The 59,215-nt window shown below is 31.2% G+C and overlaps 7 protein-coding genes and 1 non-coding gene across 16 annotated transcripts; 5 read left to right on the top strand and 3 right to left on the bottom strand.

The window, feature by feature from the left end:
* The first annotated feature begins 348 nt into the window (after window positions 1-348).
* On the top strand, window positions 349-4,876 carry LOC8263613 (protein NETWORKED 2D). The gene is made up of 2 exons (XM_015728240.3): window positions 349-1,033; window positions 1,649-4,876. The coding sequence occupies exons 1-2, from the start codon at window positions 940-942 to the stop codon at window positions 4,741-4,743; spliced, it is 3,189 nt and encodes a 1,062-aa protein (XP_015583726.2). The 5' UTR covers window positions 349-939; the 3' UTR covers window positions 4,744-4,876.
* Window positions 4,877-5,837: 961 nt separating this feature from the next.
* Window positions 5,838-8,525, bottom strand: LOC8263612 (nicotinamidase 1). 2 transcript variants are annotated; one of them, XM_002533913.4, is made up of 5 exons: window positions 8,141-8,525; window positions 7,870-8,053; window positions 7,655-7,788; window positions 7,382-7,567; window positions 5,838-6,170 (listed from the first exon to the last, which is right to left on the bottom strand). In XM_002533913.4, exons 1-5 carry the CDS (start codon window positions 8,279-8,281, stop codon window positions 6,084-6,086), a joined length of 732 nt encoding a protein of 243 aa, XP_002533959.1. In that variant the 5' UTR covers window positions 8,282-8,525; the 3' UTR covers window positions 5,838-6,083. The 2 variants fall into 2 exon arrangements, with proteins under 2 accessions (XP_002533959.1, XP_015583723.1); XM_015728237.3 differs by having other exon boundaries at window positions 8,212-8,524.
* A 2,220-nt stretch (window positions 8,526-10,745) lies between these two features.
* Window positions 10,746-16,164, bottom strand: LOC8263610 (protein ecdysoneless homolog). The gene is made up of 5 exons (XM_002533912.4): window positions 14,796-16,164; window positions 13,931-14,269; window positions 13,043-13,173; window positions 11,536-11,699; window positions 10,746-11,248 (listed from the first exon to the last, which is right to left on the bottom strand). Exons 1-5 carry the CDS (start codon window positions 15,929-15,931, stop codon window positions 11,063-11,065), a joined length of 1,956 nt encoding a protein of 651 aa, XP_002533958.2. The 5' UTR covers window positions 15,932-16,164; the 3' UTR covers window positions 10,746-11,062.
* A 2,527-nt stretch (window positions 16,165-18,691) lies between these two features.
* LOC8263615 (protein SKIP34) lies at window positions 18,692-20,815 on the top strand. 3 transcript variants are annotated; one of them, XM_025159915.2, is made up of 2 exons: window positions 18,692-20,382; window positions 20,542-20,815. In XM_025159915.2, the coding sequence occupies exon 1, from the start codon at window positions 18,880-18,882 to the stop codon at window positions 19,180-19,182; it is 303 nt and encodes a 100-aa protein (XP_025015683.1). In that variant the 5' UTR covers window positions 18,692-18,879; the 3' UTR covers window positions 19,183-20,382; window positions 20,542-20,815. The 3 variants fall into 3 exon arrangements, with proteins under 3 accessions (XP_025015683.1, XP_048233303.1, XP_048233302.1); XM_048377346.1 differs by having other exon boundaries at window positions 20,528-20,815; XM_048377345.1 differs by having other exon boundaries at window positions 18,692-20,465.
* A 2,383-nt stretch (window positions 20,816-23,198) lies between these two features.
* On the top strand, window positions 23,199-29,326 carry LOC8263614 (nucleobase-ascorbate transporter 11). The gene is made up of 10 exons (XM_002533909.4): window positions 23,199-24,320; window positions 25,189-25,286; window positions 25,381-25,551; window positions 25,864-25,964; window positions 26,354-26,489; window positions 26,692-26,742; window positions 26,837-27,124; window positions 27,606-27,840; window positions 28,406-28,686; window positions 28,819-29,326. Exons 1-10 carry the CDS (start codon window positions 23,621-23,623, stop codon window positions 29,038-29,040), a joined length of 2,283 nt encoding a protein of 760 aa, XP_002533955.2. The 5' UTR covers window positions 23,199-23,620; the 3' UTR covers window positions 29,041-29,326.
* A 214-nt stretch (window positions 29,327-29,540) lies between these two features.
* On the bottom strand, window positions 29,541-33,686 carry LOC8263616 (putative U-box domain-containing protein 50). Of its 3 annotated transcripts, XM_025159916.2 has the most exons (9): window positions 33,573-33,686; window positions 33,124-33,346; window positions 32,917-33,029; window positions 32,717-32,844; window positions 32,212-32,614; window positions 31,404-31,544; window positions 30,776-31,315; window positions 29,902-30,591; window positions 29,541-29,810 (listed from the first exon to the last, which is right to left on the bottom strand). In XM_025159916.2, exons 2-9 carry the CDS (start codon window positions 33,284-33,286, stop codon window positions 29,613-29,615), a joined length of 2,376 nt encoding a protein of 791 aa, XP_025015684.2. In that variant the 5' UTR covers window positions 33,287-33,346; window positions 33,573-33,686; the 3' UTR covers window positions 29,541-29,612. The 3 variants fall into 3 exon arrangements, with proteins under 3 accessions (XP_025015684.2, XP_015583724.2, XP_015583725.2); XM_015728238.3 differs by lacking the exon at window positions 33,573-33,686 and having other exon boundaries at window positions 33,124-33,544; XM_015728239.3 differs by lacking the exon at window positions 33,573-33,686 and having other exon boundaries at window positions 32,212-32,611; window positions 33,124-33,543.
* A 4,420-nt stretch (window positions 33,687-38,106) lies between these two features.
* TRNAA-CGC lies at window positions 38,107-38,179 on the top strand. Its single transcript has one exon. It is a non-coding gene; the product is annotated as a tRNA-Ala (tRNA).
* Window positions 38,180-52,646: 14,467 nt separating this feature from the next.
* On the top strand, window positions 52,647-57,893 carry LOC8273707 (AP2-like ethylene-responsive transcription factor AIL6). 4 transcript variants are annotated; one of them, XM_048376899.1, is made up of 10 exons: window positions 52,647-52,908; window positions 53,222-53,434; window positions 53,848-54,412; window positions 54,740-54,822; window positions 56,103-56,111; window positions 56,234-56,322; window positions 56,459-56,532; window positions 56,617-56,667; window positions 56,754-56,830; window positions 57,072-57,893. In XM_048376899.1, the coding sequence occupies exons 2-10, from the start codon at window positions 53,284-53,286 to the stop codon at window positions 57,569-57,571; spliced, it is 1,599 nt and encodes a 532-aa protein (XP_048232856.1). In that variant the 5' UTR covers window positions 52,647-52,908; window positions 53,222-53,283; the 3' UTR covers window positions 57,572-57,893. The 4 variants fall into 4 exon arrangements, with proteins under 4 accessions (XP_048232856.1, XP_048232857.1, XP_048232858.1 ...); XM_048376900.1 differs by lacking the exon at window positions 52,647-52,908 and adding an exon at window positions 52,934-53,083; XM_048376901.1 differs by lacking the exons at window positions 52,647-52,908; window positions 53,222-53,434 and adding an exon at window positions 53,473-53,588.
* Window positions 57,894-59,215: the final 1,322 nt, after the last annotated feature.

The raw sequence follows: 59,215 nt of genomic DNA, 5'->3' as shown, positions 1-59,215 counted from the left end.
GTGTTATTTTGGAAAAAAAAACTCTTTCACACGTGCCATTTAAAATCTGTCCCATCATTTAAATAAAACAGCACCGTTTTGGTCACCGGGTACATAATGCATAATGTACTCGAGTCCATAATATAATTTGTTCTTTTTAAAATAGAAAAAACAGATAGAGAAAATAATAAAAATCAATTAATTAGTTAATTTTTAACTAACAACTAATATGTTTTTCTAATTAGAAAGCAAAATTTAACTGAAAACTGAATTTTTTTGCAAAAAAAAAAAAAAGAAAAAAGAAAGAATCCCAGCTGATCAATTCAGTTAACTGATTTTTTCAGTAGTTTTTTTTTTTTTTTGGGGGGGGGGGGGGTGTGTTCAACCTGTTTTTCTTTACTCACTTCTATATAGAGGGTAACCACCTTCCATTTGGTGGATACTTAAAATTTTTCCAATTCTCACAAATAAAACAACCAATAGTACACTCTTAATTAGCATATTTTTTAGTGGGTTGTTTTGTTTTATTGTTTTTCTTTTTTAAGAGAAAAGAAAACTATTAAATATCTGTTTTTGAAAAGGGAAGGTTTAGAAGTAAATGTAGGCGAAAATGGCTCCCCTCCATGACCCCATAATTAGGATGTCTTAAAAACGTACACTAACATACATTTTCACATTTCTTTTGTTTGTTACACGTTTCTTGCCAATGTCTTTATTATGTTTCTTTCATTTTGAAAGCTTTCCTTTTATTTTCATTTCTTGATTTCTTTTATTTATTTACTCAGAAGCCAAGATCTTCCCAGAACAAAGGGTATTGGGTTCCATGTCTTGTATCCCTCTTGTTAAAGAGAGAGAACATAACAACAGAACAGAGGGTCGCATGTATATGTGTTTTGGTGCTTGTTTTTCTGATATAGAGAGATAAGAAGGGAAATATCAAAGAAAGAAAGATAAAAAAAGATGTTGCAGAGAGCTGCAAGCAATGCTTATTCATGGTGGTGGGCTAGCCACATCAGAACTAAGCAATCTAAATGGATGGAGCAGAACCTTCAAGGTATATTTTCCCATTCTCTCTTTCTTTTTTTCTCCTGATCACAGAAACTGGATTGTGAGAGTTCATATTAGATCCCTGGATATTCCATTATATTATATGAATCCAATCTGTTATATAGCAGTTGAATTAATTTATTTCTTCATGTAGGAAATGATTTTGAATTGACTAAGATAATTCAGACATGTTCCTGTTCCTGTCCATGTACAATGTTAATACTTCACACACACACATATATGTATAGAGGACATGATCATACATAATAGCCAGGAGAAATTAGTCTATTGGCATAAGAGTGGACTATACATTTGCTTGTATTTCAAGGCATGCTAGTGCAATTTTAAGCATGCAAAGTTTCCTACATCTAATTTTAGATTTTTGCATTTTGGGCTGATAGATGAGCAAGATCCTGTTTTCTTGAATTTGGTGTTCTGGGAAGTGTGACAATTAATGCCTACCAACTTGATTGATCTGTTTTGGTTGAGCTTGTTTAACTTAACTTTAAGCTAATTTTCTAGGGCAGATCATGTTAATATTGTTCGGCTGATTTACTTGTATCGAATTAAAATCCTTATTTGCATACTTATTAGAGAACTGATGACAATTGTATATTGACAGATATGGAAGAGAAGGTACAAACTGTCCTCAAACTTATCGAAGAGGATGGAGACTCCTTCGCCAGGAGAGCCGAAATGTACTACAAGAAAAGGCCAGAGCTGATACATTTCGTGGAAGAATCTTACCGAGCATACAGGGCCTTAGCTGAACGGTACGACCACATATCGACAGAGCTACAAAATGCCAACAACACTATTGCTTCCGTTTTCCCAGAACAAGTACAGTTCGCCATGGAAGATGATGAAGATGAAGCCTCACCTAGGTTCCCAAAGAAGGCTCCAGAAGTCGCGAAAGCAAATGTCCCGAAAGTCCCAAAGATTCCGAAAGAGTTGAAGAACATCTTCACTTCGGATAAGACAAAATTACAGTCCAAGAAATCAATGAAGAAAACAAATCAGCATGCAGTTTCTAAGTCTGGTTTGAGGAAATCTGAGGGACTTCAGGAGATTGACAGGCTTCAGAAACAAATTCTTGCTCTACAAACCGAGAAAGAGTTTGTGAAGAGTTCTTATGAAAATGGGCTAGCAAAGTATTGGGAAATTGAACAAACGATCACGGAAATGCAGGAGAAGGTTTCCAATTTGCAAGATGAATTTGGTGCAGGCAGAGTCATTGAAGATGATGAGGCTCGGACATTGATGGCATCAGCAGCCTTAAAATCATGCCAGGATACACTGGCTCAGTTGCAGGAGAAACAAGAGAAATCAGCAGAAGAAGCAATGATTGAGAACAAAAGGATCAATAACGCTCGGGAGAAGTTGAGGTCTCTCAAGGACGCCTTCGTCCATGGTGAGGTGAATCAGGAAAATCCCCAAGCGAAAGATAAATCTATAAACCCAGTTGAAGAGATGAAAAGCTCAGACCAAAAACCAAGTGGAGTCACACATGAGAGACAGGATTTGGAGCTGTTACGTGTGAAAATTAGCGAACATTTTGAGGTTGGATCAAATGCATCTCTCAGTGTGTCAGAACTTGCAGAGAAGATTGATGAGCTTGTGAATAAGGTGATTAGCTTAGAAGCTTCAGTTTCATCACAGACAGCCCTTATACAGAGATTGAGAACGGAGACAGATGAGCTTCAAGCACAAATTGGTATTTTGGAAAATGATAAGGCAACACTGATCCATGGCAAAAATGACTTGAGAGTCAAGCTGAGGGAAATGGAGGAGAAGTTGTCTGGACTTCAAGAACTAAACAGAAGCGTTGAAGATCAGAATAATAATCTTCAAACCAATTTTACAGAAGCACATTGTAATCTTGACCACCTCTCTGAGAAACTACATAATGTTAAGCCAGATGAGGAGCTTCAGGCTACACTACAAACAGAGTGGGGATCGGTAGTTGCAAATGAATCACACGAGGAGGTCAATGGACGAGAAGGTTTACACAATACTAAAGATGGAAATCACAAATCCCCGGAGTTGAGCTCACAGGAGCAACTCAGAGGGCAAGAAGGTGCATTAAAACCTGATGAGAGTCCTAATGAACCAGAGAATGTGAAGCTGCATGAGGAGCTCAAGGTTTCAGACTCTCCGCAGAAAGAAAATGAATATATTGCTGAAGTCAATGAGACAGAGTTGAAAGTAAAAGGAGAACTCAATTCTGAAGACGGGATCCACAGATCACCGGAAATGAACTCACAGGTGGAGCTCAGAGGACAAGAAAGTGCATTAAAACCTGATGACAGTCCTAATGAGCCACAGAACGCAAACCTGCATAAGGAGCTCAAGGTTGCAGACGCTCCGCAGAAGGAAAAGCCACATGAGCAGATTGAAGTTTCTGATTCTTCACAGAAAGAAAAGGCTACATGTGACAGAAAAGAAGAGGAAGTGATAAAAAAAGAAGATCTTAGCACTTCCAACAGAAATCAGGGAGATAATGTGAGTCTACTGCAGACTGATAATCCTCTGGTACAATCTCATGACATAAGAATGGAGGAAGAAGCTGATAAGCAAGCTTCACCCATTACTTCGGATGGTCTCTTTCCTGATGAAACAGAGGTGCAGGCTACAAAGCAAGATGATGAGCCAGACTGGAAGCATTTGTTCACAAATGGTATGGGAAATAGAGAGAAGTTTCTACTGACCGAGTATACTACTGCTCTTCGGAACTTTAAGGATGTTAAGAAGAAGCTTGGTGAAGCAGAAATGAATAACGCGGATGGCCATAAAAAAGGGGATGACCTCTTTGATATAACGCTGCAGTTAAGAGAGCTGAAGAGTGCCAATGCAAAGAAGGATGAACAGATTAAACTCTTACGACAGAAGCTGAGCCTTCTCCAAACAAGCTTGGGTGAAGACCATGAATCTGAGAAATCAACCTTGACAGAATCCTCAAAAATAGAAAGTATGATTCTGATGGACCAGTCAGAAATGTCAAAGATGGAAGAAAAATTCCGATCGAACATCGATGAAGTGTTAGAAGAGAACTTAGATTTCTGGTTAAGGTTCAGCAGTACATTCCATCAGATACAGAAATTTGAAACTGAAATCAAAGATTTACAATCTGAATTGGTGAAACTTGAGGAAAAGAAAAAGAAGCAAGATGGTAGTACTAATCAAAAGTTTTCTCTGAAATCCGATGCAAAGCCGCTGTACAAGCATCTCAGAGAGATACATACAGAGTTAGCGGTATGGTTAGAGAAAAGTGCGCTGCTGAAAGATGAATTGAAGAGCAGATTCTCATCTTTGTGTGACATTCAAGAAGAGATAACATCTGCTTTAAAGGAGAGTGCTGAGGATGATGACTTCACATTTACAAGCTACCAAGCTGCAAAGTTCCAAGGCGAGATTCTGAACATGAAACAAGAGAATAACAAGGTTGCAGATGAATTGCAGGCTGGCTTGGATCATGTGACAACGCTCCAGCTAGAAGTTGAAAAAACTCTTGCCAAGTTGAATGATGAATTCAAGCTTTCTGGATCAAAGAACCAAAGCAATATCCAACTGCAACATTCAGACAGCCGGTCTCGAGTTCCTTTACGGTCCTTTATCTTTGGTATCAAACCAAAAAGGCAGAGGCATTCGATATTCTCCTGTGTCCACCCGGTACTGCAAAGGAAGTACAATGGTTTTAAATCAGGAGTTAATGTATAAATTAATTCAGTGTTGAGTCACTGCATTTGTGTTTTCTTTCTCCTTTTTTTTCTTTTTCATTTATTTATTGTTGAATTTTTTTTCTCTTATTGTAATTTTTAAGAAGCTGAAGCTTCGTGTTGATTTTTTGACAGACAGGGCATGTTTTCCTAATACTTGTAGATGTTTATAGTTAAAGGAAAGCATGAACATTTCAGCATTTTCTTGGATCAGATTCAAGTTATTCCATTATCATCGTATATCAATTAACACAACCTGGATTTTAAATCTAATTTCAAAGTAAATGCAGCTACAAAATAACACTTGTTCAGAACCAATGCGGACAAGATTTCTGCTTAATGCTGCCTGAGACCCGAATAAAGGCGTCGATTAAATCCTGTATTAAACAATCTTTTATTCTGTATTTTCTATTTGTTTTCTCGTATCTGGTGAACCATAACTGGGTTCCTGGATCTGTCATCCTGGCCTGAGAAAGGTGTTACACATCAATACATCTAGACTTCTATACCAAATGATGCAAGTCGTGGGGATCGTTGTTATAAGGCTTTTATACCTGGAACTCTGATTTTTCTAGAAGGGAAAAAATGAGTGCTGGAAATCGTTGTAGAACCAGCAACTTTTATAAGGAACTGGCTATTTCCACTATTTACATGACTGACCTAATACTGCGAATCTGAGTTTTGGGTTTTTGTCTATGGAAATAGTCAGCTACAACCATTTAAGAAGTATAGCTGAAGAGCTAATCCAAAAAGCAGCATCAGCCGCCACAGAAAATCATCACCGTCTGATAAAGCAAACAGAAAGCTGCTTCTCCTCTGAAATTTTGAAGGATATCAACCTTCATAATTGAGAATGATAAACTAAAGCTTTTGATGTTACAAACTCCTTCAGTGCTTTGTTTGGAGATTTTTGGTTATTCTCTGTGATATAGTGTTGTATTAGGAATGATGCAATACTCACAGAACGCTCCCAAATCCTGCAAGGCATGATGATATTCATTGTTAATTCCATATCACAAATTACACTAAAGTGGTACATAGAAAAATTATTGACATGAGAACGCTGAGTAAATAAAGCATTTTCCTTTACAGTACTATCAGAAACCTTTGATATTATTATATTCCTTATTGACATGAGAACGCTGAGTAAATAAAGCATTTTCCTTTACAGTACTATCAAAAACCTTTGATAGTTCACCTTATTATATTCCTTACTCTAGCTGCAATTTACAGATTATGTAAGGAATTACATAGATTAACTAAAAGATCACTTGCAGAACATCTATTTATAATTAAGTCTTCCCGTATCAGAAAATCTTCATCGCCAGCACTCAGGAGGGGCTATTGCAGTGCACTAACAGACACCTCCGATACTATCTTGGCTCCCCTTCCTTTGGCCATGTAAAGGCCTATGTGATGCATCAGCTCCTGTAATAACATGGAGTTAAAATAAAGTTAGGACCAAATCTCTTATGTGTTTGTCTGTGTACATGCCTGTATTTTTCAGCTGATATCCTTCAGAAACAAATCACTTTTATCTAAATCGCAAAACAGCTTCATAGTTGAGAACAGACATGACTGCATCAAGAATGTTACTACTGAAAAGGAAAAGAGAAGAACAGAAATGAAATCCTTTTTCATATTTTACTGATTACAAAGCCCTCTTAAAGCAGTTCAGCAATCTCTTTGCTGCCGCAGTTCTCATTCTACCAGTACTGGTCCTCTTATTCAATTAGCAATCTAAGAACATCAACTTACAACTGCAAAAATGTTAGGCAGACACTTGGGTGCTGCACACTCCCACAAGAAAAAGTAAGATATAAGACTACTCAATGAAGGCTTGAGCAGGAATTGAGAACAGCGTTGCACGATATAAAAACAAAAAAATTAAGGAGATCAAACATTCTTTGAAATCATGCTTCGCAATGATGCAATCAATATCTAAGGATGACAGAGAATATTAAATTTATGCATTAAAGAATAGCTTTTAAACAGAGTTAGCATTTGGATATGATCCTTCGTTCCCCTCTAAAGTTTTTACTTCAATGCCTTGACAAAAAACAATGAACTGCACATAGTTTCTTGAGAAAAAGAAAAGGAAAATGGGGGCTTGCATTCAGAAAATGGTTGCAAAAGTTTACCATAGAAGAACATCTATACATTTCTGGAATGAATTCAGTTGGCATTTCAAAGAGCAGGACCATCAGTAGGTTCAAGTTCCAAAGCTTAACAGAGCTTAGGAGTTACATTCCTATCTTTTTTATAATCTCACTATTCATCTCTAAGAAATAGTACAATTTCTTTTCTTGCTACAAAACAAAATGCTACTTGACATGAGAAAAGAAAAATGTCAGATCAAACAATTTAATGTTCCCTTCTGAAATAGCAAAAAGCAACAAGGGGATGAGCGCGGCTAAATATAATAAAATATAGACATATGTGCAAGTAGAGTATTGTGTTCCGTTGTTACAATCTCATTTTGCCATATTCTTCTTTAGAAGAAACAAAAAAAGAAAGAAAAGGAATAATTCATAACAGCAATAACCCACTCGTTGAATTTGTAATGCAATTCAACTTTGGAAATACATAACTTGTAATAACTTATGAAGCATTGCCAATGCCTGATTCAGGTTAAGTACCTGTGGATGCGCAAAAGCATCTTTGGAAGCTCTGGCAACATGCACAGGAAGGTCATAGGTAGCACAAGCTTGAGAATACACGATCACATCCTCAAGAGGAGCAAGAAGACCACGATTTCTAGCAGATAGAGCTGAACTAACAAAATCCAAAACGCATATATCCGTGCATATCCCTATTACCAGTATCTTCAATCACAAATAATTCAGTCCACATTAAAAGGAAAGAAGAAAATTCTATTCAACAATTTCTTGACAGTAAAGAGAAAAACTTACGACTTTGATCTGATTATTTCTAATCCAATCTACAAACAAATTGGAACCATCTTTCTCAATTGAACCAAGAAAACCATCAATGCAATCCTTGCATCTAAGAGTAACATTAGCTTCGTTCTCCAACCACTGCAATTCTGCATAGTTAAGCAACATAAGAAAAATAAAAGCCATAATCCCATAAATGATTAAAGACACAAGTCCAAGCAAAGCAATACCAGGAACAAGTCTTGCTTCATCAGTTCCAGCAAGACAGTGAGGAGGGAAAGGAGGTTCCGGAATATCAGGATGATGTGTATCAAGAAAAGCAAAAACTGGCCATTTACTGTCACAGAATGTTCTTGCGAGCCTCGCTGATTCCTCTACCATTGTAGATATTAGTCTGTCAGGTTGTTTAGGCGCCTATTCCATCCCGACAATTTAAAAAAAAAAAAAAAAGAATGTGAAATGTTATTACGCCAAATAACAAAGAAAAAGAAAAAAGAATACCAAATTGCCAGCGCCGACAGTACAGAAGCCATTAACGATATCGACAAGAACAAGGCCAGTCTTAACATCACCATTGAGAAGCAAAGAGTCTTGCTGAACGGGAAGCTCCTGCCTCAGCAATTCAACCGTGGAGGAGACCATCGTCTTCGTCTTCTTCCTGTTCTTCTTTTCCCAATTCAAAAAAATGATTCGAGAAAAAAGACTGTGTTATGTGTTTCCCTATTGGCTCTATTCTGATTAGGCTAAACAGGAAGAAGTGCAGAATAAGGTAGAAAGAGGAAATAAATGGAGAAAAAGGAAAAGATTTGGCATCTTAAATAGAAAGATAAGATTTAAGATTATATTTTGCCCCCTGAGTGAATATTATGTTTGGAAAGACCCACAAAAGTTTTTGGAGAAAATGGTCAAAAATAGAAAAGACTGTTATGTTTTTTGCTAATATAACAGAAATTAAATGAGTTTGGGATGGCCAACTAAGATTCCAATAGCTTCTGTTGGTCTTTTTGTCCTTATTTTTATTGGTTGGATCAGGTTGTTGGGTCCCCCCTTGATCAATTAAGAAATTAATAAAATAATAGTAACTCAAAAAGTAGTAGGCAAAGGTAATCGATTCCTAACTAAGAATATTCAACTCTTTGGAAGCAAGGGAAAAAAGTATGTTAATTGGAGTTGTTGCTTCCAAAATTTGGCTTTTTTAGTTTTTAGTTTCTCTTTTCCCTTTCTCTAAAAGACTACAAGTAGTCAATAATATGTGTGAACCAAAAGGGCAAATACTAAACTATTTATGGGAAAATATCATCCAATTAGAAACAAAAAAAGAAAAACTATACAAAGAATATGTCCATTTGTTTACCATCCAATTCATAGTCGACAGCCAATTTAGTCTCCTCATGTTCATATTTTGAGTTAAAATCTGTCGGTTCCCCAAATCAGTGATGTTTAAGATTGTAAATAAAATTAAAGTTTTCATAAATAATTCAGTGAAGAGACTCAATAAGAACTTCCTCTCCCCATGTCCACAGGAAACAAACTCCTAAGGATTCTTCACCAGGTTCGAAGGTCAGCAACTCCTGAATCAAACCAAACCAGAAAAAGAAAAAGGTCTATAGATCCTAAATCAAACTGAAATTGAAAGAATGCATTTTTAATTCATTTTATTTGAGTTTTTTTAGGTTAAATTATAATTACTTTTATACTTTTAATACATTTGTTTTAAAAATATAATCATATGCTAGAAATCATAAACTAAAATATTAAAGTATCAGTCAATTTAATTAAATCAATTTCTTTAATATAAAAAAATTTAAAACTCGCTATTAAAATCTTTTAAAACAAACTATAAACCAAATCCGAAAGTAACAAAACCAACCTAAATAGTTTGGCACTATTTAGTTTTGCCCTTATAGAATGAATTCGGTAAGAAATAAAATAAAAATCTGGATTTCATAATCATTCCTATTTAGCTAGTTCGAACTCCTAAGGAGTTTATTTAGATAAACTTAATTTGTAATATATTTTTTGAAATTTGAAATTAATAAAATAAAATATAAATATTTTAAATAATATAATCTTTCGCATAAATATTTAGAATATAAATAATGTATATTATATATTGATATATGTTTTATTAGATATAAAATGTTTTTTAATAATTTTATGAAAGATAATATTTAAACCCATATTTTTTAGTAATAGAATGTTAAGAGTGAATGTGAACTCGTGAACATTTAACAAAGAAGCAATCTCCAAGTCCAACCTGAAACTTTAGTAAACATAACCTCAGCCCCTTGTAAAATATAATCTCAACCCATTTGCTGCCTGATTATCACCTTTTCAAAGAATATTTTGAGAGAGATAGAGAGCCGATCGCTGTCTAGCTCCCACAAATCCCAGCCCCTTCGAAAATATAATTATCAAACAAATTACGAATAAAGTATCATGTCGCTGCTAATTTTGTCACACGTTTTTTCTAAATTTATAAATATTATAATTTAAATTTTTATATATTTTATTCAAATTAATTTTATTATAAAAAATTTTAAAAATAAAAATAATTAAAAATATAATATTATTTAAAAATTATTTTATATTTTTATTACAATTAATATAATTAACGTAAATAACTATTACCAACAACACTACTATTACTGTTGTAACTGTCTCTTGAAAAAAATACTTATAATATTATTTTATTTAAAAGTTAATATATTTTTCAGTTTATAAAAATATAATATTTTTATTTTTATTCTATTTATTCTCTTTTAAAATAATATATTATTTTTATAAAAAATTGAGCTAATTTAAACTGAATATATAAAATTCTAAATTTTATAAAAAATTAAACTAATTTGAACTAAATATATAAAAATTTAAACTAAATTATTTAAACTAAAGTGTCTAAAATTTTAAAAAATAACCAAATAAATTCAATCTAAAATGTCTAAAATTTTAAAAAATAGCTAAATTAATCCGAAGGCCAAATTTTATTCCAACAAATTATGCTTTCAAAACTACAATTAATATTAAAAAGAATGTAGCCACTATTGACAAAAGCATCACCATTTTATCACAAAAATAAGCAGAACCCATAAAGTGTTTGCATGTATAATCATCAACTATATGTACGTATATATATGAAGAATCCACAAGCTCAACAGTTGCCCAACTCACATATAATTCCTTAATTACAGACGATAAAGAGAAACTCTTTAATTGAATAATATGACCGTCCTATTTTGACCAAAGCTCTAGAGGATTCATGGCATGGTTAAGCCGCTATTTGCATCATGTGATACTCATATAGGAGATTGGTTAAACGAACTATCTAGGAGATTGGTTGACAGTGAAGTTGTGCAAACGGGTTATCTTACAAAAATTGTGAAGAAATACTAAAGTTAAAGCAGGTCCATACAAAATAAGCTTTCATTTGCCTTTGCTGTTGTTATCTCGTGGGAGTTGTAGACCCATGAGCCCAAGCAGATTGGAGGTAGGACCAGCTTGGCCTTGTTGGGAAGAAAAGGAATCAAGAAGGCTCTTCACCAGATTAACATCAACATCTACAGGAGTAAATTCTTCATCCATGTCTTCCCCAGCAGCATTTGAGGTCCCCTGCATGGATATACAGCTTAAATTTGCAAATACCATAATTGGATAAAATAAAAATATTACATGGATATTGCTCTTTCCGAGCTTGCTTAATATACAAGGGATGATTCGAACTGAATCAACAAAAGTAGCATGGAACTTGAACCAACTAAACTAGTAAAATATTGCCATATTTTTCACAAGTTGGATGAACTCTATAAGGTGAAGCATTTCCTTGTATACCAACAGCAGGTCATGAAATGAGATTTCGAAAGTGCGTGTACTTCTACCTGTGAAATATGAGAAATTACCTCATTTCTTTTGGTGTTATCATTTGCATGAACAAAACTCTTCTTAAGGGTGGTGTTCTTCAGTTCGTCATTAAGAGCATCCAAGTAGGTATGCATAAAAGTGTCTTCTCTGTCCTCATTATCCTCGGAAGGTTCCATAATATCACTACCATCTTCAGACTCGTCTGCAAACCGTCCTTGGTGTAAGTAGAAGAAGAGAAACAAATTTGCACAAATAGGCATGGAGTTTTCATGTGTGAATAGCATTGTCACATGTTAGATAAGATGAAAAAGTAAGAAAGCAAGATTTGTGTAAAATCGGCAGATAATTTGATATCTCACAATTAGATATTATCAATGACCTCAACATAATTCCCTTTCCAAGGGATAATCAATATGCATGCATATTTCCAGAATACTATTTCAATTGAGCAGAATGCATTCGATATTTAGAAGTTCCTGCTGTTCCATCACATGCAATGCAAATAAAGCTAGTCTATACTACGTAACCATTCTTTATTTTCATTGGAGAAGCCTCTTTTAAAAAGTATTATTCAAGTTCCAGCACAGAAATCAAATTGACCCACCATCTTATTTATAAGAACATTTCCAAGGCACCGTTTATTTATGAAGAGTCATCCCATAAGATAAGACTCCAATAGAATTTTTATTTTTTAAATATAAAGTAATAAGTTGGTCTGACCCTTCACATTTGAAGAGCCAAGTTTCACTCTTTATTTTGATTTTAAAAAATGCACTACAAGTTTCTTAGTAATTTATTAATTGATACTTCTGACTTTATTTTTTTCTATTCACAAAAGTTAAAAAAAAAAAAAGAAAGGAAAGAGAAATTGAAACCAATACTACTTATGAAAAGAAGTACAATATAGTCTATATTGCAGAATAAAATTAATCAATTAGATTTAAATAACATATGTTTTTCCTCTTTATATTTGAATATTCCTTAAGATGCTCTTTACTATAGAAATGATGTTTTTAAGCTCCTTAAAATGAAGAGCACTATTATGGATATTCTAAACATTAGAGGTTTTAATATCAACCTCCGACATAGAAGGCAAATTGATTATCATCTTACTATATAAACATTTAAAGATTCAATAACCACAGCAAATTTTCCAACAAATCATCTCCCTCTTCTCAAAGAAGATTGCTTCTTCAACAAATCTGAGAAAATATAAGTAACTCATTGATTTTCTCACATAGGAAATTTAATTGTGAGTATGAGTGCAAGTGTGACACAGAGAGAGAGAGAGAGAGAGAGAGAGAGAGAGAGAGAGAGAGAGAGAGAGAGTTTGACAGGCCAGCAATATATAAGAAATATCTGAACATCTCTATGGGGAAGGGAAAAGTTGAACAATTTGTTACAAGTCCTAAATGGACTATTGTTTAAAGTTTCAAAAGAGAGTTGACAGTTAACCAGCCAATGCAAACCAAAACAAAAAACGATTCTCAAACTGAGACAAAATGTTGCACTCAATAAACTAAAGAACAGAAAAGATCTACTTACCAAAATCCATGTCTGAGGAGGATGCTGCTTCAGAAACATCACTAGCAATATCTTCCGGACCATGACACTTCGTCACTGATTCCATGTCCTTAAGGAATTGGTCCACATCAAGGTCCACTTCTTTCATGTTCCTTCAAGAATAAGGAATCAAATGAAATATGTAGGTCAATGCTTGGCCCACAGATATCTAAAAAACAAATAAATAAAAAAGAAAGAAAGAGAAGGCAAATATATATATGTTAATATCTCAGGTCACACAAAAAATTATGCCAATACATGAGCTAATTCTATCAGCAAAAAGATCTTAAATCAGTGAAAGCCACTAACTGAGTACCATCATGGCTTCAGAAGAAGAGTCATAGTTCCAAACAATTATAATGTTTTTGAACAGGCAATCAGCAACTGAAAACAAGAAAAAATCTTCGCTAACTGACTGAGAAATGTCACTGTTAGCTAGTCACAAGTCCATTAGACTTTATCTTCCTTATATATGCAGCATCCTAGAAAGCCCATGCAAATTATAGAATCACAACATTCTAAGCTATTAAATCAACAACCTCAAGTTAAGCAACAGCTCTACATGATCAATAAAAATCCTTAATGTGCATTGAATGTAGGGGAATATGAAATGAAAATTCACGCTCGAGTCTTGACCAAAATCTAAGTCTACATATATTGAAGTGGAATCAGAATTACTAGTCTCACCAGCATAGATTGGAGGTCAAGCTAGACTAAACCAGAACACACAAATCCAGCTGGGTGCAAATAAAGTTGCAAGTCTGGGAATTTCATAAATTTATCTTACTTAGCACCAAAAATCTATAAATAAGTTATAACTCAAAACAGTAAATTTGCCACAATCTCAATCTCAGCTAATTATGCACCAACCTGTTTTCTGGAACCTCTGCTCCCTTGTAGCTTGACACCTTATCCATAAACGCTTGCATGGTTTTTGCAATATCACCAAGATCAAAATCACTAAGATCAGCATCAGAAGAAGGACCAGCATCCTCTGGTTCTTTCAACTTCTGTTTGTGTTTGTGTTTAGCATTATAAAGATCCATTTCCTTTTGTCTCTCTTGCAGAGCAGTGCTCAACTCGCTCTCTCCATTGTAAAGCCAAGAATCATCATCAGAAGGAGGAACATCCTGATTCTGGAAATCATCAGTTGAATGTTGTATAGCAAGAATCTCATCAATTCGTCTCACTGGAGCACTCATCATTTCACTGCAATAACACATTATTAGTTTATTACAGTTATAGAACAATAAGGAATATGGAAACAATCCACTGTTCAAAAAGATTCCCTTGTAATGTCAACAAATGTAATCATTAGATTCAGAATATCCTCACGGAAAAATAATATCAATTGACGAAGGCAAATCACAGGCCCCCTAACACGAGTTATAATCACAATCCAATTCCAACTACTGAAAAAGAGGGACGGAGTAAGAGGAAAAAAAACCTAAATCCAATATTTGAAAAATGTTAAAGCAAATAATAATATATGATGTGATTTTGAAAGCATAAGATATGAAGCATTTCATTTAGCTCCACATGAGATGCGTATGCAACTCCACAATCAAATTCAGTTTTACCAATTCTTTGAGATCCATAACTTAAATGCCAGTCCCTGAACCAGTATTCCAATTCACCACTCCATTAGACTAACTAAAGCAAGTTATCTGTACCTCCATAAACAAATAAATAAACAAGACGAACCCAAACAAAAACAAGATAGATTAAGAAATACCTGATCCTAGAAAACATTGCACTACTACGGTAATACTCCTCAGCCTTCTCCATCAACCGTTTATACTCCTTTGATCCAGGCAAAAAACCCTCAAAAAACCCACTCTTCTCCAAACTCTCCTTATACTTAATCCAACTACTCCCTTTCCCTTCCTCTCCTTCCTTTCTCCTCATCTGATACATCATTTCAAATCCACACGCAATCTTCATTCCCAGCTCCGCCTCCATAAACCCCTCCATATCATCTCTATTTGGCATCTTCGGGTAGCACTTGGGAGCCACAAATTTTTGCTGCATTAACTGTGCATACATAGCCCTAGACATCGTAACACTCGCACAAACTAATTCCTCTCCTCTTCCTCCTTTACTCAAAAACCTCTCCATTTTCGCTGCGTATTTCATCGTATCAATATCTCTATCATAAAAACCTTCAACACCTAGAGAAATTAAACATGGCTCATACTTCAAAACCTGCGCTACCGATACTGGAACCCTGACCCTAACCTTATGCGTATTCTTTTTCGCTCTCTCTGGATAATCCGAAATCCGATTTTTAATCGCTTGTTGAACATTATTATCAGCAACCGATTGGTTCTCATAATAAATCAAGAACTTCAGAGAATCAATTAAAGCAGGGCTAGCTAGTTTGTCTTGAGGAACAATATGGAGATTTCCACCACGAACAAACACGCGGTTAGCGATGTTATCGGGGTGGACCCAGCGAGGAAGGTGAAAAGCGGCTTCGATGAGAAGGAACTCACCGTCGTTGTCCCAAACGCGAATGGAGAGGTTAGGAAAGTGATTAGAGATGAGAAATAGGAGGTAGACGGCGAACCATTCGTCATCGATGTTGTCGCCGAAACGGAGGGTGCCGTGAAGGTGAGGCAGATGAGACGATGAAGAGGAGACTAAGAGAGAGAAGGGTTGGTGTTGCCATATGTATGAAGATGTGATTGGAGAGATTAAGTTGAGGATTTCGAGGTGGAGTGTTTGGAGTGTGAGAGATGGTGTGTAAGAGGATGTGAAGGTGTTTGAGAGTGAGGTGTCTGGGTATATTGCGTAAAAGACGGTGTCCTCCGGTATGCGAGAGTTCGTCTGAGAAAAGATTGAGGCAAATGGGTCGGAGTCTGTCGCCATGGTTGCTCTGTTCACTTCAATTTTGCTGCTGCTGCTGCTGGCGGTGGCAAGTTATACTCACGCCGCTTCTGACGCTCTCTCATGACTGTTCCCGACTCCTGCGGTTTTGAGCGGGTTCGCGACCTCGCGAAACGTGGACCGAACGTATTGTCGTTTGTTTCACAACCCATTTGTCGTTCCTCTTAAATGCTCCTTCCTTCCTTGTCAAAGAAAGCTTCCAGTTTAGGCGAGAAGGGTCCGACTTTTGTAGTTTTACTGAAACGACATGCCTTCAGCCTCATAATAACGTGTCTACTCCGGCTGTTTGCACCCTCCCATTATCAAGATTAGTTTAATTGTTTTAGTTTAATTGGTTTAAATAGCAATTTACCCCCCCACCCCCCCCCCCACACCCCCCCCCCCCCCCCCCCCCATCTTGTTCGCAACGGGCAATTAGTCCAAAATGTTACTTTCTCAACTTATTACCGAGTAACTTGTTGGCTAATTTATTTCTTTTCTTTTTACGAAATTATGAACATGTAAAACATAAGCTAAACATAGCAAGTGACGACAGTTAAAAGAATATAGATTATATTTTATAAAGTAAGTTTTCTTCTTTTATATATTTTCTAGTTTATTCTTTTTTTTTTTTATGTTTTCTTCTTTTCTTTTGGTCCTTAATTATTCTTTCTACATATCTTTTAAAAATACTCAAAAATGCCTAAATTAAATTTATATATAATGATAAATATAGAATTTTGCATTCTTAACAATAATATATAATTTTTTTGATAAAAGTGTATTCTCGACTATGTTTATGGGTTTAATAGTTAAAGATATTCATTATTTTGGAAGTATAGATGAAAATATAATGGTTTAAAGGTCAATTTGCCCATCAACTTGGAGTTAATGGCCAATTTACTCAGATTATAATTTTTTAGCTCATTTTATCCATCAACTTAGTAAAAGTAGCCAATTTAGTCCAAATTTCACAAAATTAAGAGATTGGATTGTAAATAAGTGAATGACATAATCAATAAGTAAAGTTTATTTTAGTCCTTAAACTTTACGTTATGCAATAAGCTTAGTAAAATAATTTGTATTAAGAAAAATATTTTAATATGATCTAATAATAATATCTAACAAAAAATAATTAAATTACAATTTTCAATGAGAATTTAAATTAAATAATAAAATTAAACTCATGAATATTTAATTTTTTGTTAAATTAGAATAAAATTTGAATTTTTTAAAATAATTAATCTTAACTTTAAAAAATAATTAATTGATAATTTTTTGCTTTAGCTTTATTTTTAGCATAATTTAGTCAAGTGGATAAGAAAATTACTAATTAGTTATTATTATTTAATTTAAATTATTTAGTAATTTTATTTTAGTTGAGTTTGATATTTAATATGAAGTTTTAAGGACTAAATTAAATTTTATATATTGATTATGTCTTTTAACTAAACTTTTTACTTGCTTTGCATGATGCATGGAATCCAATCTCTTAATTTTGTAGGAATTTGGATTGAATTGATCGCTTTTGCCAAGTTGGTGGGTAAAATGAGCTAAGAAGTTAAATTGAGGGAGTAAATTGACCTTTAAACCAAAATATAATGGTGATAAAAAACTTAATCCATTCGTGCTTCGAAAAATTTTAATATAATATTCGTACTTTAATTTAAATCTAAACTTTTTGTACTTGTGATTGTAATTATTGTTGGTAGATAATGAATTTGATATGAATTAAGAGATTGGAGATATCGAGAGAGTTAACGACAACAATAATAATAATCCTTTTTTCCTTTTTGTCTTTCACAATTGTACTTTTATGAATTAGAAATGGTGCATATATGCGAAAGCAATTTTAATTTTTAAATGAATTAACATATTAAATTATACTATAATTAAATTTAAAGTAACTGGCATGTCGTTATGTGATGTACTCGCATTTCAAATTTTTATTTTAAATCCTTACGAGAAAGTCATATATCAGTTAAGTCATTATTTATTCCAGAATACAAAGAAATTGTATCAAATAAAAAATGGTTTATGCATTGATTAGTCATTTATAATGGAAACCATTACCAACAATATCCAATCCGAGAAGCAAAAATTATATATCGTTTAGAGATTTTATTTTATCTAAAAAATAGTTGAAATTTGATTATTACAAGAGGTAGGATAAAGAGAATGTTATCGAGGAATTTGAACAAAAACAAGTTTCAAATGCGAGATTTAGCTTCAAAAGAGTTTATAGAAAGAAAACCAACGACCTTCACGCTTCTCTGTCTTGTATGCTTATACTTAGAAATGAGAGAGAGAGAAAGAAAGAAAGTAGAAATGAAATAGAATTATTGTAAAGGAAAATAAAGAAAAGAGAGAGGCAAAGAAAAAGGAATAAAGATATACTTTACTTATTTAATATGTAAATCTATATAATAGTTCTCATATACTTCACATCAGCATAAAACTAACGATATTAAATTTTATTTTTCAGCATAAAAAAGGACTTAAATGTAGTATTTTATAGCAAATAAGGGCATATTACGACCAAAAAAACATAAAGTGCCCAGGTGAAATTACTATTAAACACTAAGGATAAACTTGGACATTTTCCCGTTTAAATTCCAAATAAAGGGAAATGGATTTCAGATTTTTGACAACTTAAGGGGTTAATTGCATTAAAAGGACATTTTAAAGGCTAATCCGTCTCTGACACCAAACATTAAGGGCAGAAATTGTACCTTCTTCGCAAAAGAAAAAAAAAAAAAACAAACCATAGCAACAAAGGCGAGTCTACTGTCTACGCATCTAACGCACCAGATTAAACAGTAAAAAAAGAAAAAACTGTTAGTTATCTTTTCCTCAAAAAGAAAAGAGTTGCTTGTCTTTTGATCTCCTGAGTCTTGACAGACTGATAACTAATAGACACGACAGAAAAAAAAAAAAAGAAAAAAAGAAAAATGTGTTACGGTCACCGACGTTCCTTATCACCAGACGACCTGATCCCTAGTCGAAACCGCCGACCTCAAAACGACAACGAGAACAACAACGCATCCGTCGTAGAAGATCTTCGAGACCGGCTCGCGGAGACCGAGGCTCGGCTAGAGCGAGCGAGAGCTCGAGAAGCCGAGCTGAGTCGACGATTAGAGGAGATGAAGCGGTTTGTCTCCGTTATGGAGATCCTTGAGACTTACCTGAAACGGAGATATCGCGAGCAGCAAGAACACGTGGCTCGCTTTTTCTCTTCTTTGCCAGCTACGTAGCGCCTTGTGGTTTTTCTCCCAATAGATACCGCTGTTTGTTTATACTTATTTTCTTTTTGGGGGTGGAATGGAATCAATATTGGGTTTTTTTTTTTGGCTAACTGATGGTGTGATGTTGTCATGTGTTTGATAGTTTTATATGAAATTATCATTACTGTCAATCAATGATATGAAATTATAGTAATTTTAGCAGCTCCTGATGACATGAAATTGCAGTTCTGTAATTTTATCATTTGTTTGTGTTTTATAAAATGCTAGAGGGAAACATGATTCTTCGAGTCCATCGTTTATAATTGTACTGTATCAAACATAGTGATGCAAGAAGAGCAAAATTGCTTCATTTGAAGAACAACGGAAAATTGGGGATATTGTTACAGCGTGATGCTACTATGGGGTTTTTGTTGGGTTAGGAAAGTTTATTTTAATGGAGTGCTTAATCACTTGAAGAAACTGATATCCAGGCACTGAGTAGTTTCATTGATTTCAAGTAGCTTGCGAGTTGGCTGAGCTCGACACGTAGCCATTGATTACATTGGCTTGTGGAATTGGTATTGGGGAGTGGGGAGTACTTCGGGTGAGATTCAGTTCTTATATGACCGTGAGCTAGATTTTATGAGTTAGGACAATTACAGGAAGTCCTACATTAACTAGGATTCCTTGAATTTCTGCTGATATCTTGTCTTTAACTCATAACGCACCCAGAGATTAGAGACTCTGCAGTTTCACAATGGCAGGAAGGCCTGTTGCTACTTTGTTTAAGAGAACAATGAATCCTTAGATTTTGCATTTTGACAGAAGAATTTTGCCACCGAGTACACCCTTCATTGCCATTGTCTTGAAATGTGACTGATTAGATCAGAAAACTGATGCAAGAATAATCCATTCTGAGTCATATCATAAGTCTTTAGCATGCTGCAAATCTCCGACTGTATCTTAGCCTTCCCTTGTTGTGGAGGGATTATGAGTTGAAGCGTTCATTGAACTTGGAAGGCCTTTTTATTATGCAGGATGAGATTACATGAGCAAACATATGCAGAAAGAGACTCATAAAGCCTCGCACTAGAATCATATCAGAGACAGTGAGACCATAATGCCGCAGCTGGTTAATTTGGCGATTGATTTTCCATGATTGTTATCATCCCCATATGGGAGGCTGCATCAGCTTCAAAGAATGCTCAAGCAGGAGTGTGGGAATGAATAGTGAGTACCCCTATCTCCATGTGTGTGATTACAATTCGCAAGTTATGACGATCCTCCAGAATGCATTGAGCCTCAACTCAATTGTAATGATTACTACATTCACTCATCTATTCTCCTGACAAAGATCAATACTAATATTCTGAAGATCCTCCGTCTCAGGTTCAACACTAGCATGAAGTCTTCACACAATGTAGAACATGAACTTCCAGTAGAATTCTGGGCCTAAAGGGCGAGGACTACAGGCTATTTCTTGTTTACCCAAAAGGAAAAATGAACAGGATAATTCTGAAGTAAAGGCCCAAAAATATATACGCTCGCCCATATATGAGTCACACGATAGCCAATTTGGCTTTATCAGTCAATTTACTTCTTGTGAAAAGATTTGTAATCAGTTTTTTAATTGTCAAATTAGTAGATGAAGTTGATTTCATCATTGATCCTTCAAATTCAAGAAACAAAAGTCTCTAGTGGCTTTATAATGATTAAGCAGAAGAAACTAATTCCATTAATCTTTGTGGAAATCAAGTTATTGATTTTGGATAACAAAAGCTAGGATAACCATAAGTTTACCAAATGAAAACCAACCTATTTCTTGATTTTGGATAACAACCACCCAACTCAAGAGTAAAGACACCTTAAGTTTGTGTGTTTTAATGATTTTGTATTAAACCCGTTACATATATGAAGTTTCACTTGAATGGTATAAAACTTTTAAAAGCAAATGAGGCAAAATAAGAGGAAAAAGAATTAGAATTATGCACTAACATTTATTAAACCAAGCAATTAAAATTGATTGCTAACTTTCAAGATTCAATCACAAGACTTGCTTTTTGCAGTTCCATTGTCTCACTCGCAATAGAATACTAATCTTATTCCTATTGCAGGAGAAAAAGGGGAATCATCTTTATTAATAATAGATTTATTAAGCTCTTTATTCTTTACTGTAAACCTTCTCAAGAAGTAACCTCACTAAATTTAAAGAGACTAACAAAAGAAAATTGGCTTAGCTCTAAACTCAGTGTCACATCCTGCAAAAAGAAACAAAACCCATATATGTTACTGCTCTGGAATACAATTTTCACAGTTTCCTGCCCACCTAATTCTTCAGCGTTTATGTCATTGCATTTGCATTTACTTCAATCTAATATCAACTTAAATAGGTTACAGTGGGATAAATAGTATAATTTATAAGAAAATTTTACCTCTATAATTATGTTTAAGGATCTATTTTGAAATGGAATGTAGATTTAAACATAGATTTTCGATAATTAACACACTCAATAATTTCTTAATATGAACTCTTTTAGATTCAGACTATGGACTACATAACAACACATAGTCATTTCCTTATACCTGTTGTAAAAGCAAACATTAACATAGCTTGGAAAAGAGGATTCGAACCCAATCTGTCACTTCTTGACAGTTAGTTAGACCTCAAGCGTAGTGTGGTTAGAAGTTGTTAAATGCTTTCAACAATACTGTTTTACATTACTGATTTACAAACTTCTTCATCAGCTTCTTCATTTTTCTCTTTTATTTTCACTTATTTCATTCTTCTTTTACAGTCTTGAATCTCTTAGGTAACCATTTTTATAGCCTTTTTTATGTTAATTAAAACCAGTGAAGGAGACCCACCACCAAATCATGCAAGCTACTTGGCTATTGTTTATCTTTACATATCAGGACAAAACCAATCCTTCCACTGGCATCTCTCTTAGATAAAATGGCTCAACAGTAATCTGGAAGCAACTATGTACTGATCCTCATATTCTATTCATTACTTTGCATGTTAATATCCTGAAAAGGCCAAAAATGAATGTGACAGAGTGACCCTGACTTTGAGAACTCTACTACTCCAATTGCTAATTGAATTGCTAGGGACCCATTTCTTTGGTGCCAGTTTTCTACCCCATTAATCATCGCATCCATATGGCCATGTGCTCATCCAAATCCCCATCTCATGTCAAATTTATACTATTTGAATACGTTGTCTTGTTAGAAGATTAGTATAAAAGTGACTCAATTGATATCCTTATAATTGTTAAGAGCCTAAGAAGGATGAAGGTTTTAGATTTCAATCTTTTAAATTCGACATTTATAAATACTAATAAGAGCTTTACTTTTATAGTTATAGTGATAACAAAGTAATCCTGTTATATAGCAATAATCCGTTACCTCTAATAATATTAAAACACAACAATTTTCTTATAAACTTAACTTACTTTAATGAAGATTCAATTGTATAAATCTAATTTTACTATACATTCCCTTTATAGTCCAATACGATTCAAGATATATACATTTTTTTTCTATTTGAGTTAAATTAGATTAAAAATTAATACTATATGATTCAAACTATATCCAAATTAAATTTATATATAAAGGTTTAAATTTATTTAAATTTAATATCTACATAATAGTCTCGTATTTAACTGAACTTCACATGATTTTATTTTCTATTTTCTTTTAAAACTAGTATTCCCTTTACATTTTCCATTTGAAAATATTGTTTCACTTATAGTAGTAATAATGCCCAACAAATCCAAATTATTTAGACAAAGTTAGCAACTCAACTCAATGTGTCAATAGTGTGAGCAAGAAAAGACTTAAAATGCAAGGAATCCAGTAAGAGTATGACTAGTCACTTAGTCAGTAGGCATTACTAATTAGCAACAGCTTGATTTAAAAGGGAACCTTTTCAATTAAAAGTTAAAAAGAGAAAGAGGGAAAAAAAATTACAGATAAATAAAATGATTCCAATAGCTTTTTTTGGTTCTTTCTTCTTCTCCATCTATTCAACAATGACAAATCTTCCACATTTGTTCCCTCATCTACCTGTTTTCTCAACGGCCAGTAAGGGGCATAACTGTCATTTTTCTCCTATCTGAAAAACAACAACTGAGATAGCAACCAGCCAGCAGCAATAAGAGAAAAATAAAAATACAGAAGTACCACATTATGTTAGTTTTACACTAAAACTCACTCTACTCAAGCAGTTGAAGTTGCCGTTACCAAAATAAACATCAAAGTTTACAAACTTAATCATACCCTTTAATTTATCAAGTCTTCATTCTTGCAATGATGCCTCTCTCTCACCAGTTGTTTCTTTTCTTTGCTTCTACTCTATAGACTATAGCTTTTCTTTTATTTCAAGAACATAGAAAAAGATTTGATCTTTCACTCCAAACTGAGTTCTATTTTCTTGAAGAATCATTACCCATTTGAGAAAAAAGCTGAAATGGAAACTGGTTCGAGCTCAAATTCTGCAAGTAAGAAGGAGAAACAAAAAGAGGGAGCTAATAAGACAAAAACAAAGCTAGCCTCTATGTTGCCAAAGATCGAACCTTTTGTGCCAAGAACTGATCATCTTAATCCAAGAGAACTGAGATCTTGGGCTAAAAGGACTGGTTTTGTCTCTACTTTTTCTAGTGAAACTGCTGCAAGTAACAGTGAGAAGTTTGATACTAGAGCTGGTTTTGACTTGGAGAAGGGTCCTGACCATCATAAGAATGGTGGATCGTCTCCGAAAATTGAGATTGACCCGGTTCTGGGTCGGACGAGACCTGCTAGAGGGTCAGAAATTGAATCAGATTTGGGTTCTGCGTCTAGGCCAGGTAATGGGTTAAGGAATTGGAAAGAGCGGAATTTTGGGTTGTTGAGAGATGAGAATAACAAGAGAAATGGAGATGAGTCCGTTTTGAGAGTTAAAGAACAGGAAAGGAAAGTCGAGCTAAATGGAAATGGAAATGCGAATGTAAATGGAAGTGGAAATGAAATCCCACTAATTGCTCCGGGTTTAGAGCCGAAGAAGGAGGAAGAAAATGGTGGAAATGATATTGGAATTGAGATGTATCCTGGTGGTGGGAATGAACCTGATGATGGAGGGTGGCACAGACAAAGTGGAATGAGATTCGGTTTGAGAGATAATCCTGGTTTTGGTTAGTATCTTTCCTTGTCCTTTTCGTTTCTCCTTCTCATTTAATTTGTTAATGCGTACGTATATTTGAAAATGAAAGCGCTGTTTATTAGTTACCGTTGAAGATGGAAAAAAAAAGAGTCCTATTTATAGAATTAACATCTACAAACTATGGAGGATAAGGAAGTATACTTGAAAGAGCTAGTAAATTTCTTGTCTATGTCAGGGTTCTTTTAATCAATGAAGGCAACTAAGGTTTATCAAGCAGACTTGGTGTCATTACTGCAATGCAATGTTTCTCTTTCTGTCAGAAAATAGATGTGGACTAACATCAAGCAAAAAAAGGATAAGAGAACAAACTGAAATGTGAGTGAGGAACTTACTTATAATGCACGAGATTTTTAAGGGCTGGTATATGTTGATCTTGAGGACTCTCGTGATCATCAGTATTGAATAAATTTGGGCAGTGATGCAAAGTCTAGTTTAATTGCGATTTTTGAGACAGACAGATTTCCAGAGAAGTTAACAATACTATGAAATTCTTATTTTGCAAATTGTTTTCCTTGTTTATAGTTCTTTTATTGAATGATTGATCAGCATATGCATTTAATATGTGATATCATGCTTCTAGATCTGTAACTCTCTTCTTTGAGCTTGACCTTCATGCCTATGCCGTGAGTTATATGAAATTTTGCAATTCAGAAATCTTATGTTTGAGTTGAAAAATTACAAACATGTAATTAATTTAAAAAGAAACAAGAACTTGGAATGTGATTTATCAAAGTTGCAGATGCTTTTGTCTTTCATTGATGATTTCTTTTGAATTCTCATTAATTTTCTAGAAATCAGTTGTTTTCCCCCATCCTTACTTGGTTGTCATTAAACTGCAGTACCACTTATATATTATGGTCTGCAACACTATTTATCACTGGCTGGCTCACTGATTTTCATCCCCTTAATCATTGTACCAGCCATGGGAGGAACAGATGTAAGCACTAATTCTCACGGGTATCTTGATTTCTTATATATAAAGGAGCGCTTTAACAAAGCTTTTTATACTTTCTTTACATAAATGATGACAGAAAGACACTGCTATAGTGATTTCTACAATACTGCTGATCTCTGGCATAACAACAATACTGCATTCCTACTTTGGTACCAGACTTCCATTAGTTCAAGGTAGTTCATTTGTGTTTCTGGCACCAGCATTGATTATCATGAATGCACAGGAGTACCGGAATCTCTCTGAACATGTAAGTTCATCGTGAAGAAAAATCTTGGAAGTGATATCTGTTAAAATTTAAGATTGTTTAGTGCTGCTGCAAATGCATTTGGACTGCCAAATTCCTAGCAAGCCCTTATAGAAAACACTTCTCATCCAAAATTGTCGAATTGAAAAGATCAAGCATTATTATACTGTTAAACTTCTGAAAGAATGAGATCTAATAATTCTTCTGCTGCTTCTGTTGCATGTTTCAAGCATCAAGGAGACTTGCAATCCATGAGTCCTGTATTATGTTTTCCTTGGATGATCTACTTTAGCTTATTCATGAATTTAACTGCAGAAATTCAGGCACATAATGAGGGAGCTCCAGGGAGCTATAATTGTTGGTTCAATATTTCAAAGCATCATGGGATTCACTGGTTTAATGTCCCTCCTTCTACGGTAAGCAAAGAGGCTGCCTGTAATTTCCTTTTTGCACTTTTCCAGATAGTACAACTGTTCTCCTGTTATCCAATATATACTTCCTAGCTATGTTCCTCCTACTGTCCTACACTGTTGCCTTGATGCTAGTTGCATAGGTTTTCCTCTAAACTAATTATGATTGCATGTGTCATAGTGAAAAGGTAGGTGTTCAATACCTTGTATTTCTTCTTCATACTAAATGATAATAGCTACTATAATTGAGAAAATTGCGTATGCATTTCTGTTACATTAATCTAATTTGACTTCTTTGTTTGCTTCTAATGAAACATAGCAATTGATTGCCAAAAGTAGCAGAAGTTTTAAGAATCTGACTGATAACACTTTCCTGGTATAATAATGTCTTGCAGATTGATTAATCCAGTGGTAGTTGCACCAACTGTTGCTGCAGTAGGTTTAGCATTCTTTAGTTATGGTTTTCCGCAAGCTGGTAGTTGTGTGGAAATTAGCATACCTCTAATACTTTTAGTTCTTATATTCACCCTGGTAAGTGATAGTCTTTGAAGATTACTCGATCTAAATTATGAACTCTTATTTTGATGGTCAAGTCCGTGCACTAAATATTCCTATATCCAGTGTACAAAAAATTCACTCTCATTTATTAACCATCTGTCATCTTAGTTCATTTAATTGGTTTGAAATATTGTTTAAAACACTAATTTGTGTATTTATGTTGCCTGTTCATTAGTATCTTCGAGGAATATCTATCTTCGGACATCGCTTATTCCGAGTTTATGCAGTATGTTTACTAGCCTTTCTATATGTAGCCACTGTGCTGGCAAATGCTGTTATTATTACTTGGATTACAGTGCTGACCTTCTTTGTTAGTGCAGGTTCCCCTGAGTGTCGTGATTATATGGACATATGCATTCTTTCTGACAGCTGGTGGAGCGTATAATTTCAAAGGTTGTAGCCCTGACATACCCAGTTCGAATATTTTGGTCGACTCGTGTAGAAAGCATGCATATACAATGCAGCGTTGTAGGACTGATGTTTCTAATGCATGGAGAACTTCTGCCTGGGTCAGAATTCCTTATCCTCTACAATGGGGTATCCCAATTTTCCATCTAAGGACTTCCTTGATCATGATAATAGTATCACTGGTTGCATCAGTGGATTCGGTTAGTAGCTTTCTCTACAAATGTGCTGATAGCAACAAATTCATTGTTCTTATTCAAAATATTTGTATCTAGTTCTTCTGTATTTTCTTTTCTTCCCAAAATTCACATGAATTCCTATTGTATGTGACAGTATCACAAGATAGTGCAGAGGGGGGCTTATATTACTTTACTTTAAAGGATAAAAAAGGCAGCAGATAATAAAATGGTTGGGAAAACTAATGCATCGCTGAGATGCTCATCTGCTTGCAATGTGTTTAAAATATGGAAGCTACTGTGAATGGATTTACTTCCTGCTAAGAAAAATATTTGCTTTGTGTACTTTAAAATTAGCAAAATAAATGCTCAACCTATTATGGAAGTGATAATAGAAAAGCAAAGCTGATTGTTTGATTTTAAGATATTCTCATGTTATTCAAAATGAGAAAACTGCATGACCATTAGAGAATGGTTACGATATTAATGAAAACATATAACGGCACAGGTTGGAACATATCATTCTACATCCTTGCTAGTTAACTCAAAGCCTCCAACTCCTGGAATTGTCAGCAGAGGAATCGCAATGGAGGGATTCTGCAGCGTATTGGCTGGACTTTGGGGTTCAGGTACTGGTTCAACCACCTTGACAGAAAATGTGCACACCATCAACATAACTAAGGTGGCTAGTCGCAGAGCTGTGGTTATTGGAGCATTTTTCTTGATCCTCTTCTCATTTGTAGGTAAATGCCTTGAACTTATTGAAACATTAACTCCAATTTGGCATTCAAGTGGATATTAAAATTTCCTTACCTTTTGAGTTATGGAAACTAGACCTAATAGAGTGATCCAGAAATGTAACTTTCCTGTTTTGATACATTCTAGTATAATCAAATTTTTGCATATACTCGTAAAGTCATCAATACTGCATGGCTAGTCACTTATAATAGTTTGCTAATAAATTTTTTTATCAGAATAATTAAGGTAAATATTTTAGCAGCTGTACATGGTCTGATGCTGAGATAAGGTCCAAGAAATTGTTTAATAGCAGATTGTTTATGCATTTAATCCTTTCGTTTGTGTCTTCTATTGTATTGATTTTGCAAGTAGTGAGTCATTATATTAACATCTTTACTTGACTTTTTTATTTATTTATGAGAAACACAACGGATTACACTATATAGGGTAGCCATCCTCCCCAACTAGTGCGGAGGAGAGGACTTGAACCCAAGACCTTCCTCTCCTAAGAGTAAATGCTTTTGCTACTTGAGCTAGGCCTCAAATAACATCTCTACTTGTCTTTATTAGGGAAAGTGGGTGCCATTCTTGCTTCAATACCACTGGCATTAGCTGCTGGGATACTTTGCTTCATGTGGGGCCTTATTGCTGCATTGGGTCTCTCAACTTTGCAGTACAGTCAAACTGCAAGTTTTAGAAATATCGCCATAGTAGGTGTTTCATTGTTCCTAGGCATGTCAATTCCTGCCTATTTTCAGCAGTATCAACCTGAAACCAGCTTAATACTACCAAGCTATTTTGTTCCCTATTCGGCAGCATCAAATGGACCAGTCCACACCAGCAGTAAACAAGTATGCTACCTGCAACACTTCTCTCTTAATCAGTGTGCATATGATCGTAATATATGAGCTTGTACTTTAATGTCCAGTTTCTTTCTCTAATAATATGTTGATCTCTTGTTTATTTTTTTGTCCTTCCATTAGTTTGATTTTGCAATAAATGCGCTCATGTCGTTGAACATGGTGGTGACTCTCTTGGTGGCATTTGTGCTTGATAACACAGTCCCTGGTACCCGACAAGAAAGAGGGGTGTATATATGGTCACATCCTGAAGACTTGGTAACTGATCCATCTTTACATGCTGATTATTCTCTTCCAGGAAAGGTTTCCCGGTTTTTCTGCTGTTTGAGATGTTTGCATACATAATATATAGCTTTTGGCAAAATGTAAAAAAAAGTTTATTGCATCACTTTCAGCAGCACACAGCACACAGCATATGCTCATGAGTAGTAGATGTGGTTTGTGAAGTTCCTAGGTTGAAATACTGTTTGCTTAGATTGGGGCCATGAAGATAAAGCAGCTCACACATAGTATTAGTAATCTTTAGAGGTTAATACACGAATTCCATACATCACTGATTCAGTGACATTGTATTTTATAATAGAAAGAAACGTGGTTGAATTCAGATAATGTCAATAGTCATTCTTTGAAAGGAAGTTATATATTCCTGGCTTTGTGTGCATTGCTGTTGCAATTAAGAGGTAGCAAACCTCTTGTTCTTGTACCTTCTCCAAGAGAAGTATAAATGTATATCGACTATCTCACTTATCTCCAAGAGATAATCTCAACTATCTCAGCAGCACTTCAAATGTCTCTTCTAGTCTCTATTGTTATTACAAAGTAGAGTCTGAAAAAATCTGTCAATCTAATGCCCTAAACAATGAATCGTGTTGTTTATTATTTCTGTCAATTTACAAAGTAAAATATACATAATCATGTCATGAAGTGCCTATGGATTTCTTCTGATGCCAGTCTTGGATTAGGGTACGAAGAGTGTGATTAGGGGTAAGGAATGTGTGCTCAAGTCTCAAGTTTGTCATGGGTGAAGTGTCTCGTCCCGTCTTTAACCATTCCTCTATGGCTTCTAACTCATAAGAAAATCCATCTGCTGCTACATGTGGATTTTTCATTACATCCTGCACCCAATATGAACACTACTTTAGCACAGATTATCTTTATAAATCAGTCCCCCTAGTCACTAAATTTGCTATCAGGATTGGGACTTACCTGAAAAATGGGGCAGAGGAATATGCCTGGTACTTCACTAGAGTTCTCTTTATCGTCAGCCTGACGCCCACCTTTGGCCACTATCTCATTAGCCTTTTTCCTTACTGTATCAAGCCCTTCCATTACTTCTGCTAGGGTAAAATCTCTAGAGTTGATGGACATGCACTTCATTGCTATACCAACAAGTTCTTCAGCCAAATCCAACGGCCATTGTCCTGCCAACTCATCCAAAACCCCGACCAAGGCCGTCCGATCTATTTTCGTTGTCTCTTCAACAAGCCCAGCCCAGTTTTTCCCTGTCAAAAGATGAAATAATAGTACTCCAAAAGCCCGAATGTCGGGTCGCGTATCGTTATTTGCATCGTAGCACTGATTTAGCCCAAGCCCACTTATCTTAGCGACTAGATGACGGTCCAGGAGAATACTGGATGTTGTCAAGTGGCCATGAATAATGGGCCTAGGGTTAGCCAAGTGGAGATAGCCCAGGCCTGAACATAATTCTTGGGCTATTCGGATCCGATCATGCCATGTGAGGGCCCGGTTTCTTTTTCTATGGTTTCTTTGGGAGGAAAACAAGATCTCTCTTAAGCTTCCATTGTGCATGTATTCAAATATGATGCTTTTCGGCTCAGAGCAGAAGCCCACTATGGCAATCACATGTGGGTGTCTGATGTTATTAAGAAGTTTCACCTGCAAAGTCAAAGTGTCATTTCAGTTAGTAGAAAACCTTTCTTGCTTACCTACTCCATCCGCCAGGAATACAAGTAAATAACATCGACAATGAACACATATTTTAATCATTTAATACTAATAAATAAGCGTTACTGTTAGACTACGCAAGTAATTTTCAAAATAGAACTGTCATTTCAAGCACCTTGGAAAGAAAATCTTCTCGAGACAAAGCATGGTCAGGATTCAGCATTTTGATTGCAACAGCTGCATTATGAATGCGTCCTCGATATACATTGGTCCAATCCCTGCCGGATTTGAATCTCAACGTCTCAGAAAAACCATCAGTTGCCAATCTGATATCCTCTGCAGAGTACTCCCTGTAACCACAGGTTAACTCAGTTAACTTTTTTACCGTTCCTATTGCATCTTTTTCTTTACAGAACTCTACTCTGCGCTGAAGAACGTCTCTTTGCCCTCGTAACTTTTCGATATCCCTCACCATTTCTGCTCTTGCAATGACTGCTTTCTCTAACTGAGCCTCCCCATGTGATCTTGCCAAAGTTGATAATTGGAGCTTGCTTGTGAGCTCTGATTGCAGGACGACAAGTGACTTCAGCCTATTCTTGTTTTCTGCTATATCACTCCTCATTTCTTGAATTTGTTCTCTTTCACCATCCAATGCTTTCTTTATTTCTATTCTGTTAGCAACCTCTTCTTTTATCTTAGCTTCAAGTTCCTCAGCCTGTAAAAAGCATTAACCACTTCTTTACATTAAGCACCAAACAAAAGTGAGTAATAAGTTACTACGGGAAAGCTTTGATGTGTTGTACCCTGGTATTGCATAAGCATACTGCCCACTCAGCTTTTGCAGACCGTTCTGCATTTGCCTTGGCTTCTTCTTTCTTCAACCGGATTATTTTCTGAGCATCATCTATTTTACTCCTCATATATTCGGATTTTGCTGCCACGCTCTGACTTAATACAAAGTTTTTATCATTAGTAAATAATATTTATTGTACTCATTAGAAAATTGAAAAACGACACTAGACCGATAAATGGGCGACATTATATTTGTTATATTAAATAATTGAAGTATTTGTTAATCATTTCACCTCTGAGTGCAAGACACTTAAGTTACGTATTATTAATTTATACACATATATTCGGTACCAATTACCATCCTTTAGATTCTTAAGAATTTTGCTGCAAGAGGAGGACAAGAATGCACACATCCTAAGATAGAACAGATATTAACTCAAGTTACTAGCATTTGGGAAACCAGCATCCAAACATCCCTATAGACCTATTAACCCATCATTGTCACGAAACTCCCAAGAGTATAAAGACAAGTCTATAGAGTCATAAAGAAGCATTAGAAAGAAAGTTATTATTTTTCTTGTGGTAGCCAAAGTGGACTAATTCACCTAAACCTCTAATTTCTAACTAATGAAGAAGACTAATTGCAACAGTATATATCACCTGCAGATCATCTTCTTAGAAGAAAATTGATCACAGAGAAAATTTTCAAGTGGACTTGTTTGAACTAACATAACAAGTTAGAGTATGACCACAGTTTGATTTCTTGATTAAAGGGTAATGAAACCAAGCTGCAGAAAAATAACTCTGATCTTTGCTTACCATGCTCTCAGTGGTTTCTGGCACACCTCCTTCCAATGAATCATCATTCTCTTCCTCACAATTTTCTTCATCCAAATTCAAAGATAACAGATGCTCATAATAATTTTGAATCTCTATTGTACAATTTTCCCACTGATTTTGCTCATTGAGTGAATCCAGGCTTTTGGATGAGGCAGTTGAGCGCCTTGCTAAAGAGTAGTGTTCATTGAACATTTTCCCCAGCCAACTCTTTAAGTTACCCTTTCTTGCAACAGTTAGTCCTTGATTATCTTCCATGATTACATCTTCATTTTCTCCTCTGAGGATTACTAATTTCCCTCCACATACTATGAAGAATTCACAAAAACTCGGTTTATGCTGATGGATGTAGAATGATCCACTGATTGCATTCTTTGATCTCCTGCTGAGAAAGAAATCGATAACAGATTGGTAATCACAGAAACAGTCTCTTAGATTATGTTAGACTATGTTAGACATAAGTAATTACAGTAAAGAAAATCCATACCATGAGGTAGATCTCAAGAATGTGAAATCCATGACCAATTTGGTTATCTTGTACCTTGAGATTAATTCTACTATGACTCTGTGAATGGGTTCATCAGATTTCTCAACTTTCAGAATTTCAGCTTTTGCCTGTATATAAATAAACCATGAGGCAGAATCCCAAGAACTATGGAAACAAACACCAAAAGCAAAGAAATTCACCTTTCCACAGAAAGCTATGTACTTTGAAAGCAACTTCTCTATCTTTTCATGCTCATACTTCCTAAGAACTTGGAGCTTCTCTTCACTAACAGAACTTGCAGGAAGCTTTCCAACTGAAACAGAAGATTAAAGCAATTATCTTAAGTTCTAACCCAGAAAAAAAAAAGAGAGAGAAAAAGAAAAAGAAATTCCGATAAGGTAACTTACATGGGGTGTAAACAAAGTCCTTGGAAATGTTGTAAGTGACATGAATAATGACAATGGAGATTGGATTTGGTTTCCATTTCTTAATTGTCCAATCCAAAGTCTTGAACCCATCTTGTAAATCATTACCAAGAACAACATAGACTTTCTCAACATGAGCATCCATTTCTTGATATCTCCAGTGATCACTCAAGCTTTTGTGTCTTGTAAAGTTCTTAGATTAACACTAATAAAATAATAATCTTAATTAATTAAGACCAGTCCCATCGAAGAAAATGATTCCAAACAAAAAGAAAAAGGATTCAAGGCAAGCAAATCATAAACCGTGTTCAAGTGTAAAAATGCGACTGAAAATCTTGATGGAAAAGGAAAGAGAAATGCTAAAATTCTTTTTCAAAGATTAGATAAGAGAAGATTTTCAAAAGGACAATATGATTATAAATTAACCTTACTTTTATAGGAACTCGGACGGTCATATTTGGACTTTTTCGCATGGCATGGTACTATAGGCAATTGAAGGGTCATCTTCTTCATTTGTTTCTTGACTTTCAATTAATTGCTATTTATTATTTAACCTAAAAAAGATCATTTGATGTTCTTTTTTTTTGAAACAAATCATTTGGTATTTAAAGGTTGAGATTTTCTTAGTCTTTTGCCTTTTAATAATGTAGGAATATTAGTATTTTATGAACATATGTGTTTTGCATATGACTTAGTTATTATATAGATTTATTTAAAAACTTATCTTTTCATTTAAAACTAACTAATAAATTAGCAATTAGAAATATAATTGTTATAGTTGTAAAATTAGTATAAAAAAAAAAACTAATATACTATAAACTACACTTGAAAATATAAAATAAATATATATAATATAAACTAAGTTGCTTCTTATGCTTATAAAGAAATTCACAAGTTATAATATTTATTAGATCATTAAACATCAAGCATGACTGATCAAATTTTAAAATATAAATATAAATTCCACAACTTCTTTTTCTATTTTTCAAATTGGATGGTCAATTTTGGTCTTTTCATGTTATCAAGCCTATAGTTGTAATTTTTCATCAATTAATAGTGATGGCCATGGATATTATCTTATTCTAAATTTTGAGCAGTCCTATCTGTCATTATTTCATTAAGACTATAAATACCAACATTTTAGGAGCAATCTTATTTGTTTGACTTTTTTAAAGAAAGTTTTGTTGCAGTGCCGGCTCAAAATATAAATCACTAAAGCTTATGCTTAGGATCCCAAGAAAATAATAATTCAAAAAAATTAATGATTTCAATTTTTAAATATATATAATATTATTCGTCACGCGTGTAAAATATTATTACAAAAATTATTATATAAATATATTTGATAAATTAATATATATAATGTAATATTTATTAAACATATGTTATATTAAGATAAGGAGATTAGTTGATAATTAATTTATTAGGATTAGAAATGAACTAATTACATATAGAATTAGGATATAATAAGATTAGTATTTACTGATTAATTATAAAAAAATTCTAATTAATTTAAAATCTTTTCCCTCTATCTTATTTTTATATATTATATTTTATATATAAATTATAATTACTAATTTTATAAACTTTCGATTATATTAAAATCTTAAATAAATTTAATTTATAGAGTAATAATTAGTATTAAAAATTTATCTGGCAATTGGTTAAAGTACTTAAACTGAAAAAGTAAGCATTAATTATCTTATATATATATAGATGATAACTTGAAAAAAAAAATATTTAAATGTTGAAAATTTTTAGATATAAAATAATTTTTTATATTGGTCGTTTATATATTTTTAAAATTAGAAATTATAAAAATAATTATAAACAGAAAATAAAAACAAATGTTGAAAAATACGATTTTATAAAAAAATAATAAATTATTTTTCAAATATATAAATAACATATAGAATATTATCATCAATTGAAAAAAAAAAATCCTTTCTAAATTTAAAAATTAAATTTTACATCTTACAATTAAGAAAATAAATTTTAAAATATGTTTATATTAATAAGGTTTCAAATTAGAAATTGCCTGGGGTCAGAAAGGTGTTTAGCCGATCCCTGCTAACATGTTTACTTTTATTGGTGGGGAATGTATTTAGGTTCAAACTGCTACGCGACCCACGTCTGGAAGATTTGCAAATTGAAGTTTGGTATTAATATTTACAAACTTTACTTTCCTATTATAGTCTTGATACGTTTTCTCTCAGACTAAAAGAAAATAATACTTAATATTTTGCAAATAATATTATTAATTTTGTCGACTCAAATAGTTACCATGAATTTTTTTTAATTGTTTTAAAAACAAAATAACACTTAAAATAAAATAAAAAGACTAATCAATTATTTTTTTATCGCTCTAAACATGCTAAAATTAGCATTAGCGGCACATAAATATAACCCGTTAATTGAATAACTAGATAGAATTTCTAATATTCCCTATACAGCTTATTAGAAAATTCACTGTTGAACTTAATTGTTATTCACTTATTATTCAAAATAAATGGTTTCATTTTTGTAATACAAGAGATATAGACACTTTTACATCTAAATTATACCCTAGATTTTATTGTGAGACATGACACATCATCACATCAAAAGGAGGTTTGGCCTGGTTGATTCAGGGAGAGACTCGTTAACTTGTGGGTTCTCCTTCTTTCAATCTCTGCTTGATGAATAATGCTGTATGAGCCTAATTTATACAATTTGGACCAATTCCAAGATAAAATTAACTTCTAATTATAATCTCACATCTAATTTAAATCACGTCATACAACACGATTATCAACAGCCTATACCCATTTAAATTTTATTATTTTCTTAAAATTTTTGAAGCTTTTTCTGAGCTAAATACTCTTCAAATTATTTATAATTTGAATTTCTGATATATATATAACAGATATTATTTACATCCCATTTCATTTGTTAACTTTCAGTATTCCAGTCTATCTCCTAAATTAGTAAGATCCTTACTCTATCATAAAGGATTCTCTAAACCTAGAAGTGATATATAAGAGAAAAGATTGCCGGCTTGTAATCAATAGATTTCAGTTCATTCAACTTTCAATTGGAATATGTAATAATAATAACTAGTAAAATTTCACGGGTTCAATCATTACCTGACAATTGTTAACAACGAGTCTTTCTTTCTTTTCTGTTTGTCACATATTGCTTTTGAGATATTACTATCAAAAGTATACATCAAGTTAGTGATTGGTTTTGACTCAATTAAGAATAAATTATTTATTCACTTACACATTTAATTTGATAACATATATATATATATATATATATATATATATATATATATATATTTTGTTAATTTATGTAAAATTTTAAGCTCGAGTCTTTTATTTCTCATTTATATAAAATAAATTATATTATAAAAAAAAATAGTCTTATCATTAAATTTTTTAGTTCCAACTCTAACACTTTTCAACTATCATTTTAATCTATAATATCTCTTAATTTTTATTTACGACATTTATTATATTTGAACATATATTTTTATAATTTTATTCATTTTTGTATAATTTTTATATAAATAATGAAAATATAAAATACATGTACAGAGGTGACAGAAATTAAAAATAAAAGTTAAAATATAAAAAAAAAACTAAAAGTTTAGAGTTGTAATATATTAAAATAATAATTAAAGAGTGTGGGAAAATTAAATTAGTAAAATTGAGAGGTAAAAAATAATGTAATTTTTCAAAACCTAAAAGTCTGATCGTAGGTACAAGACTTGAATTCTAAGGAAACACATCCACTTAAAAGAGGAGCTAATTCTCCACCGCTTATTTCTTGGATCCTTCCTATTTGAATGGAGACAAAGTGTACAGAACCCATGAAATTTCTTTTTCTCCAGCGAGGAATCCATGAAACTGAAGAAGCATGTAAACGTGGGATTGAACTTCTGGTACTGGAAAGGATATTAGCTTTTACCTAACTAAACGACAAACCAATGTTCTCCTTGTGATACAAATCATTGCAGGACTTTCTATATTTTTGGTATAATCATGAATCCAGCAGCCTCATCTTTTGACAATGAAACTTTTCATTTGTCACACGACAGACATTGCCGGCTCGTGATTAAGAAATTAATTAACCTTTTTAACTTTGAAAATTTTGGGTGCTTTGTTGGAGGAAACTACAGGTTAATCCATTGAAGATCTACATTATTGCTTTTATCTATCTCTAACATTATTGCTTGTTCACAGGAGGAAAGAATTTGCATCAAAATAATCTGATTTTCTTCTATATTGAAAGGTTGCGTTTCAGGACACCGTGTGATGCTACTGATTCTTGATATCGTAGGGATGATAATCCCTAAGATGCTTAGGATCAACTAATTCTTGTATCTTGAGTTCTCCATTTCGTTTATTACTAGGCGGCATAACTTAACGTTGTTGTGCTGTAATTCTTTTCATTATTATTTTAAATTCTTTAAGACACCATGACAGAAAACTGATTATTATGAACACTCCCTCTTTCATAAAAAAAGAAAAAACTTTTAATTTACATTCGAATAAAAAGAAGTACATTTTTTTAGTTAACGTCGTTATTCTTTTTTAAATATCTTTATTAAGTTTATATCAAAAATACAATTTGAAATTATAAAATAAGATCCTAAATTATATTTGTTAATATATATGTTAATTAATTAAGACATTTTTATATTATTTGCTAAACTAACAATTAATAGAATGGAATATAACTTGGAACTGATAAAAAATGCTTTTTTGATATGCAAGAGGTAATAAATCAAATAAAAATTTAACTTTTATTCTTTGCGTACCAAGAAAAAGCCTTAATACTTATAACAAATTGGAAAAAGAAAATTTGAAAATTGGGATTTTTTGTTCATCAATAAATTTCATCCCCTACATTAAATGTTAAATTATAATACATGTTACATTCAAAAGAAGTTTTGTTAATAGAAGACCCTGAGATAAATGTGGGGGTGTAGCTCACATGGTAGAGCGCTCGCTTCGCATGCGAGAGGCACGGGGTTCGATTCCCCGCACCTCCACTTTTTAAATTTATATAACATGACCTGTAGATTGGACCATCTTGGCCATCATCAAAGCCCAAACCTTTCATTTATGGCCTGCTTTAAGATTCTGCATTCTCTCCATGAATCAACCCTGGGCTTTTCTTTTTTAAAAAAATTTAAATATGATAGGCTTCGATTCGTGTTCTCTCTTCTCAACTAAATAACTTAAGCGAATATAAAGAATCACTGTAAAAATAATAATTACAGTTTATTAAATTTCTCATAAATAAGAGAATATTAATTATTATAAGATACTATTTATGGAAAAAAATTCACGAATAAAGTATTTTAAATTGTGGCCAGCCCAAGTAGGGGACTGAAAACAGATATAAAAGACATCATTTAATTCTCAGTTCTCTAACAATTCTAATTCCCTGTTAAATTTTGTTTTAGTTCTTTTGGCTAATGAATTCCTGAGCAAATGGATATATGAAACATTAATATTAAACATATTAAGATTTAACATCTGTGTGTCACTGCAGGTGGGAGCAAAATTTTAGAAAAATTGAAATCGATTCAACTGATTCTTATTTTGTTCAGTTTGGTAAATTTATTTTATTCGTTTTAGCTTTCTTAAACACCAAAATTATATTCATATTAAAAAAAATTTAATTAATTTTTATTTTTAATATGAAGATTAATTTTAAAATAATTTTAAAATTCTATTCGATTCGATATGTTCCATTCAGTTATTGTGATTCACATTCTATTCGATTCGATTCATATATTTATATATATTTTAAATATTTTAATTCGTTTAAAATTTTAATTTAATAAAATTTATTTTCAAAATAATTCAATTTATTTATTATATATATTTCGGTTCGATTTCGAACCAAACTGAATTCCATATGGTATAAAAAAAAAAAAAAAGATAAAAGCATAAAATATGGTAGAAGGGGAAATTAAAATTACATGAAAATGGTACCGACATAGAGAGGGAGAGATGAATAAAGAAGATTTACTAGTACGTCAAATGTCAATTAAAGAATCAAATAGAAACTTAAGATCAAAGCATATACATATGCTCCATAAACAGCTCATAGAATTAATAAAAATCTAATTTACTGTAGCTGTACTTTCTTTTTTTGTTTAAAAAAATAATTATAGCTGTACTTGTATTAATAAAATAGCAACATTATAATAATGTGTGTAATTTGACCATCGCTGCATAGTGGCTGGTCTTGGCACACACTCCGACAGTCGAATGTAAAAGATCAAATTTCAAAAATAATATAAAATAAGCTAAAGAAATTAAAAGATTTTATCTTCTTACCATGTTTTTATAGAAAGTAAGCAATTATTCTGACCTTTCTTTATTTATATCAAATTATATACTAATATGTCTTTTATTTTTATTTTTTATTTTTAAATTCTTCCATTTTATTTATATTATGCATTTCTACCAAACATAACCGAAACAAAATTTGTAAGTATTTTTGGACAAAATCATATCCATTTGAAACAAAAACATAAACTCCATGGAGATGGGAGTAGTTGCAGCATCCTTTGTTGGTTGGGTAAAACAATCATCGATGGAGGTAAACCTGCTTACGCAGATTATATTTCAAGTGACAATAAGTTCCAGCATCCTTTTTCTTTTTAAATTTGAATTTCAATATTTGTATAGGTCACAAAATAGAGTTGGGCATTCTCTATCTTTCATTTCATTGTTAAAATCAAAATAAAAATCTCTATAAGTATTATTAGATGGCATACAAAAACATTTATATTTTAAGATTTTTTAATCTTCCCAAATAAAATTATTAGGAAACAGCATCACTAGATTAAAATCGAAAAATTAAATATTTTTTTTATTTTAGTTTGATATAATTTTATATACATTTTATCTTTTTTAAAAGATGATCAATGTTTTAACAATATTGAAGTGATAACATATTATGCAATTTTTATTATTCTAAAAGGTATTTTATATCAACCTATAAGTAATAATTTAATCTAAAACTACAAAGAAAAAACAAACTGAATTAAATAAATTCATTTAATTCTTTTTGTTTTAATTGAGCTTGTGATAAGTTAGATTTAGTTTAAATTTCTTTAGAAATTTTAATAATTTATTTTTTTAGTTAAATATATGCTAAAACTAGTAGTAGTTAAATCAGTTATTGATTGTGTCCAAGTTTATTGAATGCCATGGGAATATATAAAAATAAAAATATTGGAAAGTAAATAAAATAGTTCCATTGAGACATAGTTAAGAGTGCAATGTAAATGGGAAACGAAAAGCAAGGGAAAGAAACGGATGAAAATGAAGGAGTAATAAAGAAAGGAGAAAAGGGAAATTGGGACATATTAAGAGATGATTATGTTTATTAGTATTAATGTTAATATATGTCGGGGACAGAGAATGCACGTGCGCCACCGAAAAATGAAATCACCGAGGAGAAGAATTTTGAGTAGGAAAGATGCTGTGCACGTGCCTTTCAGTCAAAGGTCAAAAGCCACTGATTGCACGAGTCTCTTGGACCTTTTAATTTAGCCATAAATTAATTAATAATAACAACACCTCTCTCTTTTCTTTATTTCCTTAAATAAATTAAGAAAAATGGAAAGATTAATAAATAAAAGAAGAAGAAGAAGAAGCCAAAGATAAGATTGATGATTAGGATCCACTCCCCCGGGGAACCTACTGCCTTTCATCATCACTTCTTTTCTCTTCTCTCTTTTTCTTCTTTTTTTTCTTTTTAATATTTCTTAGCAATCTAATTTTCTAACTTTACTGCAGAGATTAAAAGAGTTGAATAACACTGCTCTTTGTTTTGTGAATTTCAATTTCACAAAGAGCCATTATAATGAGAGGAAGAGGAACTTCCCCTAGCCAAATATCCAATCAAATTATGTGCTTTCTCCATTAATGACTTGGTCATGAATACCTCTGAAATTGCTTCAGTCATGCATCTCTAGACCCTAATCACCTGTCCTTTTTTATCCTCTTACAAATTAGGTTGGTATGTATGCACATAATAGCAGAAAGCTAACCTTACCCCTCTTTTAACCTAATCACCCATTTTTATCACTTGATTTTGTCAAAGAACTTCCTTGATTTTGAAACTTGCAACACTTCCTCCTAATGAAGAACACAATTGAGTTCCTTTTTTTTTTAAAAAAAATAAATTTGGCTTCCATTATAAATAACAGTTTACTAATTCCATCCGTAAATTACTTAATTAGCAACTAAATATTGATGATAAATTGAAATATTTTAACATTTACCAATGATTATTTACTTCTCCGTTGCTAAATGATGACATAAACAATTAGTAACGAGTTACTAACAAGTCTTCTAATGATTTATTGATAATTTTTACCGATAAAATGTTTACTCTAAATATGGCTCCATTTTTAGAACAAAAAATTATTGTCGCTAAAAATAGAATAAATTTTATTTACTAATGGAATTAAACTGTCGGTATTAAAAATAAAAATAAAATTATCAATGAAAATCTTGTGAGTTATTTTTCGGTATTTAAACCTTTAGACAAAAGTTTCAATTCAAATTTTCTTAAAAAATATTCAAAAAATAAAAATAACTAAACGAATAGATCCCCGCCGATAAACCTTTAATATTTGAAAATTTTGCAGGAAAATTTATTAAATTTCATTTAAAAAATTTATTCGCGAGAATTCTGCCGATAAATTATGGAAAAAACATAAAAGGAACTCTCGTCTCTTTCTCATTACTTCATTTTTATTCTAATCTCTCTTTTAATTTCTTATCTTTTTTTCACACCTTTTCTCTATCTCTCTAATTTATTTTATTTGTTATTTCTCTATTTTCTTTTCCATATCTTATCAAATACCATATAATATTTTTGTTTATGCAAATTTGACCATATAAAATCCAACGTCAATCGATGCTTTTGATTTTCACATCTCTCTAATTGACGGAAGCAAGAAACTACACCTTATAGTACATCCCAGGATTTTAAGTACTAAAATTTGCCTCCAATAACAATTAAGTTGTGGTTTATCTTGAACCTGCCCTTCCTCTCCTCATTTCACCTTCCTAGTTTCTTCAACTTTGGCTGGTAATATCAATCTCATTCGTCTTACAATTCTCATGGATTTTTACTTTTCCTTTTCTTATTGCGTCAGGGAGAAATCGGACTCATCTTACGGCTTTAATCGCTCAGCTCGGCTATAGTTAATAGCACAGATTTCACATTGCTTTTATGGTCAAACAAATTATTAATTTATATAAAAAAAATTTAGCTAATCTAGATATATGTTTTCATTTATACATAAAAAACTAATAGATAATTAATATATGTTTATAAAGTTTTAAATGAAATAAGTATATCTCAATCATCTAATTTGAAAATGAAAAAATTATTTTATTTATTGCAATCTATCAACTAATATCAATTATTAATTGATATAGAGAAATTTTATCTAATCTAATATGTTTTCATTTATACATATAAAATTATTAGATAATAGATATATATTTATAAAATTTTAAATGAAATGAGTATCTGTTAATCGGCTAATTTCAAAATATAAAATTTTTTTTAATTTCTTACAGTTTATCAATTATTAATTGATATAGAAATTTTTTATTTAATCTAGATATATATTTTTATTTATATATATAAAACTAATAGATAATTGACATGTGTTTATTTAATATTAAATAAAATGAGTTGTACCAATTATTAAATCTCAAAATGTAGAATGCATATGCAATTTATTTTCTTATTTATTACAAAATATGTTTTTAATACAAATAAAACTTACTAGACCGATATAATTATTATGAATTTTATAATATATTTTTTTTTCTAAAAAATAAAACACTAGAAGTAAAAGAAAAAGGAACGTAAGGACGGTTACATAGAATAATAGAGAATAGAAAACGCAGAGGTTTGTCAAATATAAATGCTGAAAGAGGATTCACATTCCATCTGAATAATGCATATGGGTAGACCCGTTACCACGTTTGATGTCACATGCCGTTAAAGATGCTCAGTCCCTAGTCAGCAAAATTGCAGCTTAAGGATAACTATTAATAATTTTACTTTTATAAGATTTTGAGTAAGGATAAGTATTGGTTGTTAAAACTCTTCCCTCTATTTATTTATTTATTTTTCTTAGCCAAAAACAAATATATCAAATGGATGTTCGTATTCATCAAGCAACTATTGTAGACAACTACTTTGAAATATATTTTTAAAAAAGTTTTGGATTTCTTTTTTAAGATTCAATTTATTGATTTAGTCTTTTAGACATTAAGGTTACTATAATTTTGTTGGATTTACTACTATTCGACTGGAAAAAATTAACATAATTTTTATTGTCAGTATGATATATTTTAATTTATTAAAAATACTTTGGTGTTTTTGGTTGAATTTTTATAATTTAATATTTTTGTTTAATTCAATATGTTTAAATTTATATATAGTTCAATTTTTTAGTATTTGATTTTAAATATAATAAAAAAATTATTTTATTAATATAATTAATTTAATTTAATTTTCAATCGAGTCAATCAAATACGTATCCGATTAGTCTCCAATAAATAAAAAAGACCGGCATGAAATGTAAATTCAACAATCCCCTCAAATTAATGGGAACTAAATAGGTTCCTTTTTTGCCTTAATGTGAATCCAATGAAGTTGTTAACAAAATGATAAGAACGCAGAGTTGTTGTATCCATTGTTTAGTGCAGAAAAGAAGAGCATGTGCATAAGCAAAGCAGAAAAAGTAAAGGAGAAGACAAAGAAGTGCTTTGGCCAAAAAAGAAATTAAGAGAGAAAAAAAGAAAAGAGATGGAAAGGAAAGGGAATCCAAAAGAGAAAAAAATAAATATCAAGTTGAGTTTTGAAATCAACCCAAAGAGAGAAACCAGGTGTCACTATGGGCACCAAACATAAGGAAGAGACCATGTCCCCACACAGAATCAGCAGCTGGGACCCATTTCATCATCTCATCTCTCCACATCGCAATACAAACAAAATGATAAATAAAAAGAAAAGGGGCCAAAAAGAAAAAAGAAAAATTCAAATTGCTTTAGGCAGTGACTTCAGCTAATTAAGGCACCGATTTAGTAGCAAATAATAAAGGCATACGTGTGGATGCATATATGTGTTCCCTCTTTTAATATTATGTCTTTCAGTTTTATTTTTATTGTATGGTTATATTAATGTCAGTCCAATACCTACCAGAAGAAGGTCCCAATCCAAAGTTCCAAATCCGGCTTCCTCAAACTATCCCAGTTGCTTTTAAATTAATATTTTTATTCACAAAATATATATAAAAAAATTAAGTCATTATTAGTTTTATATCACTTCAAACTTAGATATATAGGTGTCTATACTGAAATAAATTTATTAAATAAGTTTATTTCTTTGATAATTATTTTTTAAGACTTGTTTTATAAAATTCTAAATTTTGACAAATATAATATAATTGATTAAATTATTAATAATTAATATTTTAATAATAAAATATTTTTTATCATAATTTATAATTACATATCAAGAAGGATTATTTTTTTATCTAATTTTAATAGATTTTTTTAATTTATTTAGCCACTTTTTTTTAATCATTAGTTTAAAATTAAATATCTAAAATTTCTATCTATTAATTAAAATAAATATTAATACCTATAACTAATTTTTTACTTACTTGATTTTAATATTATAAATTACTAAATATATTTTTTTATTTAAATTTAAAAATTATAAAAATTAATAAGCCATTAATATTTAAATTATTAGACATTGTATTAAATTTTTATTAAAAGTGATTTAGTAATAAAATGGTTAAAAGTAATAGTATTAAATAAACCATGCAAACCAATGTCCATTTTGAATCAGTACAAAATATATGCAAGGTTTTCTTTTGACTCAGTCCGATCCAGGTAATATATATTTGTATAATTTTTTAAATATTATTTTTATATAGAGTGTTTATTATAAAAAAAATTAATTATTATATAATTTTAATTTTAATTAAATTTAAAATCAAATAAACCAAAAATAAAAGACAATGTGATGTGTCTAAGTTAGTACTGGCAAGTGTACGAAGCAAATAATAGTACGAGCAAGTTTACCATGAGATCGATCTCATAATAAATTGTAGAGCATATATTATAAGGACCAATTATCACATAAAATATTAAAATTAAATTTAAATATTATAAGTTAATATTTTGAGAATCATTTTAAGGTTTATAAAAGAAAATAAAAATACAACTAGAATGATTAATATAAACTATATGATAAAATAGCATTTAGTTTAGCTTATACTTAGTAATCCATTTATTTCTTTTAAGTCTAAATCTAATGAATGAGATGATGATGTGTCTTTTCTTTAAGTCACTCGAGCTAATGATGCAACTTAGGTTTCTTATACCAACATAAATTAAAATAAATATGATGTTTTTAATACTTTTAACTTAAAGATTTCGATAACAAATATTACTATTAAATTAATATTGATGGTCAACCAATACTAATAGATGAAGCTAATACATATATGAAGATAAAAAAATCATCCATTAAACTCATAATATATAAGGTCACATAAATAAAAGGTCAAACTAAACACTTATGGAACTTAGCATGACATATTTAATACAATGGTTATTGTAATTAAATAGAAAGATATAAGATACAAAGAACAGAAAATTAAAACTCTCTCAAAATCTAAAGGACCTTCAAGAAAGAGATTGATCCTTACTCTCCACGTTTTTAAAAGCTTTTTTAATTCTTGAAAGAATAATGCAAAAATATTAACTAGATATAGAAGATGATGAACTGTAGGAATTCCTGCAGAGAGAATAGTAGAAGCCTTTTTTTATTTAACTAATCTCTCTTTCTTATAGAGATTCTTTTTTTGATTCATTCTCTCAGCATATAACTACTATAGTTATCTCTTTACAATCCTATATGAAATAGATAATTTAAAAAATAACTATTCATTAATTATATAGGCTTTGATAGGCCTTTTATAGCCACAGTACATTTAACGCTTATTTATGTATTTTTTGCTCAGATTCTCTTTTTTGGCTATTACTTTTTAAAATTAGACAAAAAACTAAAATGAGCTAAAAAAATACATATTCTTAGGTATATGTATATAAAATATATTAATAAACTAATAAAATATTTTAATTATATATACATAATATCAACCTCTATTGAGCATTGACATCATAGTCTAGCTCAATTAAACATCTAGAGACATCAAATCCAACTAGGAAGAGACACCACATGAAGAGGAAATTTAACTATCATAATCCCTACCCTCAACTGAATGTCCATCTTCCTCTCGAAATCCCCTTACCATTAACTGTTGTAACATGTCTCTGGTGCATGCGGAGATGGTATTATTGCCGCTATGCTCACTTTCGCCTTCTTCTTTGGCATCTCCGGGAAGGTGCTAAAGCTCATTCTAAGATTGAATAAAAATTAGGAAAAACTAATTGGAATAAAAAAATAATGGAGTAAAATGAGGATCGATATAGACCATTAACCCATACACATACTGCAATAATGACCAGAAATTAAGAGATTAATACACTTTTTCATACATAGATGGACCTCGAATTAAGATGGAGCAAATTAAATTAAATAATTAATGAAGTAGAAAACAAAACAGACAGTTAACGTTGGATGTCTCAAAAAAACTAAGTTGGAGGGGTAGGGTTGCTGGTCTAGAAAAGTGGCAGTGCAGTAGAACAAATTTTCGTTTTACCTTAAAAACTGGGTTGTTGGCTTCGTTTTTACAGAGGAAAATATTGAGCCTCATCATCGGGCTCTCTGCTTCCGGTATTCTCGCTTTTTGGTCTCGCACTTCCAAATTAATTCCCCTTTTTTCTTTTCTGAAATATTAATCAAAATTCCAAAACCCATTTTGAATTACCAAAATGGGATGAGAGTGCTTCTTTAACCAGTTAATATTGCCTACTTATGTCTTAACCCTAAAGATGTAATAACTAATTATGTCTCTTTATTGGATATTTGCTTCTTTCTTTGACCGAGATTTTGCATTGGTAAAAGGGCTTGCATATAGCTGTGGTACCTTTTCTTTTTTTAATCCTAAGATATTCGATTTTTTTACTGTTTCAAAATCTGTTTACGTCATGTGATTTATAATAATTATGCTAAAATATTTTTATTTTTTTGAATTAAATAAAATATTATATTAAATAAATAAAAATAATTGGCATTTATTGAAGACTTAATTTCTTTTATAATATATATCTAACATCCTTTAATCATTAAAATTTTAAATTATGTACATAATTATAGCTTTAAACATGCATGAGGTTATTTATTTAAATATTTTAAGTTGGTTTCAATTAATATAATTTTTATGATAGATTCAAAAACTCTCATATTCATATATTTATAAATTATCTTTTAGATATAATATAGTAGAGGCATTGTTTCTACAATCATAATTTATTGTATTTTATTTTAATTTTATAATTTTAGAAGATAAAAAAATAAAATTTAATTTGATCATCGGCTTTCTTATATTGACTCAATTTAGTTACTTTTTAAAATTATGCATCTTTTATTTTAAATTTTTAAATATTTTATTTAAATTAACTCTTATTTAAAAAAATAAAAAAATAAGAGTCACTTTCTCTTAAAAATAAAAAATAATTCTATAATATTTTAGTATAATTAATATAATTAAATAATAAGTAGCTATTACTATCATTATTTTTGTTAAAATTACTCTCACCTCCACGGTCTTCGATACCACAATTACTGTAAATATCTCTTTCACTATTATTATTAAAACAAACAGTAAGAACATTGTAGCAATATTTATTTTTTATTATATTTTTTTATATATCAGTATTTATTTTTAGTTCAAATAATTTAACATAAGAAATTAATATTTTTATTTTTAATTTTATTTACTCTTTTTTTAGAGAGTGTACAACTCACTCTTTTATTTTTATAAGAAATAAAGCTAATTTGAGCTAAATATGTAAATATTTAGCTAAAATATCTATAAATTTAGAAAAGAGTAAATAGTACCCGAGCAATAAGATCAGTTGGCAAATTAGACTTTATTTCAAAAATAAATTAATATTTTTAAAAAAATATAATTTAAAAAATAGTTTATTAAAATTAGAAAAATTAGTATATTAAATGAAAAAATTTGTAAACATATTTTTTTAATTATTTGAGGACAATCTCAAACACATTAAAATAATTAGAAGTGGACTCACCTTTTATTTGAACCTAATTAGTAATGTATCTTTTATGTAAATGCATTAGTTGTTTGCCTTAAGGTTGGGCAGTAAAAATAGCAAAAGATGTGATTACTCGATATATTTGAGACCTAAAATTAGAGCATTAGTGTGATGAGAGTTAAAATCGAGTTCTCTTCTTTAAATATGCAAATTTATAATTTTTACATCGAGTATAAAATAATAATTATTTATATTAATTATATCTTTTTGTTTTCATATAAATAAAAAAGAAAACAAAAACAATTATTCATATTATTTTCAAAAATCATGATATGTAGGCTTAAATAAGATTTTTATGATCTCATTCTCTTGTTGCTTGATCCCCGTAGAGCCACATTAATCTTTTAGTTAGAATATGATTTCTTTTATCGATGTTAGGATTTTAACTTAGAATCTTTTGAAGAAAAATTGCTTTTTAAAGAGCACAAATAATGAAATAAAACTTATAGTATACCAGACGTTTATTCGTGCGTTGTACCGCTATTATTATTATTTTAATTATAAAATTAAATTAATAGATATAATTTAATAAATTTTTTAATATTTAATAATAAACTAACTATTTTTAAATATTTTTATTTTAAAATTTTGTTAGTATAATGATATAAAAATTATTTATTAATTAATTTTAGCATTATCTAACTTAAAAATATAATTGATATTACTATGTTTAAAATTAAAAATTTATTATGTAAGAAATTAATGACTCATATAATTAAAATAAAATATTAATCATTAAATTCTATTGGTTAATGAAAAGTTGTAAATTGAACAGTTATAACTATCGGTAAAGGTTATAACATAAAAAGTTGTAACTATTGGTGCTTTGCTGGAAAACCACCATTAGTTTATAAATAAAAGTTTTTTTTTTTTTGTCCATATCATCAACAATTATAGCAAATACAAAAACTAAATATTAGAGTATCCATCAATAAGATAAGGGAAAAATAGAGAGAAATCACACTCTATTAAACATGGATCAATAAATGTTTTCTTCCTTATATTCAATGGTAAAAAATATAAAGTTCTAGATCAATGAGATATTATAGTTTACATATTATATAATTAAAAAATTAATTTATTATTAAAAATTAAATTAAAAATATAATTAAAAATATAATTTTTTAAAATTAAAATTATATCTAATTAATAATTAATTTATTAGTTAATATAATATTAAAATATAATTAATATGTTATTTTTAGAATAGAATTAGTATCATTATCCGATTGGAAAACTATCTATTAGTTAACATAATATTTAAATATAATAAACAATGCTGTTAGAGTGAATATTTAGTATGAAATGTAATTTATTAATTTATTAATTAATAAAAAAATTATAAAATTAAATATAAACTTAAATTTTATTGTCAATAATAATATATATGCTAAAATAAATATTTTATATATTAAAATTAAGCACACGTATCAAAAGACTTTAAGTCTTAAAAGTTTATATATATATATAGAAATCGAGAGAATAAAGATTCTAATATGTTTGCACACATCTGTCTCTCCCTTGTCTTTTATATTCTATACACTTTGTTTTGAAAACTATTTATATGGTTCGATAGTACATTTTTATATGAATATCGAACCGATATTAAATAATTAAGTATATATTATTTAACAAATAAATATAAAACACTCTATTACTTATTATTACTTATCCGTTAATTATAATATGTGCAATGTTTTTATATTCTTTTAACTTACATATAAAAATACCTAAATATTCTCATTAGAATATGAAACAATGAATAGAAATTTATGCTGGAAACATTCAAACGAAAATATAAACTGAGATTCCCATTTGAAGAATCTTAAAGTATTAAATATTTGGGTGAAGTTTTATTAAGAAAGAAAAAGTCATCAATACTCTGAAAAAAAAGAGGTAAGTATAAAAAAAATATTATGTGTTGTTATTACTTTATAATTTTCAGTATGATAACATGAGTTTTAAATTTAATAACTCAAAATTCTATTATTTGAATGTTCAATTATAGTTTAAAAAATTATTGATACGATGAAATCGATTTAACGGTCAAATAATAATATTTTGAGTTGTTAAGATTTAAAAAAATATTATTAAACACAAAAATTATAATAATGACAGTTGATCAAATTAAAAATAATTAAATTCTTACTAATAATACTTTTTATCCGTAAAATATATTTTTTATTATAATTTTTAATCATATAAATCTTTTTATCTAACAATGTTTAGAAACTAAAATTATCAAATAATAAAATTATAAAATACTATATTGTAATTCTCTAAAGAAAAAAAGAAAGACATACTGATATGAGAAGTGAAGATGAGGTTTTTCTGAAAATGGGGACTGAAATTAATAATTCTACTTGTACTGACTGTTTGACCTTCTTGCAATAATAATGAGTATAAAAAATATATATCCAACTTTTTAATTATAATTGGGGATTCCATATGTATTAAAGGCTTCATTGCATCATATGCAACTAATACGATTTTTCATTTAAATTATAATGCTGACATATAGCCCAATATTTGAAATCTTTTTGAAGACATTTTATTTAATTAGTTTAATTTCAATAAATTGGGTACAAGAATTTTCAGAAAATGAAAATCTATCTATTTGTTTCTCAGATATAAATTTTTTTAGTATAAATATATAAATATATAATATATAGGAACTTCAAGTTATGAATAAAAATTCAAAGTTAGACCAGTTAAATGTCTGCAGAACAAATTAAGAACAAAAAGGATCTTTTTCTATATACATTATTGGTATATATACAAAAGGTCCGAATTTTATTTCATTTATCATATTTATCCTTTAATTCAATAGTTCAGTTTTAATTTAAATTTTTAAAAATTTAATAAAAATAAAATAGGTAAAATAAGGAAATATTTAATATATAAATGTTATTATTAATGTAATTATTATGTCTATTATATGATTAAATTACATTCTTAATTAATATAATTATTTTTATTTTATAAAAATAATATTTTAACTTTATTGTATTAGTTATTGATATGCTTTCTTAGTTTTATGATAGTTTTATAATTTTAAAATAGTACTATTAATTATGTATATATTTAATAAATTTAAAACAAATTTTTTTTTGGTATACAATTTCTTTTAAAATATGTATTTATCTTTATAATATAAATATTGAAGTATAATTTTTATATATTATATATAGTTAATATATTAATTAATAATTATTTTTTAATTAAATAATAATTATAATTATAAAACAATAGTTGATTATATGAACTAATAACTTAATATTTTAATTGTATAGTTATTTTTTTATAAAACATGGTAAATTAGTTATACTAATAGTATTTAATTTTATATATAATTAACAAACATTTTATAAGAATACTTATCAAGATATGCACTTAATATTTTTAAAAAATGTTATTTTCTACAATTAAAAATAATTATAATAAATAACAATTGCATATACATAATATATAAATTAACTTAAATTTAAATTACGGTGCTCACTTTTAAAATAATTTTATGTTAACATTTATTTAAACAACTCATTAAATATTTTTATTGTAGGATTCATATCTTCACACTTTTTGGTTAAAATGTAAGCCATTTTGAAGGAAAAAAATGTTAAACTCTAAGACACAATAGAATCAATAATGAGACAATTTAAATGGATAAATGTGGCAAAATAAAAAAGTTTTATACTGTAATACAAAAAGGTGGATATATTAAATGGCTAATTACTATAGTAATATATTAAATTATGTTAGTACTATGAACTGATATCGGTCCAACATTATTTTAACTATGAATTATTCTTTTGAAATTTAAGCAAACAGCTTTATATTTACCGAAAGATCGGTAAATCAAAATATAACTGTAATTAGTAAATAACTGAAAAGATAAATTGATCCGCACAAAAGATCCGACCCACGAAGAGTCAATTGCATGAAAAGTGGAAAGCTGCATGGAGGACAAGTGTGTCAAATTCAGATAATAAGACAAAAGACCCCACTGCAAGATTATAAAATATCAGTAAAACGGCAAGGTCATTTTAGTCAAAATAATAAGAACCCCAGAAAAAATAAAAACTCTTTCTAATTTGTTACTCCGGATCTTTCGCGACGCTGTTTCAGACATATTTTCTTCTCCGCAGAGCTACTTTTTTTTTTTTTTTTATTAACATTTTACTATTATTTTATTTATTATTCCATAATTTACCCCATTAAAATAATATTCATATTTGTACAAGAAATAACTTCATTTAAACTATTTTTCTTTTCCTCTAAAACCCCTCTGGTTTTACGCCGGTTGGCAGCAGCAACCGCCCAGCTTATATAGCCTGCCACCTGCTCTTTCTTTCTTTCTTTCTCCTTCTTCTTCTTCTTCTCTATCTTTTTCTGTCTAAAGACTCAGAGTTACTCTCTATATCTTTTTATCCTCTTATATAATCAGCTTTCAAGTATCAAATGGGTATGCATGCAAGTCTATTACCTTCTAGAACTTGACCCACTTGCCTATACCTCATCAAAATCCTTCTTTTTTATGTTTTTATATTTGGGTCTTGCTTCGTGATTATCGTGTGCTAGTTTATTGTTTTTGTTTGTTTCATATTTGGTATGGGAAGTTTTTAAGTAACGGATTTAAGGTAAGATAAAGAAGAAAAGAAAAGGATAAACAGTTGTTTGTGTTTGGGTTTTACTAAAGAAAGTTGTTGCAATTAATTTGTTTGTTTTTGTAATTTTTTTTGGACTTTAATGGTGGGTTTTTTTGTTTTGTTGTTCAGGGTATTTTAAGTGAAAATAAGGGTATTGCAAGGGAAAAAGAAAAAAAAAAAAAGGAATTATAATGGCACCAGCGACTACTAACTGGCTTTCTTTTTCACTATCTCCAATGGAAATGTTGAGGTCATCTACTGAATCTCAGTTCATATCTTATGAGGGTTCTTCTACTGCTACTCCCTCTCCTCACTATTTCATCGATAACTTCTATGCTAACGGTATTAACTTACTCTCTCTATTTACCTTTCTTTTTTCTTTTTTCTTTTATCATCAATACTATAAATAAGGACTTAACTTCTGTTTGATGTCCAAGAAAGTGTTTCAAAGATATTCAACTATTTTGATTAAAGCTTATGCTTACATATTTTCTCGGTATTCAAATGAAACTTCAATCTTAAGAATCCAAGAAAGTTGCTTATTTGTATTTCTTGTAAGCTATATATAGTTAAAGCCTTGTACTTGCACCAAATAAGTGAGATAAACCCAGTCAAATCTCACTGCCGTTTTGATTCTTGCATTAGCACTGTTCCAAAATATTTGCTATTGAATATTCAAACAGAATCATAAATCTTGTTCTTTAATTTGAGGCATCTTATTAGCAGCTAAAAGACCAATTTTTAAACGTTTACAGGGTGGGGAAACCCAAAGGAAGCTCAAGGAGCAACAACAATGGCAGCGGAGACATCTATTCTCACAAGTTTTATAGACCCAGAAACTCATCATCAACAAGTACCAAAACTCGAAGACTTTCTCGGTGATTCATCGTCGATCGTTCGATACTCGGATAATAGCCAGACAGATACACAGGACTCATCTCTAACTCACATCTATGACCAAGGTTCTGCTGCTTACTTCAGCGAGCAACAAGATCTCAAGGCAATAGCTGGGTTTCAAGCTTTTTCGACGAATTCGGGTTCTGAAGTTGATGACTCTGCCTCAATAGCAAGAACTCACCTTGGCGGTGAGTTTATGGGTCATTCGATCGACTCCAGTGGAAATGATCAGTTGGGCGGTTTCTCTAATTGCACTGCTGCAAATAATGCTTTGTCTCTTGCGGTTAATAATAATAATAATAATAATGGTAATCAGAGCGCAACAAATAGTAAGGCTATTGCTCCTGTTATTGAATCTGACTGCCCTAAAAAGATTGCTGATACTTTTGGCCAGAGAACTTCAATTTACAGAGGAGTTACTAGGTACTTCACTTCAGTACTTACTTTTCTTCTCGGGTCATTTTCTTTTTTGGGGTCATTTTGGTGTTTGATTTTATGGGAAAATATAGCATTTGTTTGGATTAGATTTGTTAAAATCTTGATATTAAGTTCATCATTGTGTTTTTATTTGGATTTAATTTGGGGAGTGATTATTTTTTTCTTGATTACAGGCACATGTTTGATTTTGCAATGAAATATATATATATATATATATTTTTATAGAACTTGTGACATCAACATGTAAAATCATGTAAAGTACTAATTTCTAATCTTTTCTTTGTTTATATTTCTTGTTATCAATTGATGCAGACACAGATGGACAGGTAGATATGAAGCGCATCTATGGGATAACAGCTGTAGAAGAGAGGGTCAGGCCAGAAAAGGGCGTCAAGGTGCTCTCTTTTTTCTTTTTTCCCCCTCTTCTTCCTATCATCTCTCTCTATTTGTTGCATGTTTTTTCAATTATTCAAGTGTAAAAATACTAGGAATATATGCATAATCTGCAATACCTCATGGGTATCCAAGATTTATCCTAGAAAAATTTGTATATTTGTATCAAAAAGATAGATGTACTTGGAACTAGAAATCGTACGTTCGAACCAAAAGAAAAAAAAAAGAAGAAGATAGATGTACTGTGTCACTGAAAAGAAACTTGCATGCATTCAGAGGCATTAGCTAATAGAGAAGGGATCTCGTGGGGGGCTGGCTAGTGGTAGTAGAATAGAAAGAAGGGTTGAATCACTTGTTTTCTGATAATTGTTTTTGCAGTCTTCTGTGATGATTGATAGATTGATGGTATTATGTGGACATATGGTCCTTGGGAAGAAAATAAAATAAAATTTCTCTTACTGTTGCTTTTTCTTTTCTATCCCTTCAATTATGTGATTGATTTGATCAGATGTGCCGCCATTTTGTTCATATTTGGTTGCTTCTCTCATATATGGGTCCCCCCACCTTTCCCCTTCTTCTCAACTGCAAGTTTTTGTTTTGACGCGACCCACTGGCCAATTTCCCACACCCACACCATGCCTCAGTTGTTACAGACATCAATGAAAGAAAACTTCTGATTATCTTCTTTCAGCTCTGGGCTTTTACTTTTGCTTTATTTTTCCTGCAGAAGGTGTCTAGGTTTGACTAGAGCACCCTCATTCAACTCAAAAGATAGTTTCTTTTGTATATTTTTATTATAGAAAAGTGCCAACTATTATTGCCGAAACCTGCTGACATTGGTGCTGGTAGTATCTGGCATTATGGCCTAAAACTGCAGGCCCCTTTCAAACACAGTACCTCAGGCTTATATTAGATGGGAAATAAAAGGGGCTTCTCGGGTATACATAGTGGATAAAATTGAGATTCCTGTAGTTGTTAATACTGGAACATGTACAAATTTTGATCCAAGTTATGTTGTATGCTAAAGATTATGCTAATGTTATAAACTAATAAAAGTTTTTGTCCTGGATGTTGAAAAGAAATGCCCCTATCTTTTTCTGCATAGACTATCACATGCAATTCACACGGTGCTTCCTTTTATTTTGTTTTTTAACTCAACTTGGAATGACGAATTCAGGCTTGATATTTTTGACTACCTTTTGTTTCTGATATTGAAATTTCTGCTTCCCTTTTTGCATGAAATGTTGGATCGTGGATATCTGGATGTCACTTGATATTGCAGTATACTTAGGTGAGCTGATTTCTCTAAATTCTGTTTCTTAATATTTTGTCTGTCAAGCTGCAAGTTTATGCACTTGATAAAGAATGTTGGGAGATCTTATACTGAAAAATCTTGGTATAATTATATTGTAGGTGGATATGACAAGGAAGAAAAGGCAGCTAGAGCATATGACTTGGCAGCTCTGAAATATTGGGGTGCCACTGCAACCACCAACTTCCCTGTAATATATACTTTATTTAATTTCCCTGGATCCTTTAGTCAGTTTGTTGACTGCTTTATATCTGCATGAGATACGTTAGCCTAAGAGTAGTAGACCAATTTACTGAGCCAGGAGGCATGTATTATATTTTTTCCAGGTTACCAATTATACCAAAGAATTGGATGAGATGAAATATGTGTCCAAGCAGGAATTTATTGCCTCTCTGAGGAGGTATGCCTAAACCTGACTCTTGTTTTTTTTTTTTTTCATTTGCAAAAGTTGACTATTCTCTAACTAAACTTCTAAAATTGATAGGAAAAGTAGTGGGTTTTCAAGGGGAGCCTCCATCTACAGGGGTGTCACAAGGTTTGTATTTTCGAACTGTAATTGCAACTTAGCAGTATGAACAAGCTATTGTTGATGTTAATATCTATATGATTGAATATTCGCAGGCATCATCAACAGGGTCGTTGGCAAGCAAGAATAGGTCGTGTTGCTGGAAACAAAGACCTGTACCTCGGCACTTTTGGTAATTACATGATTTTACTATTATTCTGTTCTTTTGAGGAGTCCAATATTCGACACAAAAAAGTATGCTGGTTTATTTGTATTTTGATAAATTCTTTGTTGGGGAATGAACTAGTTGGCCTAGAACTTCTATGATATTTTCATTATAACCTGATAACTGATTTGTCTGGTTAATCACAGAGATCCAGAGACTATATATTATCTTGAATTAATAATTCCCTGACCGTTTCTACTCGTGACAGCCACTGAAGAGGAAGCAGCTGAGGCATATGACATAGCAGCAATAAAGTTTAGGGGTATGAATGCAGTGACCAATTTCGAAATGAGCCGATATGATGTGGAAGCTATAATGAAGAGTGCTCTTCCGATTGGTGGAGCAGCAAAGCGACTAAAGCTCTCGCTAGAGTCCGAGCAGAAACCAAATCTGAACCATGAACAGCAACCTCAAGGAAGCAGCAGCAATAGCAGCAGCAACAACATCAGTTTTGCATCTATGCCGCCAGTTACAGCTATCCCATGTGGTATTCCTTTTGAAAATACAACAGCACAGCTCTATCACCACCACCACCACCACCATCATCAGCATCACAATCTCTTCCACCACCTTCAAACCACTAACAACAACTTGGGTGGAACTACCGATATTTCTTCTGGCTCCACCACTTCATCAATGGCAACTACAATGTCGATGTTGCCCCAAACAGCTGAGTTCTTTTTATGGCCTCACCACCAATCATATTGACTACAAAATGCAAGCAGTTTTGACTTTCCAGAAATTCGGCTAACCATGAAGCAACAGGGCCCCTGTTGATGGCTGACAAAAACTCTATTTGCTGACCCGTATTACCCCTTTTAATGTACCTCCTATTAACCATGGCAGGATTAGGGAAGACAGGAAGTTACCTTTTTTTTTTTTGTCTTGTTTTTCTTTTTGAATGGCCAAACTTCTGGTTTTAGTTAGTCTATTAGGATGCTGGATTTTGTAAGTAACTTGTCTCAACATGAGGAATTAGAGATGATTATGAGACAAATGTTTGAATGATATAAGGAGCATCTATTCTTCAGCGCGAAAAGCTTTAGATTGTTCCTCCATTATACCACATTTGAACGTTCACGGAACTGTATTATCTGTTCCCCTGTCGGAACCAATCTAACTGGGTTATTTGTTTTTTCCTTCATGTTTATGAACTTCATATATAGACCCGTTAGGTTGTAAAATCTATTTAGTGTTTACATTATTTGCTTCATTAGTTTTTGAGGAAATTTTAGGTAAATTTAGTCTAGTAGATTATCTGTTTATAGACAAACTTGATAAATTAAATCTAATGTTGATACTTTTTATTATTTATCTAGTGTGACATTTATATATTAATTGATCATATTTACAATGATACATAACTAATATGAATGGTGTTATAAATTAAGTTTATTTTGGAATTTTTTTTTAGTAAAAGTATAGTAAGTTTTTTATATAATTATATATTTATTATTAAATAAAATTTATGATTACGAAACATGTTATAATTTGGTAAAATGCATAACTAGCCTATTAAACTTATCGTTTTTTTTGTAATTAGTCCTATAAACTCAACTTGAGTACAATTCGATTTGTAAACTTCACGGGTTGTATCATATAAATCCCTCACAGACGACAAAAATTAAAAATTAATTTTTCTATAAACGTCATTAAATAATCATTTAAATATTATGATTTTATTATTAAATATTGAATACGTAAATATCAAATTCAATTATGTGAAATCCCTAATTTGAGGCTCTCACATTTCCCATCTTTCTTCTCATAAGGTTCTTGTTCACATTCTAAAGATTTCAGTTTTACTACTTTTTCTTGATATTGTCTGCTGAAATAATAGAACTGGGGCAAAATGCAACATTCGGAATGGAAAAAATGGATAGGTTCCTCAATAAAGCCAAGAGTTGTGGAGTACTTGAAATGAAGAATCTTTTATATAAATGCGGCAATTGTGCGAAGCTAATGATTTTAAGGACTGAGAGGAACCCTAGGCGAAAGTTTTGGGGTTGCGCTTACGATAATTTGAGGTCTTTGTTTAAATTATTTTCTTCTTCAATTTCTTTGAGTTGTTAGCCTCTTTGTATAATTTACTGTTAATTCAAGGATTGTAATTTATGTAGGGTCATTGTGATTATTTTCGCTGGTACGATGAGTGAATGAGCGAATGCCAGCTTCTAATATTGAATGATGTGAAAGCTATTAATATAGCTACAAAAAAAAAAAAAGCTTCCAGCATTAATGAGACAAGCATTCAATTGGAAAGTACTAGTCGAGAGTTGGAAGAATTGAAGGCAAATATATGAAGATTGATGGAAGAGATGAAAGAGCTGAAGGAAGAGGTGTTTTGCTTGA

This window comes from Ricinus communis, chromosome 7 (genome assembly GCF_019578655.1).
Source record: "Ricinus communis isolate WT05 ecotype wild-type chromosome 7, ASM1957865v1, whole genome shotgun sequence".
NCBI lineage: Eukaryota > Viridiplantae > Streptophyta > Magnoliopsida > Malpighiales > Euphorbiaceae > Ricinus > Ricinus communis.
The sequence above is the reverse complement of the archived record's forward strand: the minus strand, read 5'-3'. Positions and strand labels throughout refer to the sequence as shown.

What these genes read in the sequence shown, in the direction of transcription:
- LOC8263616 (XM_025159916.2), bottom strand. Translation starts at nt 33,286, where the DNA reads ATGGATGCTCATGTTGAGAAAGTCTATGTTGTTCTTGGTAATGATTTA. An exon ending in TATGCTTATGCAATACCAGG is followed by an intron (nt 31,316 to 31,403) that starts GTACAACACATC and finishes TGCTTTTTACAG; the next exon opens with GCTGAGGAACTTGAAGCTAA. An exon ending in GAGAAGATTTTCTTTCCAAG is followed by an intron (nt 30,592 to 30,775) that starts GTGCTTGAAATG and finishes TTGACTTTGCAG; the next exon opens with GTGAAACTTCTTAATAACAT.
- LOC8263615 (XM_025159915.2), top strand. Translation starts at nt 18,880, where the DNA reads ATGTGTTACGGTCACCGACGTTCCTTATCACCAGACGACCTGATCCCT.
- LOC8263614 (XM_002533909.4), top strand. Translation starts at nt 23,621, where the DNA reads ATGGAAACTGGTTCGAGCTCAAATTCTGCAAGTAAGAAGGAGAAACAA. An exon ending in ACCGGAATCTCTCTGAACAT is followed by an intron (nt 25,552 to 25,863) that starts GTAAGTTCATCG and finishes ATTTAACTGCAG; the next exon opens with AAATTCAGGCACATAATGAG. An exon ending in GCTTATTCCGAGTTTATGCA is followed by an intron (nt 26,743 to 26,836) that starts GTATGTTTACTA and finishes TTGTTAGTGCAG; the next exon opens with GTTCCCCTGAGTGTCGTGAT.
- LOC8263613 (XM_015728240.3), top strand. Translation starts at nt 940, where the DNA reads ATGTTGCAGAGAGCTGCAAGCAATGCTTATTCATGGTGGTGGGCTAGC. An exon ending in GATGGAGCAGAACCTTCAAG is followed by an intron (nt 1,034 to 1,648) that starts GTATATTTTCCC and finishes GTATATTGACAG; the next exon opens with ATATGGAAGAGAAGGTACAA.
- LOC8263612 (XM_002533913.4), bottom strand. Translation starts at nt 8,281, where the DNA reads ATGGTCTCCTCCACGGTTGAATTGCTGAGGCAGGAGCTTCCCGTTCAG. An exon ending in TGAAGCAAGACTTGTTCCTG is followed by an intron (nt 7,789 to 7,869) that starts GTATTGCTTTGC and finishes TTAACTATGCAG; the next exon opens with AATTGCAGTGGTTGGAGAAC. An exon ending in GAAATAATCAGATCAAAGTC is followed by an intron (nt 7,568 to 7,654) that starts GTAAGTTTTTCT and finishes TTGTGATTGAAG; the next exon opens with ATACTGGTAATAGGGATATG.
- LOC8263610 (XM_002533912.4), bottom strand. Translation starts at nt 15,931, where the DNA reads ATGGCGACAGACTCCGACCCATTTGCCTCAATCTTTTCTCAGACGAAC. An exon ending in GCAATGTTTTCTAGGATCAG is followed by an intron (nt 14,270 to 14,795) that starts GTATTTCTTAAT and finishes GTGTTATTGCAG; the next exon opens with TGAAATGATGAGTGCTCCAG. An exon ending in ATAACACCAAAAGAAATGAG is followed by an intron (nt 11,249 to 11,535) that starts GTAATTTCTCAT and finishes ATATCCATGCAG; the next exon opens with GGGACCTCAAATGCTGCTGG.
- LOC8273707 (XM_048376899.1), top strand. Translation starts at nt 53,284, where the DNA reads ATGGCACCAGCGACTACTAACTGGCTTTCTTTTTCACTATCTCCAATG. An exon ending in ATTTACAGAGGAGTTACTAG is followed by an intron (nt 54,413 to 54,739) that starts GTACTTCACTTC and finishes CAATTGATGCAG; the next exon opens with ACACAGATGGACAGGTAGAT. An exon ending in ATCTACAGGGGTGTCACAAG is followed by an intron (nt 56,668 to 56,753) that starts GTTTGTATTTTC and finishes GAATATTCGCAG; the next exon opens with GCATCATCAACAGGGTCGTT.